Below are 72,089 nucleotides of genomic sequence, written 5' to 3'. Positions count from 1 at the left end.
GAACAGTTCCCATGAATAGTGCTTCGTCTTTTGGGCATCGAATTTAGCGAACAAAAATACTAACATTGGAGATGAAGCGGTCGACCACTATTTTGGAGGCAACCTTGTCACGAACAAAGTGAAAATTAATCTCCATGTGCTTGGTATAGACACGGAAAGCGAGGTTTGCAGAAAGATATATTACACTAATGTTGTCATATCACATGGTAGGTGGTGTAGAGAGAAAAGTGCCAAGATCGTAAAGAATGGCTAAGAGCCAAATAAGTCCGGTGGTAGTGGTAGCAAGGTCTGGTATTCAAATTCAAACTTTCAGTGTTGGAATGGGAGAAAACTCATGAAAGAACAAAGGAAGGTTATGGAGAGTGAAGGGATTTTTTACAAGACAAAACAAGTGCTGGAAAAGCTAGATCCTTTCCACTCCTTATATCATTCCTTTATAAAGGAAAAGTAGGAGACTACAAAACACAACACAATTACCAAAAACTTACAACACTTCAGAAACACAAGTACCAAAGTAACACAAGTTCCAAAAACCTTCACAAAAAGACATAAAAACAAATTCCTAGCAAGGCTTATGTGTACGTAAATGCACAAGAGCCTTATTTTATTTATAGGTGGCATCATTTTCATGTGCTATGTGTTCACCACGCTTCTTGATTCCTTTATTATTGCTGCTAGCTGTCAAAAACTATTGTTAGCTTTTTTGGATTGAGTGGGAGCTGGCAGATTTTACTATTTGTTAGTTTAGGTTTTGGCACATTCGGTTTGCATGTAATATGATGAAAATGAGTATCCTGTCCGGACAGCCAGAAGCAGTGTCCGCATTTACAGAGAGTTAAATGTGTTTTCTTTGAAGACCTGTCCAGACAGCCAGAATCAGTGTCCGGACAGAATTTCCAAAAAGTTCAACTTGAAGATCTAAGACTTGTCCAGACATCATTTATAGAAAGTTCACTTGTTCACTTCAAAGACCTGTCCGGATAGCCAGAAGCCATGTCTAGACAGCATTTACAGAAAGTCTATTTTACTTGGCCTGTCTGGACACTGAGCTTGGCTGTCCGGACATTGATGGTTTACGCATATATAACCCTAGCCATGTCCGGACACGTACTTATCCCTGTCCGGACACGGCCACTTAATTGTTGTTTGAATTTCTATTTAAACGATCATTATGCACATTATTATGTAGGTATTCAGAGAGTGAATACTGTGAGCTAAGAGAGAGAGATAGAGATATTGAACTATAGCATTTCAATCTCTCTTAGAGTAAAGGTGAGAAATCTCATTCTCGTTTCTACGATTAAACACTTGAAGCCAATCAGAGTTCCGGTGAAGGAGATCATATAGAAGAATTGTGCTAGATGTTTTGGAACAGGCTACTGCAGTAGAAGTCAAGTGTGTCGCTTGTCTTATGCAAGGGAGTGTCAATTGCAAAGGCTTTGTAAGTGTGAGCTTCTTGTAATCCCCATTCTTTTATAGTGGAGTGATTTCCTAGGTTTGGCTATCCCGGAGAGGTTTTACATTTAGAGTGTTCTCTAAATGGTTTCATCTTCGTAATCAAATATCTGTGTTCTTGAATGTTCATTACATATCTGTATTTGGTTGATTATTATTTGTTCGGTCAGATCTATTTCCACATAATATTTTGTGAAACACTTATACAATCTGAATAGGTGTTAATTTGAGTCAATTAGGGTTTTTCAATTGGTATCAGAGCGGGTTCACTTTGTGAAGGAATTATTTTCTAAGTGTGATTCGAGACTCCATATCAAATATCTCATATTGTTGATCCTAACTCTATTCCCTTCTTTGACAGAACAAATTATATGCTTTGGAAAATTCGTATGAGAGCATACTTTAAATCCATTAACATTTGGCATACTATTGAAGCTAGATGGACTCATCGAGACAGAGCAATAGCCGAATGGACAATGGAGGAGAAGAATGCTGCTATTGCTAATGACAAAGCTATAAATGCCATTTTCATATCTATCTCAAATGAGGAATTTTCAAGAATTTCTCGATGTGAGATATCTAAGCAAGCTCGGGAAACTTTAGAAATCACACATGAAGGAACTAAGATGGTAAGAACTTCAAACTTCAAATGCAGGTTTCTCAGTTTGAAGAGATTAGAATGCAGAAAAATGAAACGTTTGATGAATTCTACTCCAAACATAGTGCCATTAGAAACTCTACTATCATTTTAGGCAAGAAAATGGATGATCCTAAAGTTGTGAAGAAAATCTTGAGGTCATTACCTGAGAGGTTTATACCTCAAATTGCTGCTATCCAACAGAGCAAAGACCTAGATACAATGAGAGTAGAAGAACTTATAGGTTCACTTCAGACTTTTGAGCTAATTCTACCCAAACACAAGAAAACCAAAAATATTGCTCTTAAGGCAAAAAATGTTAAGGTCAAATCTTGTGGTTCGTCTAATGAGAATACTGGGGATGATGAAGAATTTGACATGTTTGCTAAAAAATTTAGAAAATTCTTCAGACCCACGAATGGAAATTTTAGAAATCGAGACTCAAAAGTACCTGTGAAACATAGAGGAGAGGTTAGAGGTAACCCACGTGAAAACATTGAGACCAATTAGAGGGATACGTTTACTAGTGGACGCAAGTGTCATGAATGTGGGGGTCGAGATCACATTCGGATTGAATGTGCTAATTTGAAAAAGTCCAAAGGTAAAGCTTTTAATGTCACTCAAAGTGATGAGTCTGATGACAAGAAATCTGAAGAGGAAGTTGAAGGAGAAGTGAATTATCTAGCTTTTACTGCCTCCTATGATAATGATTATAAGACGATTGACTCACCTCATATGCTAAACAATGCTGAAAATAATCTGATGATGAGGTGGATTTACAAAATTGCTTATAAGAACTTGTTTGTGGAATGTGATTAGTTGAACAAGCAAAACAGGAGAAACTTAAAAAGTCTTAAAGAAGCTAAACTTGAGAACGAAAGGTTAATGAAATCTATGGATGAATGTCTAGCTATTCAAACCACCTTGATTTCTGAAGCCACATGCTAATTGCTAAAGTTAAATCTCTGGAAAAGGATCAGAATGATTCCAGTAATCATTTAAATAAATTTTCAAGTGATAAATTGAATCAAATGTTAGGAAATCAGAAACATTCATATGACAGGACTGGATTGGGTTTTAATAAGTTTGCTGCTTCATCATCGTCAAATGTTGCTTCCATTTCTAAGATTATGTTTGTGAAACCTAAAATGAAAGATGTGGTGATTGAGAATTCATGTTTACCAAAAGAAACCTCAGAAGATGTAACCAAGAAGAGTAAGTTAAAATTGAAGGTCCCGATAAGGACAAACTTAAATTCTAAGTTCATCCCTACTTGTTATCATTGTGGTGTCATGGGTCATACTCGCCCAAACTGTTTTCAAATTAGGGCTAAACAACCATGGTCTCAGTAGAATATCCCTAGAAAAGATGAACCTGGATTTGGGAATCAACTAAAGGTATTAACTCCTCAAGTGAAACTCATTTGTGAGTAGTTAGTGGCTTTGTCAAATTTTGCTGATATGAAAGATATGTCTAGTTTGACTGATAATCATGTGAAAACAGTTCTTCAAAAGGAACAAGTGTGGGTTAAAAAGAAAGATCATATGTGCTTAGTTGTTCATACTGCTTTAAGTGTGCTTAACTCGTGTTTGTGGTTTCTGGATAGTGGTTGCTCCAAGCATATGACAGGTGATAAGTCTCTATTCAAAGAACTCAAAGAAGGCAGAAGAGGTGGAAACATCACTTATGGAGTTGACAGCAAATCAAAGGTGATCGGTCAAGGAATAGTGGAAATTCCCGGTGCTCCTACTCCTCAAAAATTGTTGTATATTGAAGGACTCAATGCAAATCTGCTGAGTATTAGCCACTTTTATGATTATGATCTAGTGGTTCAGTTTTCTAAGAAAGAATGCACTATATTCAACTCTCAAGGAAAATGGTTGATGGGAGGAGAACGCACTGCTGACAATTGCTATTGCCTCTCCTCAAACTCTCAGATAAATTGCAACAAGGCAACCTTGGACATTGGAGAACTGTAGCATCAACAATTGGGGCATCTGAATTTTCATGATCTGGTCAAAGTCTTAAATACAGAAGCTATAGTCGATTTACCCAAGATTCATCAGGTTGATAAAGGAAAGTGTGGACCATGCCAATTGGGAAAGCAAACTAGAATTCCACACAAGAAGACTACAGACATTTTCACCTTTAGAAACTTAGAGCTTCTTCACATGGACCTGATGGGGCCTACACAAACAGCTAGTTTGGGTGGCAAGAAATATATTTTGGTGGTTGTGGATGATTTCTCTCGATATACCTGGGTAATATTGATGAGAGAGAAATCAAAGGCATTTGAACAAGCTCAGATCTTGTTCAAAAAGATTCAAAATGAACAAGACATGAATCAGTAGTGATCACGGCAGAGAATTCGAGAATTCCAATTTTGAAGATTTTTGTGCTCAACATGGTATCCAACAAGAATTCTCATCTCCTATAACTCCTCAACAAAATGGGGTGGTCGAGCGGAAAAATTGAGTAATTTAGGAAATAGCAAGAGTCATGATACATGCTAAGAATATGGCCCAACATTATTGGGGGGAAGCAGTCCATACGGCATGTCATATTATCAATAGAGTATTTCTTAGACCAACATCTAACAAGACACCTATGAACTGTGGCGAGGCAAGAAGCCCACTGTCAAATACTTTCGGGTGTTCAGAAGTACGTACTACATTCTTTGTGATAGGGATAACTTGGGGAAGTTTGATGTGAAGAGTGATGTAGGTATTTTTCTTGGGTATTCCACCACAAGTCGAGCTAGTCGGGTGTATAACTTAAGAACCAAGACAGTGATGGAATCAATCAATGTTGTCATAGATGATGAAACTACTACTGATCATCTTGAGGAAGAGGAATCTCATGTTGGGGGGGAGCAAGCAGACATTTTTGATAAGACCCATGAACCCCCTAGTTCGAATGTTCCTACAATCAGTCTGACATTACCTCCAGTTGCAGAAGATGAAAACATGACTCAGTCACCAGTCCCAAACATGGTATCCCACATACCATCTCCAAAGTTAAACTTAATCACCCGAGAGAAAATTTGCTAGGAAATGTTGACGAAGGTCTACGACTGCGAAACAGGGTGGTTAATCAAGTCTCTTCTTCTTGTTATCTTTCTCAGCTTGAGCCAAAGAAAGTTAATGAGGCATTAGAGGATGAGAGTTGGGTTGCTGCAATGCATGATGAACTAAATCAATTTGTTCGAAATGATGTGTAGACTTTGGTTCCAAGACCAAAAGACCATAATATCATCGACACTAAATGGATATTCAAGAATAAATCCGATGAGCATGTTACAGTGGTATGAAACAAGGCTCGATTGGTAGCTCAGGGATACACTCAAGTTGAAGGAGTGGGCTTTGATAAGATTTTTGCACCAGTAGCCAGATTGGAATCCATCAGAATTTTGTTGAGCATGTCATGTCATCTCTAGCTAAAATTGTATCAGATGGACGTCAAGAGTGCTTTCCTCAATGGCATTCTTCAAGAAGAAGTGTATATAGCACAGCCAAAGGGATTTCAGGATCCTTAATATCCTGAACATGTTTACAAGCTGAAGAAGGCACTCTATGGATTGAAACAAGCTCCGAGAGCATGGTATAAGCATCTGCCGACATATCTTCTTGCACATGGTTTCATCCGAGGACAAGCAGACCGTACTTTGTTCATTCGTGGGAAAAGTAGCCAAAAACTCATTGCCCAGATATATGTTGATGACATTATTTTTGGCTCTACGGTTGACTCACATCCTTATCAATTATCTGAGGAAATGAAACAAGAGTTCGAAATGAGTATGATTGGTGAGCTGACATACTTTCTAGGCTTCCAAGTCCAGCAATCCACCAAAGGTATTTTTGTGTCCCAGCCGAAGTATGCCAAAGATCTTGTGAAAAGATTCGGTTTGGATCGAAAAAGTCATGCTCGCACACCCATGAGCACGAGTGTTAAGCTGAGTGCAAATGTGGCTGGGAAATCTGTTGAACAATTTTGTACAGAAGCATGATAGGCTGTCTACTCTACCTTACAACTAGCCGCCCCGATATATCATTCAGTGTTGATGTATGTGCTCGGTTTCAAGCTAATCAAAAGAATCCCATCTAACAGCTGTTAAATGGATCCTTAGGTATGTAAATGGCACTATCAATTTTGGTATTTGTTTTTCTAAAAACACAAATCTTGAGCTTGTAGGTTATTCTGATGCTGACTAGGCCAGAAATGCGAATGATCGAAAGAGTACATCTGGCGGTTGTTTTTATGTGGGTACAAACTTGGTCGCTTGGATGAGTAAGAAACAAAACTCCATCTTTCTTTCCACTACTGAGGCTGAATATATAGCTGCAGGGAGCTATTGCACACAACTAATCTGGATGAAACAACTTCTTGCTGATTATGGATTTGCTCAAGGGATGATGATTGTCTACTGTGACAATACTAGTGCCATCAATATCTCGAAGAATCTGGTTCAACATTCATGCACAAAGCACATTGACATTCATCATCATTTCATCCGTGACTTGGTGGAGACAAAGGTGGTATCTCTTGAATTTATGCCTACTAAACATCAATTAGCTGACCTGTTTACAAAACCTCTAGATGGATCTAGGTTTGAGTATCTCAGGAACGCTATTGGTGTATGCAATCTATCATGATCGTTTGCACATGACATGCCTAGAATCTATGCATATTTATGCTTTCTTTGGTATTCTAGGGCATTTTTTTTGTTTTTGCTGTTTTTGTGTGTCTTTTGTGTGATTTTTTTCTTCTTCTTGTTTCCTTGTTTAATGTTCATTGTCTCGTGTATTGTTTCTAAATGCATATGCTGCATGTGTGTGGGTTCAACACTTCTACAATTTACATCTGATGATTCATATGTTTATGATCTGCCTTGTACTTTCGGATACTGTTGAGGGAGTAAAAGTCATTCTTCTCATGACCGAATTTGTGCACTCTATGCCCCTATTAAGTTGTATTTTTGATATGTTTTTGAGAGTTCTGATAAGACATTTTTGTTAAGGAAGATAGGTAGTGTCAGTTCAATCAACTTGACCAAATCGTTAGTTGAACTTAGCTCCTAAAAATTCCGGCATTTTCTCCTATATGCTAAAAGCATAAATATGAACATTCAACAAAATAAAAAGAAAAATTAAAAAAAAAAAAAAGAAAAAAAAAAGAAATTAATATGCTAAAAGCATAAAATGTGATCGATGACTTATGTTTGCTTCAATGTGTCCCTATAGAAAGAATGAGTGACCAAACCATTGCGAAAACAGATGGTCATTAAAGGACATAGTGAAAAGCAAATGATTTGTCTCATAGGGAGTGTATTGGATGAGAGAGTTGTTAAGTGCCAAATATTGCATATTTGGGCTCCTTAATTTGCATTTGCTAAGCCTTTAACTTTATTATGTTCTGATGTTTTGGTTAGTTTCGGTGTTTTAGTGATTTATAGGTTGTTAAGAGAAAAATGCAGCTTTAAGGTGAAATTTGCAACTCATTCCATTAATTCTAGGGCTTAAGACACTTCAGGGAGCATTGGCAGAAAAATTTGGATCGAGCGATGATTCGCACCCGTCAAGTCCCACTAAAAAGACCATATCTAGAGTTTTATAGCTCAGATTGAAGCGATCTTAGTGTCATTGGAAAGCTAACTCAAAGATCTATAAAGTCATGTTTCACAAGAGTACGCTAATTCCGACTGGAAGTATGCTTGACCGCACTTTTAGTGCAATCAAGCCCACTCTCGCCCTACGCCGCAGGAGACATGTTGCACAACTGTGATCGATCGTACATAGAGTGCGATCGAGCGCACTCGCCCAACCTGGCAGCACTGAAACCCTAAAATCAGCTTACAAGTATCATTCTTTTCATTGTAAATGGACGAAGATGCGCCAGGGGCGCCGTGCTTTGTCAATTTTCATGTTTTCTGGGTTCTTGGAGCTTTGAACTCCAATTCTTTTGTAAGTACTTTAATTTTAATGAAGTTAATTTAGTTTCTTTATGATTTTGTTATCATGAGAGGCTAAATCTTCAACTAAGGTTGAAGATAAAGCCTCACCATTAATTAGTTTTATGTTCTTATGTTTTGTTCGTACAATTCTGTCGTTTAATGTAATGTAAGTTCATTTCAATTCAATTGTGTGACAAAATTGTGATTGATTGTTGTTAATAAATCGTGAAAACGTTGGATATTCATTGTGTTTCATCCAACGGATACATTGCATCTTTTGGTTTACTTTTGATATCCATTGTCTTTTGTTCAAAGCATCGATACATTGGATCTTTTGAACTAAACTGGATATGCATTGCTTTTCGTAAATACAGATGGATTCATTGACTTTTTCAATAGGATTTTATAAAAACAAAAGAACATGCATGGGATTTTATTGAAATTCAGATGAATGTACAAATATAATTATATGTGCTTTGATTTGATGAGGTGGATTCTAAAAACCTTAGTGTTTTTATCATTCGATTTAATTTCAGTATTTATTTAGTTTACCATTTTGCACAAACAATTTGAAACTAGGTTAAAATAGGATTAGTTTAGATAGAAATCAATTTTTGCAACGCAATTCCCTGTGGATCGACCTCGCACTTGCACACGCTATATTGCACACGACTTGTGCACTTACGAGTAATTATTATTTGCACATCAAGAGTCTAGGCCCTAACATGACATGGTTTGACTGTTGTTTGTTTCAGACTATTTGTCTTTCCTATACAAGGTGTCTGTCGAATGTTTTTCTCCCAACTGATGAAATCTTATTTAATGGGAGTTTTCACACACTACACCTTTCGCATGAGTTTTCTAAGTTCTTGCTTACTTTGCTGTATTCGCGGAACATGGTGCTTATTACATGTGTTGAATTTCTAGTGTTTGTGTAGTATGTTGATCAAGTGCCTAACACATACGATCGATCGCAGTCTTGCAATCAAATGCACCCGGAATGCGATCGAGCACACCCGTGCGTGAAGAGGAAGTCAGCTGCAGCCAGAATTCCCTTTCCTTCCATATTAGAGATTCCAAGTCCCATTTGTAATAGGACTAAACCCTACGAATTTTCTAGGTTTACTTGTGGTTCTAAGATTTCTTTAGGCCTATAAATAGACCTCTTAATTTCTAGGAAAAGGTGTGGAGAAAAGAGGCACAAGCTCTGGATAGGAACTGAAGGCTACATCAAAAGGAGTTTGGGTTTTCTTCTCTTTCACCTTTTATTTTTGTTATATAATTTATATTTTAATTAGGGCTAGATTGAAGCCCTAGTCATTACTATTCATGATTTCAATATTAGCGCATTTGCTACAATTATATTTTGGTGTCTTTAACTTGATTAATTCCTGCTATCTTGAATTCTTCATATATGTTTGTCTGATCAACATATGCAAGTAGTATAGACCAGTTAATTAAATCAATTTGGATGATCGAGTCCTAGATTAATAAGAGTAACAAAAGAAATCCATACTGGGTTCTTGGGTTAATCAACATGGAAAACAGGGAGTATACACCCATGCCCTAGGTTCCATGTGTTTGTCAGTTTCCATAGATTCATGATTTCTTAAAAAACAACTTAGTATACACCCATGCTAAATCCTTTAAGAAAGAAAAGAGTTAGAGTATACACCCATGCCTTACTCGTTGCATAGGAAAATCTATAGCTTAAGGAGTATACACCCATGCCCTTAGGTTGACAAACATTAGGTATGTATAACATGATTAAAGCATTGGCATATTGTTATATTATATAAGGATGATTAGTGGTGGATATCAAAGCCCTACCTTTTTATTATTATCAACTCAAAATCAATCTTTGTTTTGTTTTACTTACGGAATTTATTTGAAGCAAAATTTAGCAATCCTCGTGGGAATGATCTTGTACTTGCACCCTATACTACTATATTGATCTTGTGCACTTGCGAGTAAAACGTACAATTATTTGCCTATTAATTTAGGTAGATATTTGCACAAAAACACCGCTGCTTCTTACCATGCTACTCCTAACAAGGAGATCCTCACATCATACAAAGCAGGTGACTTTGGTATGGTAAGAATGGGTAACACTAGCAACTTGAAGATAGTTGGGGTCGGTAACATTCGTGTTCAAACCAATGTCGGGTGTACGTTGATTTTGAAGGATGTTTGACATATTCTAGATCCGCGTCTCAATCTCATATCTGGGAATATTCTTGTTAAAGAAGGGTATGAACATTACTTTGGCAAAGGAATTTGGAAGCTCACCAAGGGATCTTTGGTGGTGGCTAAAGGCAAGTCTTGTTGTTCATTATACAAGACACATATGAAGGTGTGTCGTGATGAGTTGTTCGCTGTGGAAGATAGTTCATCTCCAAATTTATGACACAAAAGGCCGGGTCACATGAGTGAGAAAGGGTTGCAGATTTTGGCAAAGAAGTCGCTCATTCCTGTTGACAAAGGGTAAAGCTCTTAATCCATGTGAACATTGTTTATTCGGGAAGCAACATAGAGTTTCTTTTTCAACGTCTTCACAAAAGAAATCTACTGTTCTAGAGAGGGTCTACTCAGATGTTTGTGGACCTATCTAAGTTCCAACGTTGGGTGGCAATAGATATTTTGTCACATTCATTGATGATGCATCAAGAAAAGTGTGGGTCTATCTATTAAGGACTAAAGATCAAGTCTTTGATATCTTTCAACAATTCCATGCCATGGTTGAAAGAGAGACTGGAAAGCAGTTGAAGTGTCTCCGTACTAACAACGGAGGAGAATATACTGTGAAGAAATTTAGAAGCTTTTGCTTAGAGCATGGAATAAGGCATGAAAGGACTATGCCAAGCATCCCACAACACAATGGTATTGCGGAGAGGATGAACCGCACAATTGTAGAAAGAGTTAGATGCATGCTCAAAATGGCTGGATTGCACAAGTCATTTTGGGGAAAGGCCACTTTGACGGCCTGCTATTTAATCAAGTCAACCGTTCACCTTCAGTTCCTTTGGGTGTTGACATACTAGAGAGAGTATGGAGCAGAAGAGATGTCTCATATTCTCATCTGAAGGTATTTGTTTGCAAGGCTTTTGCAGATGTCCTAAAGGAGAACAGGTTGAAGCTAGATGATAAGGCACCTCCCTGAATTTTTCTAGGCTATGGAAATGAAGAATTTGGATTCAGGCTATGGGATCCAACCAAGAGGAAGATTGTCAGAAGTCAAGATGTGTTTTTCTATGAAGACCAATTCTATGGTGACGCAGATAAACCTAAAAAGTTTAAAGCTGTGATTGAAGATATAGTTGATTTATCTTCTAGTCCTTCTCAGCATACTCCAAACGAGAAAGTTCTGCATGATGCTACACCTGAATTGGCTCCTAGTGATGAGCCAGAGTTGCTTGATAATGATGAGGATATTGAGCGGCGGGAGCATCCTCATGATCAGGAAGATTCAAGATCTCAAGTTAGAAGATCTACTAGAGAGCATAGACTGTCATCCAAATATCCTACTTCAAAATATATTCTGCTTACTAGAGAGGGGGAGCCAGAGAATTTCTGATGCAGATCGCACGTTCCCTGGAAGTGCGATTGAGCACACGTATACCTGCGATCAAGTGTACTTCCAGACACTTGTGTATCAGGCCCCTGGTTGTGCGATCGATCGCCCCTGTAGTTGCGATCGAGCGCACTCAGGCATATCTGTTCCGCAAAAGGGACATTAGAGACACTTATCTTAGTTTTAATCTTTTGTTTTAAACTAGGTTTCTTTGTTAGTTGTTATTTTATCTTATCTTTAAGTTTTTCAGATCAGATTAGGTTCTTTATTATTCTTCTATTTGGTTTATTCTTCTTACATAGACTTCTAAACCAACTTTATTTCATTGTTATTTTAGAATTAGGAGTCTTGGGCTATAAATATATGCTTATAGCCTTTATCAATTCAGTTGTCGATTATTATTGATTTTAATTAATGAGAATACTCAGAGTTGAGTTTATTCCTCTTTCCCTTTAAACTTTAGAGAGTATCTATTGTTTTTAGAAAAATTCATAGATTATTGATAGACTCTAAATCTAGAATTAGTTATCCGCTGCTTTGTTGTTGTTCTTTACTGCAGCCTACTAAGTCACGCTGCATCAGTTGGTATCAAAGCTCAGTTACTTTCCATTCATAGGGAGGAGCAACTGCTTGGCGGACATGAACGAGGTGTACGTGCGTACGGAGATAGCAAGTAAGGAGCAACCGACGATTTGTTTGAGGCACATGAGTGGTGGGCCGAACAACTGTCGTCGTCTACCAAGACCATGATTCGCGGAGGCGGAAGGTAAATCTATCGCTGAACCTTGGCAACACACAGAGGATCGACTCAGGGCTATGAGGGATCAAATTGAAGACCTCACTACCCAATTATCCAACTTGTGTGGTCAACATGGGAACGGATCTAGAAACCTGTTTGCGGAGCGCCGAACGCACGAACGTCAGCACCTTGCGCAAGCTCATGCCAATCGGTGGGTAGATAGATTCAAACTCAAAATTCTGAAATTTGACGGGGATCTAGAACTCAACGAATTTCTGGATTGGGTGTTGGCTGTTGAAGAGGTTTTTGAATTCAACGGGATGCCCGATGAACAACGAGTCTCTTTGGTGGTACATACATTCCAGGGAAGAGTTGGTGCGTGGTGGCAACAACTAAAGAAAGCTAGGAAACAGGAAGGCAAATTGAAGATCAATAGTTGGGAAAAACTATTGAAATATGCGTAGGTCGCTTTCTTGCCCCATAGTTATACCATGGGCCTGAAGTCACAAAATTGGAGACAAGGGTCTATGGCTATGACAAAGAAAATAGAAAATTCCTACAAAAAAAAGGTGTTTAGAGAAACATGGAGTGAGGCGAAGAGTCCACGACAAGCCAATTGGACCCTTACTTACCAACCACAAATCCATAAACCGAATCCATATTCTGTGCAGGAGGAAAAAGAATTTGTGGATGAAGAGTTTCAGGAGTCCGAATTCATTGATGAAGAGTTCAGACATGAAGATGGTGGAGATCCTTCGCAAGGATTCGTGCATTGGGATTCCCCACCAACCTATGATGAGAAGCCCGAAGAAGATGACTCATGGGAAGAGGAAAGACCCATGGAAGAGCACGAAGAAGATTGGTTTTTTCCCATATTTGGCGATCTCTATTCCGAAGAAGATGACTCATGGGAAGAGGAAAGACCCACAGAGGATCATGAAGAAGATGACCCATTGGGAGATGAAGAGCCCACCAATGATATTGGCGATTGTGAAGAGGTTGATGAAGACCTTTCAGGTGAAGTGTCTAATTTTAATGATGAAGAGGTTGATTATGTTGATTTCCTTGGTATTGAAGATATTTTAAATTCGCCTAACGAAGATTATGGTGAGTTTTATGCGGATGAGGAAAATTATATGTTCATAAGAGAAACAATAGTTGACCCGTCCTTGAGTATCTTCATGGCACGTGAAAGGGAGAAAGAACGAGAGAAGAATAGCAAATCTGAAGTATTGCCAAGTGGTGTGTGGGGCTTTCATGACAACCATCACGGTGTTTCGATGATGAGAAGCGTCACATTTATTTTGGGGTGTTGCCTTGTTTTGATCTTGAAGAAGGGCGAGTGGAATGTGTTGACTAGACATCCAAAGGACCATGGAAAGAACTGGTCGAATTCGAGAGCGAATTCTCTCCAACATGGGGAGAATGATGCAGATCACAGGTTCCCTGGAAGTGCAATTGAGCGCACGTACATGCAATCGAGCGCACTTCTAGACACTTACGCATCAGGCCCCTGGTTGTGCGATTGATCGCCCCTGTAGTTGCGATCGAGCGCACTCTGGCATATCTGTTTCGCAAAAGGGACATCAGAGACACTTATCGTAGTTTTAATGTTTTGTTTTAAACTAGGTTTCCATGTTAGTTGTTATTTTATCTTATCTTTAAGTTTTTTAGATTAGATTAGGTTCTTTATTATTCTTCTATTTGGTTTAGTCTTCTTTCATAGACTTCTAAACCAACTTTATTTCATTGTTATTTTAGAATTAGGAGTCTTGGGCTAGAAATATATGCTTATAGCCTTTAGTAATTCAGTTGTTGATTATTATTGATTGTAATTAATGAGAATACTCAGAGTTGAGTTTATTTCTCTTTTCCTTTAACTTTAGAGAGTATCTATTGTTTTTAGAAGAATTCATCGATTAGTGATAGACTTAAGATCTAGAATTAGTTATCCGCTGCTTTATTGTTTTTCTTCACTGCAGTCTACTACGTCACACTGCATCAATTTCCAAGAAGTACAATCTCATAAGGATAACATCAGCTGGGTAAAAGTCATGCAAGAAGAGAAGAATTCTCTGCAGAAAAATGATACCTATGAGTTGGTAGAACTTCATAAAGGTAGAAAAGCACTGAAGAACAAGTGGGTGTTCAAGCTAAAAAGGGATAGCAGTGGAAAACTCACAAAGCACAAAGCACGGTTACTAGTTAAAGGCTTTGCGCAAAAGAAAGGCATTGAATTTGATAAGATCTTCTCTCCAGTTGTGAAGATGAGTTCTATCAGAGTCTTTCTTGGTTTGACAGCTAGCTTCGATCTTGAGCTTGAACAATTGGATATAAAGACTACATTCCTTCATGGTGATTTGAAGGAAGAGATTTACATGGTGCAGCCAGAAGGTTTTGAGGTAAAAGGAAATGAGCACTTGGTTTGTAAATTAAAGAAAAGTCTATATGGTCTCAAGCAAGCACCAAGACAATGGTACAAGAAGTTTGCCTCATTCATGGTGGGTCATGAGTACAACAAGACCAAGGCAGATCATTGTGTTTATATCAGGAAGTTCGATGAAGGTAACTTCATTATCCTTTTGCTATATTTTGATGATATGTTGATAGTAGGGCAAGAGCAAAAATGATTAGCAACTTGAAAAAGGAGTTGTTCAAGTCCTTTAACATGAAGGACTTAGAGCCAGCTCAACAGATTTTGGGTATGCAAATTATACGTGACAGAAAAGCCAAGAAGGTGTGGGTGTCACAAGAGAAGTATGTTGAACGGATGCTTGAAAGATTCAACATGAAAAATGATAAACCAGTTAGCACGCCACTTGCTAATCAGTTTAAGCTTAGTAGAAACTCATGTCCGTGTACAGAGGAAAAGAAGAAAGCAATGGAGGTCATTCCTTACTCCTTAGCTGTTGGGAGTCTTATGTATGCAATGGTGTGCACACGACCAGACATTGCACATGTTGTAGGTACTGTCAGCAAATTTCTCTCAAATCTGGGCAAAGATCATTGGGAAGCTGTGAAATAGATCTTTAGATATTTGAAGTGTACTTCCAAGTTATGCTTAATGTATGGTGGTTCCAAACCAGAATTGATAGGCTTTACTGATTCTGATATGGCAGGGGATTTAGATAATAGAAAATCTACTTCCGAATATATGTTTACCTTTGCCGAGGGAGCTGTCTCATGGCAGTCAAAACGCCAGAAGTGTTTGCATTATCAACTACAGAAGTGGAATAAATTGCCGCTACATAAGCTGCCAAGGAAATGCTATGGATGAAGAGATTTTTTCTTGAGCTTGGAGTAAAGCAAAATGAGTATGTGGTATTTTGTGATAGTCAAAGTGCTATAGACTTGAGCAAAAATGCTACTTATCATTCTCGGACGAAGCATATTGATGTGAGATATCATTGGCTACATGAGGTGGTAGATAAGAAGCAAATGAAGCTTGAAAAGATCCATACAAAAAAGAATCCCTCTGATATGTTGACTAAGGTGGTTCTGACTGGAAAGCTTGAGCTATGTTCCCAGTTAGTTGGTTTAAACTTCCTGTGAGTGGAGTTAGTCGTGGCTTGCTCCTCTAAGTAGGGAGGGGGAGATTTGTTGCTTCCGACAAGGTTTTTCCCTACTCAAGATAAGATTTTGATTAAACAAAATGGAGCAAGTCCTACAAAGATTTATTATAAGATATCTATAAAACATATATTACTCTAATTGTTTTTCTCTAAGATATACTACAATCCACTCACCCCAAAAATTCCTTTCAAATTTCAAACATGCGTGGGAGAGTTTCATGAAATAGGCACACGTGTACCTAGAAAGATCAAGATTTCACATATATAATATCTCTAAAGCAACCATTCATATGAAATATACTTGCATGTGTATGTGTTTGTGTAATATACTTACATCCTACATCAGTGCTTACACTTGGATTTGTTGGTTGCCGACAAGATTTTTCCGTACTTAAGATAAGATTTTAATTAAACAAAATAGAACAAATCCTACAAAGATTTATCTAGATGATTCTCCATCCATCTAGAAGGTTCTCTACAAAGATTATCTAGATGGTTCTCCATCCATCTAGAAGGTTCTCAATTTGTCTTCATCATCTAGATGGTTCTAACTTGAATGTCTAGTTCATTCATCTAGATGATTCTAACTTTGGCTATAAATAGCCAAGGGGCCTTATGCCTCAAAGTCAAAGATGATCAATGATGATCAACAACACACGAGAAGAGAAGCCAAGAGAGGAGAGCTTCAGTTATACTCCAACAGAGAGTTAATAAAATACTGTTTTAATACACCACTGAAAGTGTACATTAGTTTCAACCGAGGTTGTTTCTCTCTGTATTATTTTACTGCTGTATTAACTCAAGTAACTCAAGTTACTCAAAACTTGAGAAAACACCACTGTAACAAGTTGTTTATAGTGGATTGATCAGAGTTAGTCCTGTGAATGTAAGCCCACTACCAAACCACGTAAATACTGTGTGTTGATCTCTTACATTTATTATTCCATTATTATTCTGTGAAGTTTGCACAATCATTGATTCAAGGGTGTATCCATCCCTAACAGGATTGTACCCCAAAACAACTACCAATATTTCATACACGAAATAGCTATTAAGAGATTAACTCAAATCTAGTACGTACCAAATTTCTGTGGGCATTCAAGGATTTGGTCTACTAAAACATCATCATTTACAAAAATTTCATTCATGCAGCCAATAAATCTATTAACGTACGTAACAATTACTTTCATTCATACTTAAGAGAATTCAAGAGAGAATAACCGAAACTTAAAAGAGTAAACACAGCATGACATGAGAGAGATAAATAGTCTCCTTGATTTCTCTTCCTTCTCCTTCCCTGGTTCATCCGCTCTTCCCCTTTCTTCTCTTCACTATTTTTTTCTTCCCCTTTTCTCCTCTCTCTATCACTCCTTCTCTCTCGGTTTGTCTCTCCCTTCTCTCTCTTTTGATTTGGTTGCTAAGGGATGATGAGAGTGTTACTTCGCGAGCCCGGAACCAGCTCCTACATGCACGATGACAAGTGGTGTTATTTGCCATCAAGCCAATTTGGTCAAGCTGAGAAGAATTCCTCCATGGATCTTGACACACCATTCTTGTAGGTAGTCTTGCTGTCAAAATATACAACTTTTTATGGATTAATTTGCTGTCCACGTGTTTATACAAAAGGAATTGCAACCTTTGTATAGTAACTTTGCTGTCCACGAATTTAACTCCTGTCCTAAAATAACTTTGTATAGTAATCATTCCAGCTCATCTTCTTCTCATGTTTTTGTTTTTGTCCCAAAATGTAGTTATAAAATTTAGAATTAATCCCTAATGGGCCTAAACTTTTTTTCTTACTACAACAGTACAACATATCCAAAAAATAGTGGCCTAATAAGATCATTAATCTACTAAAATAATTCAATAAATTTCGAGTTCTATTAACTGTTTGTAACCTATTCAAGCTTAAAAAAATCATAATATTTTTTTAATTTTACTCCGAATGATATGAAATTTAGCTTGCAATTTTCCTTATTTACACGTCTACAACATATCCAAAAATTACAACAACTCAGAACTTTTTGATACCTTAAAAGTCATCCGAATTGCCTATGATTTAGTTTGTCGGAAATTTCTGCTTTGATACTTGCACTTTCTAAAAATAACAACACTCCTTCCACAAGTGTCCAAAAATCATGAAACTACTTTTAAAATCTCCATATCTTATCATTCTATAATACCTTACAACAATTTTGTTTATTTCACTTATTGAAGTATCGGCATCTAAAATAGTGTGGCTTCTCTCCACTTGGCTTGCTATATCATTAACTAGTCATTCTTACCATCTATCAAATTTAGTTCATCTACTCAACTCCATGTTGGTCTTACAAATATTGAAAATCCCCCTTCTCCTGGATATTGAGATTATCCGTTATTTTATAAGATAAATTTCGTGGTATTACGTATACATTAAAAAAAAAAAAAAATACATATCAAAAGATAAACTAATCAAAATTAGTCTATAAGAAAATAAAGCCAAAACTGCCGCCGGAACCATAGTAGCCTAGATAAAATGGAAATAGAATATTACAAATATATATGTAGAAGGATCGACCCATAACAAGGGAAGAGCCAATTATTTGCTTCTTCTGTTTGGTTTAAACATTTCCAGCAAGGAGAACATCAGCAATCAACTTGTCCAAGTTCTGGTAAGAAGAACCACCAGGCTTGGCAGCCTCTTCTGCCTTACTCTTCCACTCCATTACTTTCCTCTTCATTTCTTTACCTTTATCACCCTCCATTAACTCCCTCACAAGCTTCTCAACATCATCTCTCTTAACATCATTATCTATCTCCATCCCAATGCCCCATTCAGTGCAAGAATACCTGCAATTTGTCTGTTGCTCGGCAAAAAAGGGCCATGAGATCATTGGCACTCCACCACACACACTTTCAAGCACTGAATTCCATCCGCTATGCGTTAAAAACCCTCCAATAGAGGGGTGCTTGAGGATTTCTTCTTGAGGACACCAACTTGCTAGCATGCCTCTATCTTTCGTTTCTGTAAGAAACTCGGGAGGAAGAACAGCTGAATCGCCGGCAACAAGATCAGGCCTTATAATCCACAAGAAGTGTTTCTCACTGTTGCCTAATCCCCAAGCAAACTCAATGAGTTGTTGAGGCGTCATGACAGTGATGCTGCCGAAATTTACATAAACTACAGATTTGGGTTGTTTTGAATTCAGCCACTCCACACATCCAGGCTCTTCTTTCCATAGATTGGAGGCTATTGATTTCAGCCGTTGATCTTTGATCTGGTCAGCAAGCAATGGAAGTGGACCGACGGTGTAGATGCGCGGAAGCAAAGAGGAAATACCCTCCAAAACATCTTGTTCGAAGTGGTCGAACGTGTTCAAAATGGTAGCTGAAGCTTTTGAAGCTCTCTCCACTTCACGGATGATGAAGTGGAGCATGACGTCATTCTCATCTGTAGTTCTAATGAAACTCGGATAATCCTTCAGACGGATGTTTTTCATCCCGGGAATCCAATCGATTGCGGTTTCTAAATACCCATTTGTTAGATAGCTTGCATCTGCATGTGAATCAAATGAAAACAAGCTATATATTAAACGCCGGCGTATAACTGGATAAATAGTATTAATGTCAGCGAGCGTGTTACCTTTGAGGGGAGTTAAACCTCGTTCAACAAGATGGCGGCAGTGCATATAAGCCAAGAAGCCGCAGGCGCTAGGCGTCCAGAAAATAACATTTGGAATTCCAAATTCTTCAGCAGCTTCGAGAGTGAATGCCATGGCACCGTCAGAAATGATACACGTCACAGGCGGCGCGTTGGAAGAGGAAGCGTCGTTGAGTTTGGAGAGGAGGTTGCGGAGTGGGACAAGACAAGTCTTTGAGGTGGAATCGCAAAGAGCGGGGATGTCTTGGGTGACATCAGCGTCCGAAGGCGGGAGGCCGTCGGGGATGATTTCAAAGCGGAAGTCCGACAAGCCGTCGAGAGAATCGGAACCTCGGGACTTGAGTAAGCGCCTATGATTGTAATGAGTGTTGACAAAAGTAACATGAAAGCCTTTATGGTGGAGGATTTTCGCTAGCTTGAGCATTGGGTTTATGTGACCCTGGGCTGGATATGGAACGCAAACAACATGAGGTCTAATCCCTTCCGAAATGGAACTCATTTTTCTCTCTTTCTCACGCACTCACAAACAGGGAAGCAAAATCGGACTTCTTTCAGAGAAAGCTGGGTTTTTCCAGGCCTTTTGTAGCCAAACTGTCGATCACAACTAAGCTTTTTCTTTTCTGTTTAATTTTATTCTTCTTTTTTTTTTTTTTCCCTTAAAAAAATTAATCTTACATGTGCAAACACAGATACCTGCGCATGATACCCGCCGGACAATACAAATAAAGGGACGATGAGATAAAACAAAAGCAGATTTTTGTCTTTGGATTAAAGAAATAAGTATTCCAACTGTCATTTGCTCTTCACCATGGTCCATGACTTAGCGCATGCGCATGCGTATGTTGACTTTTGTTTAAAAGAAATGATAAAAATCATCATTTTGTTTTTTATTAAGATTAAATACTTTATTTACCCATGGAGTTTCACAATTTTATTTTTTGACTATTTGGATTTATTTTTAATCACAGGATATTCATGTTGTTTGCCTAAAGACCGAGATGGTCCTTTAGTCCAACTTTTGCCTAAAAAAAAAAAAAAAAAAAAAAACACTAAATAGCAATGAAAAAAATGTCTAAAGCAATAATATCTATTTTTGGTCCTTCTTTTATTTGATATTTAAAAAAAAATACAAAATGATTCTTTTTTTTCACAAAACCCATCCCTCCTTTTGACAAAACACTACCTGAAGTATTAAACCCAGAGTACACTCTTTGGGAAAAGAAGGACCAGTGCATACTTAGCTGGTTCATTGCAACTTTGACCACTCAAGTTGTTCCCACAGTCTATGGTTGCAAAACATCAACCCAAGTTTGGACAATTTTGGCTACCCGCTATGCCTCACCATCAAGATCTCATGTCACACAACTCAAATGACAATTGCAAACCCTAAGGCAAGGTTCCAAGACTTGCGCTAAGTTCATACGTACAACAAGGTCTCTCTCTGACCAGCTAGCTATTGCTGGTAATTCAATTATAGATGATGATCTAATCTCCTACATCATTGGAGAATTGAGCCCTACCTACAATGTCTTTGTCATGACTTTTGCCATGCATACCACGGATAAGTCAATGACCCTTGAAGAATTTCAATCCCAACTTCTAGGACATGAACAGCTCTTGGAGTATCAAACAGCCACTACTGAGCACACCTCCTTTGCTTTGTTGTCTTAGAAATCACCAGCCAAGCACAACAACAGCTTTCAAAGGCAATCCCCTCCATCCAGGAACTTTTCTCAGAAGAAACCCTACAATTCTACTGCTGGCTTCTCTCAAGGCAGACCTTATTCTAGACCACCCAGCAACTTCACCAGAACACCACCCAGCAACTTCACCAAAGGACAACCCAACAACTTCACCAATGCCCCACCTTCCAATCCAGGCTCATCCAACAGGATTCCTTGTCAAATATGTGGTAGAGTTAATCACCAAGCTTTAGATTGCTTCCATCGAATGGACTATGCTTTCCAAGGGCGCCATCCACCATCAGATCTTGCTACCATGGTATCCCAAGCCAAGGCTATCCAAGATGAAGATCACTAGCTAGCAAACAGTGGGGCTAACATCCGTATCACACTTGATTTGGGCAAACTGACCATACAGGAACCATACAATGGGAATGAGATAGTGGCAATAGATAATAATAGTGGGCTTGGTATCTCCCACACTGGTTCCTCTCATTTCTCACCTCAAACTCCTAACTTTACCTTAATGACATTCTACATTGTCCTGATGCTGCTGCAAATCTTCTTTCAATAAACAAATTCTGCTATGATAACAATTGTATGTTTGAATTAATAGCAACCTATTTTTTGATTAAGGAAAACGTCGCGGGAAGGATCCTTTTGCAAGGAGCCAGTAAGGATGGTCTCTACCCTATCCAGCTACAGTACTTCACCAAAAACAAATTAAGTGCCCTCACTTGTTACATTGGAGTCAAAGTGTCTTCCTCAATATGGCACAATTGATTAGGTCACCCCAGCCAACCTATTATGCAGCATATCCTCAGCCAACATCACCTTCCAAGTAGAGTCAGTCCTTTTGTGCTCCTTGTCAGTTAGGCAAGAGCAAACAATTAGTTTTTTCTAAGTCTATTAGAATTTATCATGCTCCTTTAAAGCTTATTCATCGTGATGTATGGATTTCCCCAATTAAATCAATAAATGGAAGCACTTGCTATGTTCTTTCATAGATGATTTTTCAAGATATACATGGTTGCTCACTCTTAAACACAAATCTGATGTGTTTGAAACATTTGTCAAATTAAAATGCCTTGTTGAAAATTACTTCAATCTCAAAATCAAACAACTCCAAACTGATGGTGGTGGAGAATACACCTCAAAAACAAATTTCTTAGCTTCCAATCTACCAATGGAATTCTTTATAGGTTAACCTGCCCACACACTTCCCAACAGAATGGCATTGAGAAAGAAAGCATAGACATGACATAGAAACTGGCCTTAGTCTTTTAGCACATTCACATCTTCCTTCAAAGTATTGGGTAGAAGTTGTTAGTACCTTAGTTTACCTTATAAACAAACTACCTAAACCTACTCTCAAAAACTTCAGTCCTTTTCTCAAACTATTTCAAAAAGCACCTGACTATATTCTCTTGAAAACTTTTGGTTGTGCTTCCTATCCTCTATTAAAACCTTACACCAAACACAAATTAGAGTTTAGAAGCAAGTAATGTGTATTTTTAGGTTATAGCCCAAACCAAAAAGGATACAAATGCCTTGATCCCATCTCCAACCGAACTTATGTTTCCAGACATGTAGCATTTGATGAAGTGTTGTTCCTGCTAAGGGTGGAGCAGCCACAACTACCCCTGCAAAGGTTGATTCTCCCAAGTCAGGTATTGTTCTTGATCCCTCTCAATTCATTTCTATTCATGCTTCATCACCAAAACCAGTAAGTATGGATGATATTCCCTCTCATCTATCTATCAATGATAATACCACTGTCATATCATCCCCCCCCCCCCCCTCCCTGCCCCTGTTTCTCAAACAACACGCCATCCTCATCACCATTTCCAAATGACAGCAACATATCTTAGGATGCATCTCTCATCATTCAGTCACCTGCTCAATCTCCTACATCCATTTTCAACCCTGATGAACTCTCTTTAGCTGCAGCACCTCAGCCTAACTCTACTATCCTCTCTAATGATGCCTCATCTCCACATATGATTACCAGATCAATGACGGAACTCTCCAAACCTAAAATTTTTCCAGACTACAAACTATACCACTCTCTTAAATCCACCAAAAATCCTCTCAAGGCCATGACAAGCTTTATCCTCCCTCTAGTTCCCACTACCTTTGCTAAAGCTACTCCCATACCTCAATGGTTTTCTGCTATGGAAAGTGAAATCCAAGCTCTTCAAGATAATGGCACTTGATCCCTCTGTCCTAAACCACCAAACCGCAATATTATCAAGAACAAATGGGTGTACAAGGTGAAACAGCATTCAGATGGCTCAATTGAGAGGTACAAAGCTAGACTTATGGCTAAAGGTTCTCAACAGAGAGATGGAATAGACTATCAGGAGAATTTCATTCCAGTCATTAAACCAGCCACTATACGCATACTTATCTCTCTAGCAATGCATTACAACTGGCCACTCAAACAACTGGATGTATCTAATGCATTTCTACATGGTCACTTATCTGAGGAAGTATTTATGGAACAACCTACTGGTTTCGTGGACAGTAAGCTCCCTGGTCATGTATGCAAGCTCAAAAAGGCTCTCTATGGTCTCAAACAAGCACCTAAGGCTTGGTTTTATCGACTCTCACAGGCTCTACTCCACCTGGGATTCATTGGCTCCTTAGTAGACACATCCCTCTTCATACTTCATCGAGATTCAGTACATCTATTTATCCTAATATATGTTGATGACATTATAATCACTGGCACTGATTCCACTGTCATTGCATCAATAATTTCTAGTTTGCAGCAAGAATTCAAACTCAAAGACTTAGGCTGCCTGTCCTACTTTCTTGGCATTCATGTTTTGAGAGACAAGACAGGACTACATCTCAATCAAAGCAAATACATAGTTGATCTTCTTACACGAGTCAACATGCCTGGAGCTAAGCCTTTTGCAGCTCCTTGCACCTCAGGGCAGAAGATGACAAAGCTGGATGGTGATGCTCTCCCATATCCCACGGCCTACAGACACATTGTTGGAGCCTTGCAATATTGCAATATTGTACTCTTACTAGACCAAGCATTGCCTATACTGTCAATAAACTTTGTTAGTTTCTACATTGTCCCACAACTTCTCATCTTCAAGCTGCAAAAAGAGTTCTCAGATATCTCAAAGGGACTCCAGATCATGGTCTGCATTTTACTCCTGGACTACTCCAAATACAGGCCTACTATGACTCAGATTGGGCTGGTGATCCACTTGACAGAAGATCTACTACAGGCTACTATGTATTTTTTGGGAATAACTTAATCTCCTGGCATGCTAAGAAGCAACCAGTTGTATCTAGGTCCAACACAGAAGCAGAATATAGAGCAATGGTTATTACTAATGCTGAAATCTCTTGGTTAAGAATGCTTATCAAAGAGTTACATATTGTGCTCCAAAAACCTCCTCGATTATGGTGTGACAACTTAGGAGCCATTGCCCTAGCTTCTAAGCCTATCTATCATGCTCGAACCAAACACATAGAGGTTGATTATCACTTCATCAGAGAGAAGATACTTCACAAAGACCTGGCAGCATCTTATATCTCAACAGCTGATCAATGTGCAGACATGTTCACAAAAGGTCTCACATCCACAAGGTTTCTATTCCTTAGAGACAAACTAATGGTCACCTCTCCTCCCATTAGTTTGAGAGGGGCTGTTAAGGAAGTACACTGTGAGCATCCCGTGGACGATCGAGCACAATTACTTAAGCGCTCGATCGCAGTACCAGAAAATACTAGAGCACCCAAGGGGTTCGAGCACAATCACTTAAGTGCTCGATCACAGTACCTAAGAGTACCAGAGTGCAAAACCAGTTTGAGGGCGATCGAGCGCAATCACTAGAGCGCTCGATCGTAGTGCCAGAGGACAACCAGCCGCCGTAAACTTCCTACTCCTACTGGGACACTTACCACTCTTACTTATCTTTTATAATACAAACAGGTAACATTTAAGTAATCTATTTGTATTCGATCACACCTCTTGTGATCGATTGTAATTAATCCTCTTGTATTAATTAGCGTAGATAGATACCTTATCACATCAATGCTTATCTTTTTAGCTTGATGTGATCAACTACAATTGTAACTCTTCTCTATTTAAGTTCAATGAGAAAGCAGTAGAAAGTATTCCTCCTAAAAGCAAGTTTTCCTTGCATTCTTACTCATACGAACATGCTGGTGAGACAAAAGAGAACCCACCTTCTGAGTTGCCACGACCACAAGCGTTTGAAGTGTTGGGATCAATTTTTAAGGAAGAAGTTGAGATGCCTACGCTAGTCTTCCTTCATTGGTCTCAAGGGGTACAAGTGTGGTCCTTTGTCCTTGCATATCCCGTAGGACGCCTCTCTCATCACTCTCAGCTCCCGACCGTCTCTCTCTAGCTCTGTCGTCATCGTATTCCTCTTCTGTCGTGAGTCTGTGGCAGTGTGGTTTGACTCTACTTGTCAGTGGTGCATCGTCGGAGCCTCGTGGTCATGGGTTGCTCGGTACTGCAACATTGGAGGCTCGTGGGTTGCATGGTGGTGGTCTGACGGTAACCGATTATCTGAACCGTTATTAACCGAAATTTTTGAAATAATTTATTATCCAAATGTTATCCATTAATTGACCAAATTAATCGATAATTTCAGTTAATTATCGAAAATAGAGTTATCGGTACCGTTATAACCAATACCCACCCTTACTTGTGGGAATTTTTTTTTTTTTTTTTCAAGAATAACCTTCGTGTTTTGGTTTTTCCTATTAATTTGCTCTCTAAAAAGATGCATTGATTTGCATTTTGTTTTACTGTCTGAACACGTATTTTCAAGGCAGTTGTTCTCTTTCCGTGGATCAAACAACTGTTCGGCCTAGTCTAGCAAAGCATTTTTGCATTGGTCCAAAATAATTGATGTACTATAAAATTTAAAATTTTTTGTATTAAAAGGTGAAAAAAAATTATTATTTTATAGAGTTTTTTTATTTAAATAGTAATAAAAAGTGAATAATGTAATATAAAAAGTGAAAAACAAATTGAGAATATTTTTACGTTGATTTTTTTGAGAAAATGATGCATGAGCAATGTTACAAGATAGTTGATATTTATTAGAATAAGTTGGAGCAAATTTCTTCCAAGTTTGTGTCCAATTAGGAATAAATTAACAAGCTCTATGCAAGAATTTTTATTCTGAATATATATAATATTTGAGACTTGCTACTCATCATTTTCGGTCTTTCTTCTATCTTCTAAATTTTAAAAATTATTGTGTCATTATTTGGTTTTGTCTTTATGTTATTTTCATGTTAGTCATTTTTTTATGGGAAAAATATAATTTAGCCTCCCAAACTACCAGTCATTTGCAATTTAGCCCCCCCAAACTACTAACCAGTTGCAATTTGGCCACTCTATTAGTCATCACCGTCAAATATGATTGAAAATTCAATACGACATCCAAGGTTAAGTTACTAAAATGCCCTTTTTAAAAAAATCAATTTTAAAAAGGGTTTAGGAAACGACGTCACAACAGCTTCGTTTTTTCGTTTTCTTCTCCATACAACCTCTCACCTAAGGCTTGGAACTGAACTTCAAGATGGGGAAGGAAAGCAAGGAATTGATACGCAAAACTAACTGGCAAACAAAGCACAAAAGGCACTCCTTAGGCCTCATCAATCGAGGAAGGAAGCATTCCAATCGTTGAAATAGCCTTCTTGCAATTGGGGGGGCTTTCATCGGCCTTTGGGATATTTGATTGAATCAGAGAATCGGTTCTTACAGTGCCTAGAATTGGACAAATAGCTTGTGCACATGAACAGGAGGGAGTTCATCGTAGAACAGAGAGAGTGAGGTTTGGATTGGTCTTTTAGGTTGGTCACGAATGCCCTCTTACTAAATACGCACATATCGGCGCATGTCCCATTCGCACAAACTCAACTCTTTCTTGATCAAATCTTCAAGAGTACCTCCGGCCACATATTCAAGATATAGATGTAGAGTCCGGTACCTTCTTCGACGGTGAGTGAACTCCCAAGGCAAGAAACAATATATGGACAACTGCGCAGTTGTGCCAACACTCTTTCCTCCAACAGGAGGGAGAACGACTTCTCAAGTGGGCACGTCTTAACGGCTATCGGTGGAGCCGTGGGGTCACCGGGTTCAACCAAGAACACCGTGACATACATTCCCTTGCCAAGAACCCGCTGCCTTTGCCACATCGCCATGAAATCCAAACAAGCACGAAAACACTGAGAGTGAAAATGAAGAAACAAAGCTGCTTGGTGATTAGGGACTATAGTGAAAATGACATCACTTCCTAAACCCTTTTTAAAATTGATTTTTTTTTTCCAAAATGGCATTTTAGTAACGTAACCTTGCCAAAACGATATCGTATTGAATTTTTCATCCTATTTGACGGATGACTAACAGAGTAGCTAAATTGCAACTAGTTGGTAGTTTGGGGGCTACTTTATTACTTTTTTAACATCTGGAGGCTAAATCGCAAATGGCTGATAATTTGGGGGGCTAAATTATATTTTTTCCTTTTTTTATTCTCATGTAAGAGTGTTTCCCTAATATGTTCACTAATAGTCTTATTAGGTTTCATATTTTCATAAGAGTATTGATCGATGAATCAGTCATTATTTGGTTTTGTCTTCCGTAATACGTGCTACTCTTATGCAATCAATACACTCTCTCATAGTTTCGTTTTGGAGTACAAGGACCAATTTTATCATTTGATTGTGTGTGTCATTATTTGGTTTTATCTTTATGTTATTTTCATGTTAGTCCTTATTTTATTCTCATATAAAAGTGTTTCCGTAATATGTCAATAGTAGTTTTATTAGGTTTTATATTTTTATAAGAGTCGATTGACTTAACTCAACTCTAAAAATATTGTAATAATTTATGTATTTAAAGGCTATTATGTTATAAATAAAGGAAAGAGATAAACCTTTTGTTTGAAAAAAGTTTTAGGTTGCCATAAAATCTAAATGTTATTTCTATATTTTTATTAGTTTTATAAGGGTACAAAAGGCATTGCACATGTTTACCATCTGATTTAACGCTAAGGGTCTGTTTGGTTTGCGGAATAGACCTATATAATAGAATGGGCTATTCCTATAGGATAGTCATTCTTTTGTTTGGTATGAGTCTATTCCTAAAAATAGTATTTCCATGGAAACGACTAATCCCAGATACACAGAAATAGCTATTCCTCTAAAAAGGAATAGCTATTCCTTATAGAATGGAATAGATTTTTCAAAAAAAACCCCTTATAATTTTTTATTTTATTTTAAACTTAAAAAAAAATAATAATAATAGAAATTAAAGGGGGTGGCCGACAGCCACCCTAGATCTACTCTAGGGGTGGCCCGTGGCCGACAACCACCCCATATCTGCACCAAGGGTGGCCGGGGCCACCCCTGGAGCTCCTCTGGGGTGGTCGCGGCCACCCCAGAAGCCCTCTAGCCCTAAGGTGGCCACGACCACCCCCGCAAGTTGTTGGAGGTGGCCGTGGCCACCCACTCCAAGGGTGGTCGCACCACCCCCGGTCGGTTCTATTGGGGTGGTCGGCCACCCACTATTTTTAAGGTTTTATTAAGGTTTTTTTTTATTTTTTTTTTCTAATATGAATTGAAAAAATAAAATAAAATAATGTGGGGGTTTTTAGTAATTTTGATTCAATTCCAATTAGATCATATGTATTATTACCAAACTAAAGAATTTGAATAATTATTCCATTTCAACCTCTTTTATTCTCAGTAATACCTATTTCTTTTCCTAAGGGAATACCTATTCCACAAACTAAACGGGGCCTAAACTTTAACAGTAGGAATAATATTGCAAAATTTTGAAACATGCATGGGAACTTAACATTGTAATCTTTTAAACTTTAGAAGTATAATTACTAAAGTGCTGAAAAATTTGAGGGTAAGTAAAGTTTTTCCTAATAAAAATAATAAATAAATAAAATGGTGCACTTTTTTTTTTTTTTTTGGAATAGGTATTACCATATCATTAATAATCAAAACAGTGAAGATAGAGCAAAATGCTCCATCAAGATAATATCACAGATAAAAATGGAATATCCTCCCCCCAGGTCCTATCTACGATTTGGCAGGTTGCATGCTTTGCCAAAGTATGTGCCACATAATTGGCCTCTCTCTTCGCATGATAGCAAGACCAATGTGGAATTGATTGTAGCAGCTGCCTTGTATCTTCCACAATATGGCCCATTTTGCTATGATCAGTGTCCCTAGAATTGAGAGCCTTCACTACTCTCAAAGCATCACCTTCCAAAATGAGAGTTGGCACTCCTAGAGCTTGACAGAAACTTACAGCCTGGAAAGCAGCCATCGCCTCCCCAATAGTAGGATCTATATGACCCAACTTTGTAAGACTTTTTGCTACCTTCACTCTTCCTTCACAGTCCCGAACCATGACTCCCATACCAACTCTACCTGCTTCACGATCTATAGCAACATCCCAATTTGCTTTAAGACAACCAGCTGGAGGTGCACACCATTTGACCCTTGTATGAGCTTCGACCCCAGTATTGGCCAAAGGTTCCAATGTTGAATGAGCATTTTTTAAATCTTCCATAGCTTGGTATGTTTTCCTTACAATTTCATTTGGATGTTTAAACTCCCCCCCATGAACCACTGCATTCCTGCGAAACCAGATTCGTCGAGAAATTCCAACAAACAAAGCAAATTTTTCTGTCCCAAATTTCTCCAATATAAACTCAGCCACCTTCCGGAATTCTTTCCTCGTAACTGTGCATTTCTGGAATCCTCGATCACACACACCCTAAACATCTGTTGCTGAAGGACATTCCCATAAAATATGGGAAGCATATTCATCCTCAATTTTACATATGGGGCAAAGAGAATTAGTTACCACCTTTCGCACTAAAAGGTTCTCCTTAGTAGGCAAAATATTTTGACAGGCCCGCCAAATAAAATTTTTCTCGGCATTTGGTATACTCAAGCTCCAAATAACCTGCCATATATCAGTTTTGTCCACCTTCCTAGAGCCCTCCGGAATATCCTTCATCTCCATCTCTTTGGCCAAATGATATGCACTACGTACAGAAAATATACCTGTCTCTGTTCCCCTCCAGATCATCGCATCCGGCTGTTTATTGAAGCTAAAAGGAATGGATGAAATTGCATTAACCTCCTTAGCAGAAAAATTTTCGTTCAACACTCGGAAATTCCACCACTGTATATTCGGGTCTATAAGCTCGTGAACTCTTGATGTCACCTCCAGGTGTCTTGGTGGGGAATGGACAGCAAACGTAGATGGTAATGGGAGCCACTTATCTCCCCAAATCCTCACCGTCTTTCCATCACCAATGCGCCAAAGCAGCCCTTCCTTACAAAGATCAATAGCCCCATAAATACTTCGCCAAGCGAATGAAGGTTTTGAACCCAATTTTGCATCTAGAATGGAACCCTTCCAAAAATATTTCGATTGCAAGATCCTGGTAGTAAGACTATTCGGTGATTGGATTACCCTCCATACTTCCTTTGCCAGTGAGGCCTTATTAAAGCAAGATAACTCTCTAAATCCCATCCCTCCTTTAGCTTTAGGAAGCCCCAACTTATTCCAGCTCATCCAGTGAATGCCTGAATCCCTATTATGTTGTCTCCACCAAAACTTCTGCATCAAAGTGTTAATTTATGAATTCAAACATTTTGGAAGCATAAAGATACTCATACTATATGTAGGTATGGCCTGAATCATGGCTTTCAACAAGATTTCTTTCCCTGCTTGGGAAAGGAATTTCAATTTCCAGTCCTGAAGTCGCTTCCATTTCCTATCCTTAATACCTTTGAAAGCTTGAGACCTTGACTTTCCAACTAACGCCGGTAACCCAAGATAAGTATCAAAACGGTGGTTTTCGGGGACACCTGTCAACTCCAATATCTGTCTCTTTTTCATTTGCTCCGTGTTCCTACTAAAAAATATTGAAGTTTTCTCCTTGTTCAGTTTTTGGCCTGAAGCATCTTCATAAATCTGTAAAATCCTAGACATTCTTTTCCAATGCTGAGAATTAGCTTTGCAAAAGAGTAAACTATCATCGGCGAAAAACAAATGATTAATTCTAGGACCTTTCTTAGAAGTTGGGACTCCCGTTAAAGTACCCTTACTATCTGCCTTTACCAAAAGAGCACTAAGGGCCTCGGCACAAATTAGGAACAAGTATGGTGAAATTGGATCCCCTTGCCAAATTCCTTTGGAGGGAATGATGTTTCCCATAGGGGTTCCATTCACCAAAACTTTATAATTAACTGAGGTGACACACATCATAATAAGTCGAACCCATCTATCATCAAACCCCATTTTCTTCATAACCGCCTCCAAGAACCTCCACTCTACCCTATCATAAACCTTGATCATATCGAGCTTTACCGCCATAAAACCTTCCTTACCCCACATCCTTGAGTGCATAGTGTGCAAAGTCTCATAAGCAACCAAAATGTTATCAGCGATTAGTCTTCTTGGAAGAAACGCACTTTGGTTTTGGGAGATAATGGTAGGCAACACTACCTTCAATCGGTTTGCAAGCACCTTGGATATAAGCTTATATATCACATTGCATAAGCTTATAGGACGAAAATCACTAACAGATGAGGGGTCTTTCACCTTCGGAATAAGTGCTATATAGGTGGAATTAATTTCTGTATTCAAACAACCAGAATTTAGAGTTTCAATTATAGCATCACGAACCTCCTTTCCCATTGTGGCCCAGTGCTTTTGATAAAAGCTAACAGAAAACCCATCTGGCCCTGGTGCCTTGAGAGGAGCCATTTGATTAAGAGCAGCCCCAATCTCCTCCATGGTAAAAACTTTTAATAAAGCCACATTCATCTCTGATGTTACCCTGCTAGCTACAGCCGAAAGGCATTTGGACATATTCCCCCTAGCTTCATTTGTGAATAATTTCCCATAGTACTGTTTGAAAGCAGCTCCTATTGTTTCTTGAGTCTCACATACCCTTCCCAGCTCATCCTTAATACATTGAACCACATTCCTCTTTTGCCTTTGGTTAGCGCAAGCATGGAAAAACTTGGTATTACGGTCTCCGTTTTTGAGCCAATTCTCTTTGGATCATTATTGCCAATGTAAATCTTCTTTCTCCATAATTGCATGTAGCTCTCGTTGTATTTGCTGGATCTTCTGCCGCTGAGGTCCCTGATCCTCCCCTTGCAGTGCAACTAATTGTTTTGCTTTTTGTTCCATCATACTTGTAAAGCTGGACCCATTAACCCTCTGCCAACGAAGCAAACATTTCTTACATTTCCCCAACTTTTCATGAATTTTATGCCATCTGCCCATTGTATTGGATTTTTCATGCCATACTCGTTGGACCTCCTTCGTGCATTCAGGTTCCATTCCCCAATGGGCTTCATACATAAATCCCCGTTTGCATTTACTCCGACCCCCCCTGCCATGAACCGGCATAATTAACGGCGTATGATCCGAACCGACCGCCACTTCCACGTTAATTTCTACTGCAGGATATATTTCACACCAAGTGGATGTCGCCATGACCCTATCCAGTCTTTCTTGGATAAACTCCTCTCCCTCTCTACAATTGGTCCATGTGTACTTTGGTCCCCGGAAGCCTAGATCATGTAACCCACAGAATTCCAGTGTTGTTCTAAAATCCTCCATTAATCCCATGGGCCGCCCAATACCACCAGCTTTCTCAGATAAATCAATGATTTCGTTATAATCACCAGCATACACCCATGGTTCCGGCTCAAAAGCCTTAATGTGACGTAATAAACTCCATGCTTCGTGCCTCTTCCACGGTTCCGGATGGCCATAAAAACCAGTAAATTTCCATGGTATCCTCTCTGGTGTAGTCGTTATCTTTGCATTAATGTGGCGCCAGCTATAATTTTGGATCTCTACCTCCAATTCGTCATTCCACATCAAAGCTAGACCTCCACTTCTCCCCACACAGTCCAGTACAAGCATACTTTTAAAACCCGTCTTCAAACATATCCGCTCCATTTTGGTACTACGTAATTTACTTTCCATGAGGAAAACCAAATTGGGCTTCTTAACCTTCACCAAACGACAAAGGTCACGAACTGTCCGAGGGTTCTCAAACCCCCGGCAGTTCCAGCTTAAGAGAATCATGGCGGTCGGTGGGGCTGCTTAACAGCCACCGCCCTCCCCGAACCACTCATAAGTTTCTTCTCCTTATCCCGAACCATTGAAAGTTCTCGTACCATCACTTTCGAACTCCTCTCCTCCAATATTTCTCCTCCATCGTCTGTAGCCTTTCTCTTTCCCCCCTGCCATAGCCCGCTTTCCTCCGAAATCGGATGCTGACTAGCCCGTGCCTTTCTTTTCCAGTTTTGGGAGCCATGTCCAGTAGTATCCCCTCCCTTCACAGAAATGATGCATGGATTCTGAGTTAAGCCATCTGTTCCTTGTTTGCCACTTGTGTCCCCCACTATGCCCAAGCCAAGTTCTCTTCGATACAATACTCCTTCTATCAACCCCTGAGCCCATTATCACCACCCTGGTCCCCCTCACAACTATTTATAATATGGGTCAAATGGTATTGCATGGGTCCACCACATGGACTCTCTCCTCCCCACAAGTCATGAGTTTGGTCCTGCATAATTACTGTTGTACCCCCAATCACTCCTCTTTTAACTCCAGCAAACGTGTCTATCAAGGGCTCATCAAGGAGACGAGGAAACTTAGACATTGCACTCCCGCGCTTTGGACTCCCAAAACTACTCTCCATACCCGAATGTGTTTTCGCCAGGTGGACTAAAATGTCACCCTTCATTCCCAAATTTTCGGATTTTGAAGCATGATCTCCACCATCTTCGGCCAAAACTGATTCCTGTCCACCGTCTGGAAACTGCCTCTGTACCCGATCTTCTCCGTCGGAAAGATGTGCCGACATGGAATTCTTATCATGCTCCATTCCCACTCCACCCTCCGTGATTGACGTGCTTGTTCCTTACTTTCTGAAAAATGTGGTTGAAACGAATCATCACCATTTCCTTCCTTTGGTTTAGCTCTTCCCCTCTCCATACGCTTTCCATACGGATTCACCCTCATCCAAGGTCCATATTGTGTCGATGCTTCATTGAACCTTGTTCCCGTTTTCTTCAAACACCTTGCTGCCCTATGGCGGATAACACAACAATGAAAGCAAATATGGGGAAGTCGTTCATATTTAAACGCCACCAACACAGATTTGCCCAATAGTTTCAGTATCCTTCCTCTAGATAAAGGTTTCGTAAGATCCAATGTAATTCTCACGCGTAAATAAGGTCCCCACCCAATTCCGTCCATGTCCGTCTCAACCTCCTCCACAACCCCCATAGTAGATCCAATCTGGTGACCCACTGCAGTACCCATGCAAGCCAACGGCAGATTGAACATACATACCCAGAATGCTGCCTTTTCAAATGGAATTGTCGTTGGGGGAGTAACTCCATCAAACTCTTCTACTGAAAACAGGTTCCCGTCAAAGACCCATGGGCGCCCTTCCAACACCCTCACTTTGTCCCAATCATATTCAAACTCCACCAAAAACAGATTATCCCCCAACACCGTGAAAGACGTAGAGCCCGTGGGTCTCCATCCCCTCACCAGTGTCGATCGTATAATCTCTTTACCTACAAATCGATCCGCTACCAGTTTGCCTACCAGACAGGATTTGCCGCGAGACACAATCCCAACCAATGATTGATCATTGATATCCACCTCCAAACATTCTTCCTCCAAAAGAGAAAAATTTCCCATAATTTTGTAAGATCATCCGCCATTCTAGACGTACTATAATCCACCACCTTCAAACCAACTAACTCCTTTCACTGTCTAGACAAAACCAGACCTGAAGAGTATTTCCTCCTCCTCCACGAGTTAACCTAGAGAGAATAATTTTTTTCACCAGACTAGGAGATACAGAATATGATTGTGTATCTCCTAGTCTGGGATCATGTGCATCAACTACACCATGAAATTATCCGTAGATCGACTTTATAAAAATATTGAGATATCATGCTATTAAAAAAAATGGTTAATAACATTTTTAGTACTTAGGCTTTAATGTTTTTATTTTTTTTTTCAAGGCTTTAAGATATGACAAAACTAGTACCTCAAGTTTTGAAAAAGACTGAATCTCCACCTCCGTTAATTTCCGTCAATCCCCACTAACAGAAGTCCATGTCATCACCACGTAATCACGTAGTATCACGACACATGTCCACCTTTAAAAAAAAAAATCCACGGTAAATCCACGTCGGTTCGGTATAACATTCAACTTCAACAAAAAATTGAAATAATTTGACATTTTTCCCCCTTTCTTCTTCCTCGCTTCTTCTTCATCGCCGGAAGCAATTTCTCCATACCCAACCACAAGCAATTTCTCCATCCCAGCCCAGAAGAAACTATTCAACAAAAATTACAATTACAAAGCTTTGAATAAACGAGGTCTCATGAATCCGGATAAAAATGGCTGGAATCTTACATGCTTGAAGGAACAAAACAAACCAACCCAAACCGAAAAATCATCGTGATCCGAAAGATGGTGGCTTTGTGCAGTGGCTATGGGCATTCCTCCTCCGCCAAACGCAGCAGTCGAAAGCCACCGCCGGACTCCACCGAAGAACTCTGCTGGACTCCACCAAAGGACACACAGTTGGAATCCACCCAGTTTGAGGTAGATGAAAAGCCGGTTTTTGAGAATCAAATCAGCAACCCATCGCTCTTTTGCAACCCATGGCCAATTGATTTTTGGATCAAACAAAACTAGAATCTGAACTACTCAACATCATATTCTGAACTACTCACAAATTCCACATATTCCATTATCGTGGAATCTGAACTACTCACAATCCCATTCTTGATTTAATGAGTTTTGGCCATTCTTGGATTTTGTGGTGTCTGCTTCAAATGATTTTCTTTTGTGTTTGAATGGGTTGGGCGGTGGCTCTGGTGGTGTGCCTATGGGCATTTTGTCCGCCAGGTTTGGTTGTGGAAAAATGTAAAATTATTTTTATGTTTTGTTTAAGTTTAATGTTATACCGAACCGACGTGGATTTTTTTTAAAAAAAAGTTGGACACGTGTGGCGATGATGTGGACTTTCGTTAGTGGAGAATTGACGAAAATTAACGGATGTGAGAATTTAGTCTTTTCCAAAACTTGATGTACTAGTTTTATCCTATTTTAAAACTTAAAAAAATAAATAAAAACATTAAAGATATAAAAAAAATTATTAACCAAAAAATAAATAAATAAATGAACAAGAGAAGCATTTACACGTAGCAATCGACCACTCGTTGGATAATTATGAGCAAAAACAACAACAAAAATCTTTTTCTTCTTCTTCCTTCAACCACACAACTGTATCTAGGATTCTTAATAACTTTGAATTTTCTCTTCAATAATTGAAGACGATCAAAGAGAGTGGGTCATCAAGAGAATGAAAAATCAATTCTCTAATTGTGAGTGAGAGTACATATTATGCCTCACAGATTCCTCTATTTATTTATAGGCTTTAGACTACTTGAAGATAGAACCAAAAAAAAAATATAACTAGTTTCAATATGGTCGTGACAATGGTCATCTCATGACTTGTCGCAAGTTAGTGTTAAATTTATCTTACAAAATGCCTTGGCTAAAGACTAAGAATAATCATTACATAAAATTCATCTTAATATGAAATTTGTTATTTCTTTGATCTACTTAAAACACTTGGATTCCTCCTTGAAAATGGAGTTCTCAAAATGCTTGATCTTTGCTTTACCTTTTAGTCCAGGATCTTCTAAAGATTTAGAATTAATGTCATAAGACGTCTCAAAGTTTCACATCATTCCTAATGACAATGTTTTAAAGGAATGATAACTCCAATGGTTTGATCAGTGCGTTGTATCTGCACTAACACATCATTATGAAATCACTACTTTACACGATCAAAATAAAAAATCATGATTAATGCGTTACAGTTTTGTCAAATGGAATATCCAATTTCATTGCTAACTATGAACATTAAATTGTAAACTACAAGGCTTATGGTTTAAGATATTTTATGTGATAATCTCATTACTTAAGCCATAAACCATATTTAATACAATATATGGACCATTTACATGTCAATATGTTATATGCCTAATGCTCATAAGTCATAAATACATTCGTGAATAAACAACCTTATTCAATTTAAATCAAAATGTCTTACAAAATAATTGAGATTTATCACACTATCCCTAACAACATATTGTTGCTTATATATATGTGCATTTCTTTTAAAATTAAAGAATTTTGTGTAATAATTATATTTTTCTTTTAAAATCAATATATGATTTTGTAGTCATGAATGAATAAGCAAATCAACCCTATTTGTGGATTAGGATTTTTTCCTGTTCAAATGTTCAGATAAACGGAATAGTATCCAGTTAATTACACTTGAAAGGTATTTTTATTTTTTCACTTTTTGATAAAACAAAAATACTTCACAATAAATAACTGAATAATCTCTTATTAAAATAAACTTGAACTAAAGATGATCTAATTCTTTGGTATCACATTCATTATACTGTTTACCAAGCACGTACATAGACATAATAGTAAGGTGCAATGAGTCCCAGTGACAAAAGTTAGGCTGCTTGGGAATTGATTAGTTGAGACCCACCTCATTACTCAACCTCTGTCCCACCACATGATCTGTCAGCTTGTCGGCCACGTATACGGTTGGGAGCTGGAATACATTAATGCACTTTCACTCATAAAATATCTTATTTGTACAAAAATAATCATGCATTTATTTATTCATCTGCATGTGAAACTAGGCTCTGTCATGTTTTAAAGTAATGCAAAATTTGTATAATGGGAAACGTGAAGCCTCATTGAATTTGGCAAGAAATTTCACTTGGAAGAATCCCACCCCCATTAATTTAAATTTGCTAGTACACACATGGAGGAGTTCTGTATCTACCTCTCGTGAGATTAATCATATAAAATTATTTACATTTTTTTTCTTTTTTTAAAATATTGATCATAGGATTTTAGTATAACAATCATAGTCAGATCTATATAAATAATTGGTTTACTCTTTTGATGAATCATTGTATATAAAGATGCTTGTGTGGATTAAGAAAGTAATTAAATATTTTGCACATGGTAACCCAGTCTTATCCCATCATAATGAATCCTTCCCTAGCGATGGAGTTCATAAAACTCCCAAAAAAAAAAAAAAAAAAAAAAAAAAAAAGGTTCTTGATACCGATAATTCTTTCACTCTAGTCTCAAATTCAATTTCAACTTTGCCTTTATCTCGGTTTTGCAAAGACCAACCTCAGTGCCCTCTTCGATTTATATGCGAAAAAATAAAACAGGGTTTTGTTTTCAACACAAAATCAGACACAATTGAGCATTTTATTTCCAAACATGATTTCAGGATTTAAAATAGAGTAGTTTTATAAGTCTTTTTTGTATCACTTTAAAAATAATGTGTCTTTAAAAATTATAATTTGATCAAAATTTAATAATGATAAATTATAAATTCAATGGTATATTTAAGAGCCACAACATCTATGGAATGACATGAGAATTACACAATAAAACTTGTAGCATTACTCTTTAAAATGTTGTCTTTTTTGAAAAATGTCAAATTAAAATTTTACTCCGCCCAATTTTTTTTATGTTTTTTTGTTTTGCCCCCCTTCTCAAAACTCTAATGCTAGATCTACCTCCAAGCGACATACGGTGACAACATTAATTTCAAAGATGGCTCAGTCACCCTTAAAATCATCCTTCTCTTTTTTTCACTCGCTTCTAAAAAAAATTCAGTTTATGTTTTTTGTTTTATTTTTTATTTTTCAAATTTATTAGAATATTTTTTGTCCTAACAAAAATTTGTAAGGTCATATATATATATATATATATATATATATTTGTCTTTTTACTCGTGTCCATAGATATTGACGGCTATGTTTGCGAACAGGCCGGGCCGGCACTGTAGCTGGAACGGCACTGTTCCAGGCTTCCAGCTACAGTGCCAGCAGCAAAAATTGACTTTTTGCTCTTTTTTTTTTTTTTTTTTTAATAAAACAAAATATTAAAAAAAAAGAAAAAAAAAAAAAGAAGAAAAAATGAGGAGAAAGGGGTGGTGTTCCAGCCACCCCTTGGCCAAAATGGGGTGGCCGGACCACCCCATTTTTGGCCAAGGGGGTGGCTGGAGCCACCCCCTGGCCGATCTGGGGGTGGTTGAACCACCCCCATGGCCAAGGGAGTGGTCCGGCCACCCCCTTGGCCAAAAAATAAAAAAAAGACTGGGTGCATTTGGGGGTGGCCGGACCACCCCCAAGGGGCTGGCCACTCCCTTGGCCAAAAAATAAAAAAAAGACTGGGTGCATTTGGGGGTGGCCGGACCACCCCCAAGGGGCTGGGGGTGGTTTCGGCCACCCCCAAATGCACCCAGTCCGCTTTTTTTTTTTGGCCAAGGGGATGGCCGGACCACCCCCTTGGCCATGAACCACCCCCAGATCGGCCAGGGGGTGGCTCCAGCCACCCCCTTGGCCAAAAATGGGGTGGTCCGGTCATCCCATTTTGGCCAAGGGGTGGCTGGAACACCACCCATTTTTCCTCATTGTTTTTTTTTTTTTTTTTTTTTAATATTTTGCTTAAAAAAAAAAAAAAAAAGGAAAAAGTCAATTTTTGTTATTGACACTGTAGCTGTAGCTGGAACAATGCCAGCCCAGCCTGTTAGCAAACATAACCGACGTTCTTTTATTGGTTTGAGAGTAACATTGACGTCCACATCAACATTGATGTGGCAGCTCGAAAATAATGTGTACTTTTTTCTTATTTATTGATTTGGAGATTTCAATATGCCTTTTTGGCTTCGAAACGAAACCATTCAGCCTCGACGGGTAACGAACAACAGTTGCCGCCTTGCCGGCTAGTTCTACCTATTATAGCATAAAGCTAAAATTATTATTATTTTTATTTATGGTAAGAAAAAAAAAAAAGTAAATTAAAACCATAGTATAAAACGCCGGGAAAGATCCAGCCTTCTATTTTTCTTCCCCGGCCATCTGTTTGTTCGTGAGAGAAAAATGAAACCTCATGTCGTCTGCATTCCGCTTCCATTTCAGGGTCACATAAACCCGATGCTGAAGATGGCCAAACTCCTCCACCACAAAGGCTTCCACGTCACTTTTGTCAACACCCATTACAACCACACACGCTTACTCAGATCCAGAGGCCCCAACTCCCTCAACGGCCTGCCGGACTTCCGCTTTGAAAGTATCCCCGACGGCCTCCCGCCTTCCGACGCCGACGTCAGCCAAGACGTCCCCGCTCTTTGCGATTCCACCTCAAAGACTTGCCTCGTCCCACTCCGCAACCTCCTCTCCAAACTCAACGACTCTTCCTCTTCCAACGCGCCGCCTGTGACCTGTATCGTCTCCGATGGTTCCATGGCATTCACTCTCGAAGCTGCTGAAGAATTTGGAATTCCAAATGTTCTTTTCTGGACGCTTAGCGCCTGCGGCTCCTTGGCCTATTTGCATTGCCGCCATCTTGTTGAACGCGGTTTAATTCCCCTCAAAGGTACGTAATATTTAAGTGTATTTATATATCCAGCTATACGCCGGCGTATAATATATAGCTTGTTTTCATTTGATTCACAGATGCAAGCCATCTAACAAATGGGTATCTAGAAACCACAATGATCGATTGGATTCCCGGGATGAAAAGCATCCGTCTGAGTGATTATCCAACCTTTATTAGAACTACAGATGAGAAAGACTTCATGCTCAACTTCATCATCACTGAAGTGGAGAGAGCTTCAAGAGCTTCAGCTATCATTTTGAACACGTTTGACGCCTTTGAACATGATGTTTTGGAGGGTATTTCCTCTTTGCTTCCTCGCACCTACACCATCGGTCCACTTCCATTGCTTGCTGACCAGATCAAAGATCAACGGCTGAAATCAATAGCCTCCAATTTATGGAAAGAAGAGCCGGGGTGTGTGGATTGGCTAAATTCAAAACAACCCAACTCCGTAGTGTACGTGAATTTCGGCAGCATAACGGTCATGACGCCGCAACAACTCATTGAGTTTGCTTGGGGACTTGCCAACACCGAGAAACCCTTCTTGTGGATTATAAGGCCTGATCTTGTCGCCGGCGATTCAGCCGTTCTTCCTCCCGAGTTTCTTACTGAAACGAAAGACAGGGGCATGTTAGCAAGTTGGTGTACTCAAGAAGAAATCCTCATGCACCCGTCGATCGGAGGGTTTTTGACGCATAGCGGGTGGAATTCAACGATCGAAAGCGTGTGCGGCGGAGTGCCGATCATCTCCTGGCCCTTCTTTGCCGACCAACAAATAAACTGCCTGTATTCTTGCACCGAATGGGGCATTGGGATGGAGATAGATAATGACGTTAAGAGAGATGCTGTTGAGAAGCTTGTGAGGGAGTTAATGGAAGGTGATAAGGGTAAAGAAATGAAGAGGAAGGTAATGGAGTGGAAGAATAAGGCAGAAGAGGCTGCCAAGCCTGGTGGTTCTTCTTACCGGAACTTGGACAAGTTGATTGCCGATGTTCTCCTTGCCGGAAATGTTTAAACCAAACAAAGAAGAAGCAGGTTGACTCGATCTCATGGTTTTATCCGCTCTTCTCTTGTTTTATATTCGTAATTCCAAGTGTGTGTTTTGATAAAATTAATATTCTACTCTACATTGGCATTGTTGTTTACGTAGCAAATTTTGTCATTTGTGGTCTGTTTGTCAAAATATCTTAATAGCCCCAGTATTATTTTTTTAAAAAAAAAATCAACTTCCCAATATTTTTATTTGTTTTATCACATTAATAATTTTTAACTACTATTTAAATTAAAAAATTATTACAATTTTTTTTTTTTACACTATTTCATACTAAATATTCTTACTTTTTTACACATTAATCAAATTTTGTTACAATAAAAATGCTCGCCCAGAAAGCTGCCCTTATATTTTTCAAGTCTTCCAGTTGATTGAGGTAGTAAAAAGTATTTTTCGCTTTTTCTAAGTTATTTATACACTAAATTGAGAGTTGTTTTTTTTTTAAAAAAAAACAAAAGAATAAGAGAGTGATTAGAAATGCGATAAAAGTTTATGAAGTCAAGTGAAGTTTTTTTATATATATTAGGACAAAAATACCTTTAACTGGTAAAGAAAAATATTAAAAATTATATATATATATATATATATATATATATATTTTTATAATACTTATGAGATAATTTCAATCAACTCTTAAATAAAAATAAAAATAAAAATAAAACACTCTAGCTTTACTCAAGTTTCGTGATGCGATGCTCCATTCAATTTCTCTGTCTTGGGCAAGCCTGAGGGATTGACCTCCATTTTTATCACAATGCACCGATTTTTGAAGTCTATGGATTGAGCAATTACTGGGCAGCTTATCTTGACTTCTGAATTTGTTGTTTCGGCTATTTGCTTTAGCACAAACAATGGTTACTGTCTACTGAAAAGGATTTTGGATGGATTGAGTAATTACGGCACTTCTTATCTTGACTTATGAATAAGTTGTTTAGGCTATTTGCTTTAGCACAATGACTACTGAAATAAAATTAAAATACTAATTATTTAATTAAATAATTTATCTCACTATTTACTAACTTTAAAAATATGTTCCATCCATTATATCTTATTAAATTACAAGGTAAAATTATTTTTCAAAGTTTAAAGGATCTTCTATGCTTTCGGGTCAAAAATTTAAGGCCTAAACAGCCCATTGCCCATATTGTGGCTTTCTTCCTCCATTTCCCCAAAATTATTTATCCAGAACTGGATTCTTTAACTTGACCAAAATAAATCATTTTTCCCATTGTGTCTGATTTCTTACCAGAGGTCCCCACCTCCCAGCAGTAAAAACAACCCTAAAATTCTCACTTCTTTGGAAACCCTGATATTTACCGAACCTGTCAAAAGTGAAGAAAAAAAAAAAAAAAGAGTAAAAAGTGGCACAAAAAACCATTTACCCACTGACATTACTGATGCACAACACGTGACATTGTCATTACTGATCTACCTTATCTTTTTACTGTAGAGCAATGCTTCGGACCATTGTTTAAAGCTGCCCATTGCGATGGAAAGAGAGAAAGTTTCCTCGGAATGGTATGTGTTTCGCAATAGAATGGAAAAGGGTAGAACGTTACTCTAATAGATTTAATCGGTAAGAAAGAAAAAATAAAAATATTTTATATAAAAAAGTAAAAAAATTTATTTTGTAGTAATTTTTTTATTTAAATAATAATAAAAATGACTGATATAATATAAAAAGTAAAAATATTAAAATTAATTTAAATTTTTTTTTTTTTGATTTTTGGTTCTAATCGGATCCTACCCTTTGCCAAATGCAGCCAACGTTGTGTTTCATTCGAATTAGGGCAATCATGTTGCCTCTGATCAAAATGGAATCAAAAAGTGCCCATTGTGATGGAAAGATGACCAAAAGGTGTTGCCTCTGATCGAGACTTTACTGAAAGACCGTGTAAAACAAGAAGACTTTTATACGATGCAATACACAAGTAGCTCTACGGATTACAAGCTTGCTTGAGAGGTATGGGAAATAGATAAGCTAAATGAACCAAATATCTTATTTTGGTTAAATTTATTTTACCTTTTGGAATTTTAAGAATTTTTTAATTTGAACCTTAATTTTTAAAAAATTTATAATATACTCCTCTAATATTTCAAAAATTTATAATTAAGACTCTCCGTTACTAATTTTTGTTTGAGTGAACGAAAATCATTCACGTGCATTTCACGTAAAATTTCTATGCCTTCTTTTTTTAATTTTGCTCTCATTAAAGATATTGAAATTACGTGATTATCTTCATTTAAATCCAAAGGCTTTAATGACATGATTACCCTCATTTCAATCCACTCGGTATTGGGTATTGTAAAGCTGTAATTTTCTGTTCAGCTGCCAAAAAATCTGTGGAAAAGCTAAGAAAATCTTCAATTTTTTTTTCCCTATTTATTCTCTTAAATCACAAAATTTACCAAATATGAAAAAAATATACCTCAAGTTACTAAGTTGGCTACTGGGTATGATAAACATGCAATCAATAAGATGCATGTTAGAAATGGGTTTTGGGCCTAACTCAACCCAAAAGTTAGCTCAAGAGTTGAGGTTTCCCCTCACCCTTATAAATAGCTCATTTCCTTAATACCAAACAATGTGGGATTTTCACCACGCATCTCACGTGTGGCGGGAGGACATCTAAGCCAACACATGCGACAATGGGTGACAGTGAGTTACAGCCAATTGGACTAAGCTCTAATACCATGTTAAGAATATAAATGGTTGTTTTGCCTTGCTCAATTGAGTCGTAGGCTGGATGTATATATAGAACATAATTACATATTTGAATTCTGAATGATCTACAGAGATAATTTAAATTACAATTGAAACTCTATCCTGAGAAGTCTATCTAATATGACAAGAAGAGAGCTTATCTATAATAGATACAATATGTTCGAATTTGAATATTTGCTATTTATATCACGGTGGATTATCATTATCCTTTATATTAAGGAGATAGGTCATTTATAAGGGTGAGAGGAAACCTCAACTCCTGAATTAGTTTTTGGGTTGAATTGGGCCTAAGACCCATTTCTAACATGCATCTTGTTGATTGCATGTTTGTCATGGTATCAGAGCCGATTGTAACTAACGTCTCTCAAATGGCTTCCGCTCCATCCTCTTCATCCGACTCAACACCCATCGCTTCATCCACTTCATCCAACTCAACACCCATCGCTTCATCCTCTTCATCCAACTCAACACCCACCCTCCATAGCCTTCAAAATTGCTTCCACCACAAGCTCAAAAACGATAATTATCGTCTTGGAAAGCCCAAGTTGTCCCTCAATTGAAGGGCGTTGACGTCTATGGATTTGTCGATGGCTCTAAGCCTGCTCCACCAAAGCAAATATCCACGACTTCTACAATTGGCATCGTCACTATTGCTAACAATCCAAACTACAGCTATTGGAATTTACAGGATAATCTAATCCTTGGAGCTCTTATTTCCTCCATAGAAGAATCTCTTATCACTCATGTGGTTAATTGTCAGACCTTCCGAGAAGTCTAGACCACACTTGAGCGTATGTTTGCTTCGCAGTCGCAAGCCGGAGCCATGCAATCTCATTTTCAACTAGCTACCTTAAATAAAGGCAGCTCTTCCGTTGTGGACTATTTCCACAAATTCACAAATCTTGTGGCCACCCTAGCGGCTGTTGATGAGCCCTTAAATGATTTTGAAAAGCAATCCTTCCTCCTTAGAGGTCTCAACAGTGAGTATGACTCTTTTGTCACTTCGGTATACACTCGAGCAGATCCTCTCTCCATTGAGGAGCTCTATGGGCATCTTCTTGCGCATGAACAACGTCTGGAACACAATCAACCTATGGTTGATCTCTCCACCACTAATGTCAATTTTGCAGCTAAACGTGGCTCATTTCGTGGTGGTAGATCTTCATATTTTCATAATTCTAGCAGAGGTTATTCCTCCAATTCATTCCATCACAGAAACTACCGAGGTAGGGGCTGTGGTAAAGGCCCCTCATCATATTCTCAGTCTAACCCTCTAGTGTGCCAACTCTGCCGTAAACCTGGTGATGATGCCATTGACTGTTATCATCGCTTTGATCAAGCTTTTCACCGGGACTCAACAGCAAATTATCAGGCTCTTTTCTCAGCTTCTTCAGCAAATTTTGACTTGGCATGGTACCCGGATTCTGCAACAACTTACCATCTTACTTCAGATCTAGCAAATCTGAACCTCAATGCTGAGACATATCCTGTGTGACGTCCCACATCGTTTGGGTATGGAGATGGGGATGTGTTTAAATGTATACTACACCCTTAATGACAATAACACGTTTTAAAGCCGTAATGGTCATGATCTCATTAGAACTTCGCAGTTAAGCGTGCTTCTGTGAGAGTAGTATCAGGATAGGTGACCTCTTGAAAGTTTGGTTTAGAGGAGCCAAAAGCTGACAATATTGTGTGTCATTGCATGGGGTGTTATAAATGATATCAGAGCAATTGCCCAACCTGAGATGGGGGGAGCGTGCACAAGCCCATGAAGGTCGCTAGCGGGCACTCGCTGGGATGGGTGCCAAGAATGGGCTAATCCCATGAGGGTCTTCAGCGGGGACGCTAGGTCCTAAGACGGGGTGATTGTAACGTCCGACATCACCTGGGAATGGAGATGCGGATGTGTTTAAATGTATACTACAGCCTTAATGACAACAACGCGTTTTAAAGTCGTGATGGTCATGATCCCATCAGAACTCCGCAATTAAGCATGCTTCTGCGAGAGTAGTACCAAGATGGGTGACCTCCTGGAAAGTCTGGTTTGGGGAAGCAAAAAGTAGACAATATTGTGTATCATTGGGTAGGGTGTTATAAATGGTATGAGAGCCATTGTACAACCTGAGATGGGGGGAGCGTGCACAAGCTCATGAAGGTCGCTAGCGGGCACTTTCTGGGACGAACGCCAAGAATGAGTTAATCCTATGAGGGTCACCAGCGGGGACGCTAGGTCCTAAGAGGGGTTGATTGTGACGTTCGATATCGTCTGGGGATGGAGATGGGGATGTGTTTAAATGTATACTACACCCTTAATGACAACAACGCATTTTAAAGCCGTGATGGTTATAATCCCATAAGAACTCCGCGGTTAAGCCTACTTCTGCGAGAGTAATACCAAGATGGGTGACCTCCTGGGAAGTCTAGTTTGGGGGAGCCAAAAGCGAACAATATTTTGTGTCATTGGGTGAGGTGTTACATCTTGGATTTGAGCAAATTCACATGGGAAACAGTAATGGTGTGTCCATTGAACACATTGGGGACACACATCTCTCCACGCCCACAACCTCTTTTCTCTTACGCAATGTTTTACATGTTCCTCAAATCACCAAAAATCTTCTTTACATCCACAAATTCACACTTGATACTAATACATATATTGTAACATCCTTAGCCCATTAGGGGTTTGTTAAAAATTTCTTACACGCAAAGATCCGTAAGGTTTATCAACTAAACAATACTAGGATAAAAATGAATGCATGAAAGTCTAGAATATCATGTCCAAAATTAATAACTAAACTAAAATATCTATGCTTAACAAAAATATGTCTCATCACTCTTTGAAAGAAAACTGTGCCAATGCACTTATTAACTTGACTAATATGAAATCATAAGGAATCTTAAATGCGCCCGCCCCCATTCCGGCCTCCTAATACAACCTGTTCACCACCTGAAACAAGAAATAAAACTGATGAGCCCAAAGGGAGCTCAGTAAGTAAAATCCACAACCATAAGCAGTTTTACTCCTTGTCTCGTTTTGAAAAATGGAACTCATAACTACATATGTTCCCAGTATATTTTTAAAGAAAACATAAAGCAAATAAAATATATTATCATCAATAAAGTTTATGATAATCTTTATCTCATACTAGGGCCCATGTATACTATTATCCCCATATACTAGGATTGCGTGGTCCTTGCGACTTGGGATGAGATACTGTGGCCGCAGCCCCGTCCCCTGGCCAGCCGATTAACTCTGGGTGCACTCAGCATGGCAAAAAAAAAAAAAAAAAAACTATGATAGAACCACTTTTTGGCAGAGCCTCTTTCAGCGGTTGCGCCTGCATCCTTAACATCGGTACCGAGCTTCTCTCTTGTTTCTCTTGGGGCCAAAAATACACTCCTTCCTACATGTGCCCTCATTTTATAACACTTTTTTCTCATTTCTTGTACTTCTCTAGGTACATCTTAGGGCAACATATAGGAGGGTTTATTATCATTTTCTCAAAATTCTCTTTATAAACATCACTATTTTCACAATGTTTCTTTTTCTCAAACATGTCATGCATGCAGCATAATTTCATAATATAAACAAAATAATCATTTGCAGTTTGAAACAAAATTGCATAAATAGCATGACGTGATAATTTTTCTGGAAGGAATAGTAAATTCACTTACCTCTTGACTGTAGTAAAATTTTCCTCTGATTGCTAACTAATCTCCTGAAGGAAATACAGACACATTACTACCCTCATACACGTCACAACAAAACATTCTACTACTATTATGAGTTGGCTTGCTAATCAATTGAGAATGAACTTACTTAGGTATTTAGGTATGTTTTCTCACAAAATTTTCAGAATTTATTTTATTTAGTAATACTCCTTTATATAAATAATTTAAGTTCTTCCGTACTATATATGTATATATATACTGCCCACTACCCCATATATATATATATATATATATACACGTCCGTCAAAATGTACATAGCATGTACATAGCATATATATATATAAAACTCTACCATGCATGTATATATATACCTCCGTCAGAATGCTATATATATGAAAAACCTGTAACTTTATATGTGTTGATATATTTTAAGGTACTATATATATATATATACCTTGAATCATTATATGTATATATTGAAACATTCCAGATGTACATATATTTGAAATCCTTCAAATCATTATATGTATATACATATTTTGGAACAATCTAGATGTACGTATATATTAAAAATACTACAACTCATTATATATATACTTTAAAGTACTCATGTATATATATTTATAAATCCTTCAAATCATTATATATATATATGGCTGCACGTGAGGAGAAAAAGAAGAAAACAAATCTCTCTTTTTTCCCACTACAAGACCACATGGCAACCAAGGCAAGAAGATACTAAAATTTGACAAAACACTTATGCTCTCAATTCAGTATATATATATATATATATATAAGAAGAAGAATGAAACAACATGTGAGGCAAAACCATACCTGACGCACAATAGGGAGAGTGACGTGAGGAGAAAAAGGTGAGCGGCAGGGAAAATTCTTTTTTTTTTTTTTTTTTTTTTCTTCCTTTCTCTCTTCCTTTCTTGGTGTGCGGCAAGAGTTTGTTTCATCCCATTAAATAGGCTTTACAAAAGAGACAGAAAATAGGTTTTGAGGAGCTTAGGTTTGTTTGTTTGTTTGTTTGTTTGTTTGTTTTTTTTTTTTTTTTTTTTTTTTTTAAAAGTCGGCGCCTAGGGCTTTTCATATATATATATTCTTCTTTATTTTCTTATTATTACTACTATTTATATTTTATTATTTTATTATTATTATTATTATAAATTCATCCACTCTCATTGTTAACCTAAGCCAACCCCTTTTTAAAAATCTATGAGTCAATTATAAAAATACCCTAAAGGGACTTAGGATTGTCACAATCCTCCCCCCTATAAAAATTCTGTCCCCGGAATTTGGTGAACAACTAACCCACTGACCATAGGAAGTACCTGATGTGCTAGAGTCAATTTGAGGCTCGTCAGCTGTCACTCAAACAGATACGGGTACTTTTCCTGCATGCTCTCCTCCAATTCCCATGAAGCTTCTTCCACGGAGTGGTTACTCCATAAGACTTTCACTAAAGAGATAGTCTTGTTCCTGAGGACTTGTTCCCTCCTATCCAGTATTCTTGTCGGTGTCTCCTCATAAGTCATGTTGGATTGAATCTCCAGGGGCTCGCTTTCCAATACGTGTGTGGGGTCCGGTACGTACTTCCTCAACATAGATATATGAAATACGTTGTGAATTTCTGTCAAGTTTGATGGTAGTGCCAAACGATATGCCACCGTGCCAATGTTCTCGAGAATCTCGAAGGGACCCACAAATCTAGGGCTCAGCTTTCCTCTTCTTCCGAACCTCATTACTCCTTTCATAGGGGCGACCTTGAGGAAAACCTTTGTGCTAACTTCGAACTCCAGTTCTCATCGTCTGATGTCGGAGTAGCTCTTCTGTTGACTCTGAGCTGCTGCTAATCTCTGCTTAATCACTGCTATCTTCTCACAGGTGTCTTGAATGATCTCTGGTCCAAGTAGTTTTCTCTCTCCTACTTCGTCCCAATATAATGGCGACCTACCCCGCCTCCCGTATAGGGCTTCATAGGGTGCCATCTCGATGCTAGCATGATAGCTGTTGCTGTAAGCTAACTCTATCAATGGAATGTACTGAATCCAGCTTCCTTTGAAGTCCAAAACACATAGTTGCAACATGTCTTCCAAAGTTTGAATCGTCCGTTCAGTCAGTCCGTCTGTTTGAGGGTGAAACGTTGTGCTGAAGGTTAGCTTTGTTCCCAATGCTTCCTGTAAACTCCTCCAAAATCTAGAGGTGAATCTTGGATCACAATCCGACACAATCGACACAGGAATCCCATGTAATCGTACAATCTCCTTGATGTAAAGCTCGGCAAGTCGATCCATACTGTAAGTCATCTTGATGGGTAGGAAGTGCGCAGTCTTAGTCAACCGATCAACAATGACCCATACTACATGTTGGCCACTAGGAGCTCGAGGAAAGCCTGCCACAAAATCCATTGAAATACGTTCCCAATTCCACTCAGGAATAGGTAGGGGTTGCAAAGGTCCTGCAAGTCTCTGGTGCTCCGCCTTGCTGACAAATGAGGCATTGTTCTACATACCGAGCGATATCCTTCTTCATTCCTTTCCACCAATAATTTCTACGTAAATCCCGATACATCTTGGTGTTACCTGGATAGACTGTATATAGGGATTGATGGGCTTCTGACAAGATGACTCTCTTCAGTTGTGCGTCCTTGGGAATGCACACTCGGTTGCGAAACTTTAATATCCCATCTCCACCAATGTGAAAATCCGATTGTACCCCTTTTTTCAACTTCTTCACGGCTTCTAATAATTTCGTTATCTGATAACTGGGTGGTTCTAATTTGCTCCATTAAGGTCAGCTCCAAGCTTAGGCTACTCATGTAAGAATGGATTTCTCCCACCATCATCTCTACTCCGGCCCTCTCCAAGTCAAGGAGTAGTTCCTTTTGCATGGTGAACATGGCAGATACGCTTCCAGCAATGGTTTTTCTACTGAGAGCATCAGCAACTACATTCGCCTTCCCTGGGTGGTAGTTGATCGTACAATCGTAGTCCTTTAGGAGTTCTAGCCAACGTCTTTGGCACATATTGAGCTCTTTCTGGGTGAAGAAGTATTTCAGGCTTTTATGATCTGTGTAGATTTCACAACGCTCCCCGTACAAGTAGTGTCGCCATATCTTAAGAGCAAATACTACCGCAGCAAGCTCAAGGTCATGAGTTGGATAATTGTGCTCGTAAGTCTTCAACTGTCTCGAGGCATAGGCGATTACTTTCCCTCTTTGCATTAGTACACAATCCAACCCTTTGTGTGAGGCGTCACTATAAATTACAAATTCATCTGATCCTAATGGGAGAGTGAGGACCGGTGCGGTGACTAAACGTTGCTTCAATTATTGGAGACTTTGTTCACACTCCTCCGACCACTGAAATTTTTCGCTCTTCCTTGTAAGTTTGGTCAATGGTGCCGCCAACTGAGAAAACCCTTCAACGAACCTCCTATAATAGCCGGCAAGACCCAAAAAACTTTGCACCTCATGGGCATTCGACGACCTCACCCAATTGACTACCGCTTCTACTTTCCTTGGGTCTACTGCAATTCCATCCTTGGAAACAATGTGCCCCAAGAACGCCACATTGTCCAACCAGAATTCGCATTTCTTGAATTTCGCGTAGAGTTGGTGTTTCCTCAAGACGCTCAACACCGTTTGCAAATGCTCTTCATGCTCCTCCCGACTCTTTGAGTAGATTAAGATGTCGTCGATAAATACCACCACACACTGATCGACAAGCTCTCAAAAAATCCAATTCATCATATCCATGAAAGCTGCCGGAGCATTAGTTAACCCAAAAGGCATGACTAAGACTTCATAATGCCCATGCCTTGTTCGGAACGTCGTCTTTTGTAAATCTTTCTCTTGAATCTTGAGTTGGTGATAGCCAAAACGAAGGTCAATTTTTGAGAATACCTGTGATCCTTGGAGCTGGTCAAAGAGGTCATCAATCCTCGGTAATGGGTATCTATTATTGATTGTCTCCTTATTAAGTTCCTGATAGTCGATACATAGTCTCATTGACCCATCCTTTTTCTTCACGAATAGGACCGGTGCTCCCCATGGAGAAACACTAGGGCGGATAAAAACCTTGTTCAAAAGTTCTTGTAACTGATCCTTGAGTTCTTTGAGCTCCAACGGTGCCATTCTGTACGGAGCCTTGGATATGGGTTCGGTGTCTGGTAATAAGTCAATGGTGAATTCGATCTCCCTGTCCAGCGGTATCCCTGGCAACTCTTCTGGAAAAACGTCCGCAAATTCTCGTACTATAGGTATTTCCTCAATCTTGCATCCCAATTTTTCTTCTGTCACGTAAGCCAAGTATTATGAACACCCACTTCTCAGTAATTTGGTCGCCTGTAGTGCAGATATCAATTTGATTGTGCCGGTATTCTGATTCCTCTGAATCTTGAACTCAGCTGCTCTTGGTGGTCTAAACATGATCTCCTTGTGGAAGCAGTCCACGCAAGCATGATACATGGATAGCCATCCATGCCTAAAATAATATCAAACCCGCTTATCTCAAAGCTAACGAGATTCGCTGGCATGGCATGGCCTTCAACTAAAATAGGACAATCCTTAACTACTATGGTGCATAAAATTGTACTCCCTACCGGTGTAGCAACTGCTAAATTTACATTTAAAGCTTCAGACTCCAGACAACAGGCTTTAACATAGAAATACGACACAAATGAGTGTGTTGCCCTGAATAAAAAAGAACCGAAGCTATACCAGACAAAATAGGAAGAGTACCTGTTACTACGTCGTTTGACGCCGCTGCATCGCTTGGTGTCAAAGCATATACCCGAGCAAGTGCCGTGGTTCTCTGTCCCTCTGAGCGGTTCTGATTGGCTTGGTTGTTGGCAGGAGTCCTACAGTCCCTCGTGATATGTCCAGGTTTCCCGCACTTAAAGCAGCTTGATTGCCCGTAGAGGCAATTCCCACTATGCATCCTAACACACTTCTAGCAGGATGGGCGTTGCTCGCCCCCACTTTGGTTATGGAATTATTGAGGTGTGTAACTCCTCTCTGCTAGTTGGTTAAGTCTCCTCTTATTGGCATGGAATTATTGTCCCCTTGAGCGGTTTCCTTGCGGTGCAGTTTTCTTCTTCTGATTAAAGTATTCCGAGTTCATTCTATGTGTCTGCTCAATTACTGCTGCCTTGTTGATCAAGTCTGTCAATTTGCAAATCTCGAATCCCACGATCTGATTCATGATGCATGGCTGTAACCCTCGTTCAAACTTTCTTGTTGTGAGCTCTTCTGTGGACACCAAGTAAGGCGCGAAGCGAGAAAGTTCAATGAACTTGACAACATATTGCTCCACCGTCATTGATCCTTGAATCAGATCTATAAATTCCTGGGCCTTGGCCTGTTGGGTTGTTTGAGGAAAGAATCGCTCCAAGAACGCCTCCTTGAAGTCCATCCAGGGAATGGTTGCTCCAACTCCTAGTTGTTGTTGCAGGTGTTCCTTCTGAGCGGTCCATCACCGTTCCGCTCCCTCAGTGAGGTAGAAGGTAGCATACTTGACCCTCTGTTCTTCGGTGCAGTTCATCACATCCATCAGCTTCTTTATTCGTAAGACCCAGTTTTCAGCAGCTATTGCATCGGGTTGTCCCTAAAAAATTGGAGGGCGTTGCCGATTAAACTTTCCGAAAGTACACCCTTGCTGCCCTTCACTGGTTGTTCCTCCTTTGGTATTGGTACCCATTGCCAGTAAGCTCACAAGTTGCGCCACCAACGCAGTCAAAGCTTCCGGTTGCTGGTTGGCAATGGTGTTTCCTCCGTTCCCAGCCTCGTTGCCCTTGGTATGACCCTCCTCGATGTTGTTAGTACGGCTGCGAGTCGGGGGTGCCATTGCTCTACGAACGAGGTAAAAGAGAAGAAAATAATAAGCAATTATAATGTATTCATGTACTTTCTATAAGTGACTACAAAGACAGACTCTACTTGGCCGGAATGTGGCTTCCCATTACCCCACTACTTCTATCAATAGTTCTAATTCTTAAGGTTTACAGAATCTAATAACCTTTGCTCTGATACCAAAATTGTAACAACCCCAGCCTGTTAGAGTTAGGTTTGTTAAAAATTTCTTACTCGCAAAGATCTATAAGGTTTATCAACTAAACAATACTAGGATAAAAATGAATGCATGAAAGTCTAGAGTATCATGTCCAAAATTAATAACTAAACTGAAATATCTATGCTTAACAAAAATATGTCTCATCACTCTCTGAAAGAAAACTGTGCCAATGCACTTATTAACTTGACTAATATGAAATCATAAGAAATCCTAAATGCGCCCGCCCCCATTTCGGCCTCCTTATGCAAACTGTTCACCACCTGAAACAAGAAATAAAACTGATGAGCCCAAAGGGAGCCCAGTAAGTGAAATACACAACCATAAGCAGTTTTACTCCTTATCTCGTTTTGAAAAATGGAACTCATAACTACATATGTTCCCAACATATTTTTAAAGAAAACAGAAAGCAAATAAAATATATTATCATCAATAAAGTTTACGATAATCTTTATCTTATACTAGGGCCCATGTATACTGTTACCCTCATATACTAGGGTTGCGTGGTCCTTGTGACTTGGGATGAGATACTGTGGCCGCAGCCCCGTCCTCTGGCCAGCCGATTAACTCTGGGTGCACTCTGCTTGGCAAAAAAAAAAAAAAAACTATGATGGAACCACCTTCTGGCAGAGCCTCTTTTAGCGGTTGTGCCTCCATCCTTAGCATCGTTATCGAGCTTCTCCCTTGTTTCTCTTGGGGCCAAAAATACACTCCTTTCTACATGTGCTCTCATTTTATAAAACTCATTTCTCATTTCTTGTACTTCTCTAGGTACATCTTAGGGCAACATGTAGGAGGGTTTATTATCATTTTCTCAAAATTCTCTTTATAAACATCACTATTTTCACAATGTTTCTTTTCTTAAACTTGTCATGCATGCAGCATAATTTCATAATATAAACAAAATAATCATTTGCCGTTTGAAACAAAATTGCATAAATAGCATGACATGATAATTTTTCTAGAAGGGATAGTAAATTCACTTACCTCTTGACTGCGGTAAAATTTTCCTCTGACTCCTAACTAATCTCCTAAAGGAAATACAGATACATTACTACCCTCATACACGTCACAACAAAACATTCTACTACTATTATGAGTTGGCTTGCTAATCAATTGAGAATGAACTTACTTAGGTATTTAGGTATGTTTTCTCACAAAATTTCCAGAATTTATTTTATTTGGTAATACCCCTTTATATATATAATTTAAGTTCTTCCGTACTATATATGTATATATATACTGCCCACTACCCCATCTATATATATATATATATACACGTTCGTCAGAATGTACATAGCATATATATATATATATAAAACTCTACCATGCGTGTATATATATACCTCCGTCAGAATGCTATATATATGACAAACCTGTAACTTTATATGTGTTGATATATTTTAAGGTACTATATATATATATATGTCTACCTTGAATCATTATATAAATATTGAAACATTCCAGATGTACATATATTTGAAATCCTTCAAATCATTATATGTATATACATATTTTGGAACAATCTAGATGTACGTATATATTAAAAATACTACAAATCATTATATATATACTTTAAAGTACTCATGTATATATATATATTTATAAATCCTTCAAATCATTATATATATATATATATATATATATATATATATATATATATATATATATATATATATATATATGGCTGCACGTGAGGAGTAAAAAGAAGAAAACAAATCTCTCTTTTTTCCCACTACAAGACCACACGGCAACTAAGGCAAGAAGATACTAATTTGGCAAAACACTTATGCTCTCAATTCAGTGTATATATATAGGAAGAAGAAAGAAACAACGTGTGAGGCGAAACCATACCTGACGCACAACAGGGAGAGTGACGTGAGGAGAAAAAGGTGAGCGGCAGGGAAAATTCTTTTTCTTTTTTTTTTCTTTTCTTCCTTTCTCTCTTCCTTTCTTGGTGTGCGGCAAGAGTTTGTTTCATCCCATTAAATAGGCTTTACAAAGGAGACAGAAAATAGGTTTTGAGGAGCTTAGGTTTGTTTTTTTTTTTGTTTTTTTGTTTTTTTTAAGTCGGCGCCTAGGGCTTTCCATATATATATATATAATAAGAAAATAAAGAAGAATATATATATATATATTCTTCTTTATTTTCTTATTATTACTATTATTTATATTTTACTAATTTATTTTTGTTATTGTTATTATTATTATAAATATTTTTAAATTCGTCCATTTTCATTGTTAACCTAAGCAAACCCCTTTTTAAAAATCTATGAGTCAACTATAAAAATACCCTAAAGGGACTTAGGATTGTCACATATATAGAGTTCCATCCTTGGTTTTTTTTGATGAAGGAACAGGGGTCGAGGAAAATTCTTCTTCAAGGCCTGAATGATAATGGTCTCTATAAATTACCTCCATCCGTGCAACTCCACTCCTTAGGTCAGTCGAGTCCACCTTCCTCCCATTCCGTCTAGTCCAGGTCATCTTCTTCCAGCAGTAGGTCCAGTCATGTTCCTCCCTTGTCCTCCAGCTCCGTCTCTGCGTTGGTGGGAGAACGCACTTCGTTAATGAACTGGCACTCACACCTAGGCCATCCAACTTTACGTTTATGCTCTAGAGTCCTAGCAAAATTTAATTTACCTGTTTTGAAGAGTCTTGACTCTTTGTCTTATTCTGTTTGTCTTATGTCCAAAAGCAAGTAATTATCTTTTCATTTATCCTCAACACGTGTAACTCAACCCCTAGAATTGATTTACACTGATGTATGGGGTCCTTCTCCGATTTCTTCTTCTGCTGGAAATAAATATTATGTTTCATTTGTAGATGCTTTTAGTCGTTATACTTGGCTTTTTCCCATGAATAACAAGAGTGATGTTTGCGCAATATTTATTCAGTTTCAGAAAAATGTTGAACGTTATTTAATTCCAAAATTAAAATAATTCAATCTAATTTTTTTTCCGGGGGGGGGGGGGGGCGGGCAAATACCACTCACTCTCCAAAATCCTAGCAAATCAAGGCATCTCTCATCGTCTCTCATGTCCTCATATGCATTAACAAAATGGTGCTGTAGAACGTAAACATCGTCATATTGTTGAAACTGGATTAGCTTTACTTTTTCATGCCTCCGTCCCCCTCACATATTGGGATGATGCTTTTCAAACAGCTTGTTATCTCATCAATCGGATGTCTACACTTCTTTTAAAAAATTCATCACCTTATGAATGCCTTTTCCATTGTCAGCCAAAGTATTCTCTCTTACGTGTTTTTGGGTGTGTCTGTTGGCCAAATCTATGACCTTATAACTCTCACAAGTTGCAACCTCGTTCCCTTCCATGTGTTTTCTTAGGCTACAGCCTTCGTCACAAAGGATATCGTTGCCTTCAAATTAATTCTGTTCGTTTATATATCTCTCGAGATGTTATTTTTTAGGAAAAACAAATTTCCTTTTCAAACAATTTCTAGCATCTCATCTCAAAATCCTTCCAGCTCATTAGTCTCATCACCTCCCACGTATCCTACACAATCTTTAACCCATTTCTCTCCTACTCTCATGCAATCTCTAGACCCACTAGATAACACACCTTCTTCTCTCCAAAATCAAGAAACCCACGTGATCCTTCCTACACCCTTAGATAAAGACAACACCCAACAACCCCCAACAACTCTCTTGGATAATGACTACAATCAACCCTTAAATCACGTGCAAACCCTTTATCTCACTCAACCGAAATTCATGTGCAGCTAAACACTCAAAATCACGTGCAACTCTCTCTTCCCAACGTGTCTTCCTCAACTTCTGAACCTAGTGCACCTTCATCTCCTATTGCCTATAATATCCATCCCATGGTTACTAGAGCCAAAAACAAAATAACCAAGCCTAATGTGTTCACAGATGGCACTTCCAGATATCCTATTTCTCATGCTATGCTTGCTACAGGTGCTATAAAAACTGTGGAACCGACTTGTTATTCTCAGGCCGTTCATGATCCAAATTGGAGACATGCCATGAATTCCGAGTTTGATGCATTGCTCAAGAATAATACATGGCGTCTAGTTCCTTCCTCTCAAGCAAAAAATTTAGTTGGGTGCAAATGGGTATTTTGTATCAAACGGAAGGCAGATGGTTCCACTGAACGTTACAAGGCACGTTTGGTGGCTAAGGGGTTTCATTAACAAGCTGGTGTTGACTACTCTAAGACATATAGTCCAATGGTAAAACCCACAATGGTACATCTCGTTTTTTCGATTGCATTCTTTTTTGGCTGGTCTATTAGACAAATAGACATCCAAAATGCCTTCTTGCATGGTTTGTTGTCTGAAGAAGTGTACATGGCTGAACCTCCGGGTTTTTCACATCCACAATTTCCCAATCATGTGTGTCGTCTCCAAAAAGCACTGTATGGGTTAAAACGAGCTCCACGAGGTTGGTTCTCAAGATTGAGTACCACATTGATAGTTCTTGGATTTACAGCCTCAAAGTCTGATTTGTCTTTATTTATTTGCAAATCCACTCATTTCATCATGTATGTTTTAATATATGTTGACGATATTATTATTACATGCTCTAAACCTGAAGATGTTGATGCATTACTTAACCATATGGAATCTGACTTTGCTATAAAGGATTTTGGTAATCTAAATTTTTCCTTGGGAATAGAAGTCTCAAAATTCTCAGATGGTATCACTTTGTCTCAACGACGGTGTATTCTTGACATTCTCAAGCGAACCAAAATGCTTGATGCCAAACCTGTATGCACTCCAATGGCTACATCTGAGCACTTATCAGCTTTTGAAGGAGAAGTGTTTGATGATCCTACACTCTATCGCAGTACAATAGGTGCACCTCAATATCTCTCCATCACAAGACCGGACATTGCTTTTACTGTCAATTGACTTTCTCAATTTATGCATAATATGTTGCTACCACATTGGCAAACTGCCAAGCATCTCTTGAGGTATCTTAAACGAACACTAGAATTTAGTTTAAAAATTCAACATTCATCCTCTTATGTTTTGCAAGTAGGGCTGTAAATGAGCCGAGCTTGGGCGAGTTGAAGGTGTTCAAGATCAGCTCGTATGTACTGTTCACAAGCTGGAGCTTGGCTCGAGCTCGTGACGAGTCGTAAATGGTGGACTCGGCTCGACTCGCCAAGAGGAAAATCTTGTGCGAGATCAAGCTCGAGCTCGTCTTCTAGGCGAGCTGAGTGTCTTATCGAGCACTCGGCTTGGCTCGCCAACTTCTCACCTTTCTTGAGCCACTCTGTCGGCTAAGCCCGAAAATCGCCACCATCTTAGCCGCACATAGTGCTTCTAGCTCTTTCCCTCTCTCTCTCTTTGATGTAAAGCAATATGCAGGGGAGCAGAGACAGTGGCGTGGGAGATAGAAGGGGAAGAAGAAAAGAGAAAGGGAAGAAAAGAAAGGGCTACGTGTTTTACCAAAAGCAAGGCCTTGGTCCCTTTTTTTTGTTTTCTTTTGCTAAGGCTAAGGGGATAAGATATCCCCATATAGCCAATCAAAGCCACACACGTGGTAGTATGTAGATTTTCTTTTTAATTCAAACCTCTCACTTTTCTAAACTACACTACTGCCCCCACCTTATTTTATTTCCATCATTTGTTAATTAATATTTAACCCCTTAGTTAATTTAACTACAATTTACTATTACAAATAATTATTTATGACACTAGTACTTATTTTTACTATTTTATTATTATTTTCAAGATTAATTCTTGAATATCCCTTTAATTTAATTAATTCAAATTACTTTGGAGATATTCAACGTGAAAATCAAGTGAGAGCTCTAGAAGAAATAACTGTAAGAATAATCTTACAATGCGTCAATTACAAGCAGTAACATAATCTTGCAATGCGTTTAATGCTATAAATTACAGTGATAATACATTAATACTTAAATATTACGAAACTTACACCATAAATCTTTAACTATGCTTACTAAGTTACTTAACTAGTAATTATATGTTCCTATGGCAAAATATTAGACCATATGATAATTAATGTGACTAAATTTGAATGATAATTCATATGATATAAAATCTAAATTACAATGATAATACTTAATTTGTGATTGTAACAAACTCTTTTTTTTTTTTTGATAAACATTGTAATCTTCATTCATCAAAAAATAGATATTTAGAGCATAACACTCCAAACATAACAAGAGCATATAACTCTAAACAAACAGATTGTTGATTATAATATTAATCACTTAATTTGTGATATATATGATCATATGATCTAACAATTCACATAATCTTTTTTTTTCTTCTAATTACAATTCACATCATCTTTAGATCATGTGATCTAACACTAACTATATTTAGTATTTAGTATTTAGTATGTTAATACTTGCTTGTATATTAACTATTCAGTATAGTTATATATTTAATTAGTTAACAACTTAACCATATGTCATAATATTTTATATTAGTTACTATTTATGTAACTTGTTTTGATTAACTTATTTTGTTTTTGTTTTTGTTTTTTGAAAATAGTTAACTTACTTAGTAATACTAAGTTAATATATATTAACTAACAAGTATGTATATTATATATTCATATATATATATATATATATATATATATATATATATAATACACATACAAATATTAAGTAACGTATAATTTTTTTTGTCAAAATAACATATAGTTAATTATACTAAGTAAGTAATTTAATATATATTAACTTAGTTAATATGTTAGTTTATTAACTAACTAGTTATTAAGTCTCGGGGTACTTAATTGTTGTATTAGTATGAGTTTTTATACTTATGACTTATGTCATATTATATGTGTATATTTTGTTATTATATAGTCATATGATTTAATCATCAATTAATCATTTGATATAATCATATAAATTATAATGGTAGACCATATGAAAATGTGACTAAATTCGGATGATAATTCATATGATATAACATCTAAATTATAATGATATTTAGAGCATAATACTCTAAACATAACAAGAGCATATATCTCTAAAAAAAACACATTGTTGATTCTAATATTAATCACTTAATTTATGATATATATGATCATATCATATAATAATTCATATAATCTTTTTTTTTTTCCTAATTAAAATTCACATAATCTTTAGATCATGTGATCTAACACTTAACTTAATAGTAATTCTAGGTTAGTATATATTAACCAACAAGTATGTATATTATATATTCATATATATAATACTCATACAAATATTAAGTAACATATAATTTTTTTGTTTGTCAAAATAACCTATAGTTAATTATACTAAGTTAGTAATTTAATATATATTAACCTAGTTAATATGTTAGTTTATTAATTAACTAGTTACTAGTTAGTATGTTAATACTAATATATAACACACATGTATAATAAAATAAGTAATATACATAGAAGTATTGAGTAACATGTACTTAATTATATTTACTTAATATATATATATATATATATATATATTAACTAGATAATATGTTAATTTATGAACTAACTAGTTAGTATGTCAACTAATACATAAACATGAATATTAAATAATTCATATAACACATATTATTTAATTACTAATATATATAACTATTTTTTTGTAATATATTTTATATATATACTTATACAAGATATATGAACGAGCTAACGAGTCATGCTAATGAGCTGGTTCAAGTCTTAAATGAGTCGAGCTCACGAGTCCTCGTTGAGTTTGATCGAGCAAGTCGGATATGTATCACTAATTAATCGAGCGGGTTTTAACAGTAACAAGCGAGCTTGTATAGTGTCGAGCTTGAGTTTGGGTTGAGCTTAACCAAGCAGGTATCAAGTGAGCTATCGAGTTGCATTAGCTCGCTTACACCCCTATTTGCAAGCCTATTCTGATGAGGATTGGGCTGGGTCCCGTGATGATTGTCGCTCAACTGGGGGTTATTGTGTTTTTTTGGGAACAAACCTTATTTCATGGAGCTGCAAGAAACAAGCTACTGTTGCTAGATCTAGCACTAAAGCCGAGTACAAAACCTTGGCCAACACTGTTGCCTAACTCCCATGGTTACAATCCTTACTATCCGAACTTGGTCTCCCGATTTCAGCACCTCCCATGCTTCGGTGTGACAACATAGGTGCGACTTATCTTTCTAGCAATCCTGTTTTTCATGCAAGGACGAAACATGTGGCAATAGATTTTCACTTTGTCCGTGAAATGGTCACCTCCAAAGCACTTAATATTCGATTTATCTCCACAAAAGATCAAGTCGCCGATATCTTCACCAAGCCGTTATCTTCTCCAAGATTTTCTACTCTACGTAACAGGCTTCGGGTTGTTTCACCCCCACTCAGCTTGAGGGGGCGTGTAAAGGATAATGATAATCCACCGTGATATAAACAACAAATATTCAAATTCAAACATATTGAGCAAATATGTAATTCAAATTATCTCTGTAGATCAATCAGAATTCAAATATGTAATTCTGTTCTATATATACATACAGCCTACGACTCAATTGAGCAAGGCAAAACAACCATTTATATTCTTAACATGGTAGTTTTTATTTTTCCCATAAATTAAGATGTTTCAAAGTTGGAGTTTCTCGCTTTCCCACCTTTTCAGAGCAACCAACCAAAGGGGAAGCTTCTTTGTATCTTGGTTCTTTTATTTCTTTTTCTCTAATTGGGTTTGATTGGCTGCTAAGAAAAGTCTATCAAACGATAAAAGAGAGTGGTTTCTCGGTTATGACTCTGTTTGGCTGATGAGAAAATCGATCAAAAAGTAACCAAAATTTTCTTCTCCTTCTCCATAACTCCTGCAACACCAAACCCTGAACTACTTGAACAAATTATGAATAGAACAAAATTTAACTGCCTGCGCATGTTCTTAGAGAATATCCACTGCACAAACTGTCAATTAGATCAAAAAGTAACATGGCCAACTTGTCACCATCCAAGGACCACGCTCTTTATTCCAAGTGGCCCCATCATCCTGATATTTCTCTCTCTGGCCTCCCAAAACAGGTTACCCACTATTTCTTCGCAATATTCACAATCAACACATAAATGCCTTGAAGTGACAAAAGTTTCATTGTTGATGGCAAGTGGCTTAATACAACAAGAAGTCCTTTGAAAGCAGAGAAGCACAATACTCACGAAATATTACAAGATTTGAAGCACAAGGGGAGGAAGTGCAATATTATGGTTGGAAATTTTAGTTACTGATTTGTTGGGGGTGTGGGAGAAGGAAGAATATGGTGGTGTTAGATGTGGTAAATCACAAAGTTGTTTGAAGGAGGTTTTGAGGAAGAAGATGAAAGTTTAGGAGAAACTGTTTTGGTTTTGCTTAACCAACAACAGCAAGTGTATTAAGTATTTATAGCCAATAGGCTCAAGTGTAATTACAAGGTATGGTGATTACAAGAGGAGAGACTAAACAAAACTTTACAAGATTGATAAACCACGAAATGATTAAATGGTAGAGAAAGGAAACTGAGGAACTCAACGGCGTGTTGATAAGTGTTAAAATATTCATATTTTAGCCCCTTAATTTACACTTGTTAATTTTTTAATTTTCTTATTTGGTGCTATTTTATTTCTTTTTTGTGTTTTCTTTCAATTTTGAGGATATTGAAGAAAATGAAGCGTTTTGTTGTTCACAATTACCTACCTAAATTAATAGGCAAATAATTGTGTGTTTTACCCGCAAGTATACGATGTCAACATAATAGTATAGTGTGCAAATACGGAGTCATTCCTACGAGGACTGCTGAATTTTGACTAAAATTAATTCCCAGAGTGAAATAAAACAAGAGATTGAATTTAAATTGATAATAATAGAAAGGTAGGGCTTTCATATCCACCGCTAATTATATTTAGCTAATATATCAATATGCCAATGTTTTGATCATGTTATGAATATCTAATGTTTGTCAACCTAAGGGCATTGGTGTTTACTCCTTAAGCTATTGATTTTCCTAAGCAACGAATTAGGCATGGGCGTCTACTTTAATTCTTTTCTTTCTTAAAGGATTTAGCATGGGTGTCTACTAAGTTGTTCTTTAAGAAAGCATAAAACTGTAGAAATCGACAAACACATGAGGCCTAGGGCATGGGTGTCTACTCCCGGTTTCCCATGTTGATTAACCCAAGAATCCGGTGTGGATATCTTTCGTTACTTATGTTAAACCTAGGACTCGGTCATCCAAGTTGATTTAACTAACTAGTCCATACCACATGCACATGTTGATCAGGCACACACATACGAGGAATTCATGAAACTAGGTATTAATCAAGTTAGACATCATAACAAGATCATCACAAAGGCGCCAATATTGAATATTAACAAAACATAACTAGGGCTTCAATCTGGCCCTACTAAATAAATTAGCTACACATAAAGTTGATGTTAAACATCTCCATAAATTAAAAGAAAAGAAAGGAAAAGAATAAACTCGAGACTTGAACTTGAAGAGCTCCTATTCTTCTCCTTACAAAGCATACCTATTCTAGAGGCTTAAGGGTCTATTTATAGGCTTTAGAAGTCCTTGACAAACTAGAAAACCTAGGAATTTCGTAGGGTTTCAAAACCTATTACAATTGAGAGTTGGAAAACCCTAATATGGAAAGAATGAAAATCTGGCTGCCACTTGATATGTCTCCTGCGCATGGGTGCGATCGATCGGAACCCGTGTGCGCTGGATTATAGGTCTGCGATCGATCCTCTTTTGTTATGCACTCGAACGCTGATTCCCTGCTTCGTCCTGTGTCTTCTCTGGTACTGCGCTCGATCGCAGGTATCCTGGGATCGATCGCAGTGTCAGGGGCTCCCATTTTTCCCATCTACTCTCTTTTAGCCCAAATCTTCCAGATTTACTTTATTTTCTTCCAAAAGCCTACAAAGGTGTGGAAAACACAAAAATGAATTAAAATGACCTAATTATCTAAAACCAAAGGATTAAACACATGCAAGTTAAGGGCTGAAAATATGAATATTTTAGCACTTAATACATTTCTGGAAAGTTTCGGGCTTAAAGCAAACTTTGAGAAGACCTAGAAGATATGGTTAAGTTTAATCAAATAAAGGAAATGATTGAATCGAAATTTCTCTACTTGGAGTCAAAATCGGATTGGATTCAAATTTAGATTCTGCACATGTCTCAGTATTTTGACCATAACTTTCTGCTCAAGTATCGGATTGAGGTGATTCTAGTGGCATTGGAAATCTAACTCAAAATAATATAAATCATTGTGAAATAGAATTTTCCTAATTCAGACGGTTGTTATGCCAAAATCATCCCAAAATATAAGAACGCAAATTTGGACGAATCCTATTCTGATTTGTACTTGGGTTGCTTCCTAATTTGACTAGGAGATTGAAGTCCAATTTTTATGAGATTCCTAGGGCTTCAAGGGTTTTCCTAAGACTATAAATAGACCTTTAAGCCTCACAATTTAAGGGGGAATTGAAGATACACAACTTCAGAGAGGGAATTTGGAGGCTACTTCCAGAAACTTTTCGGATTCTTCTTTCTCTTTTATTTTTAGTCTTTATTTCAATTATGTGTAACTAACTATTTAGTTAGGGGCTAGATTGAAGCCTTAATCATGTCTTTTTAGGATTTTAAATATTGGTGCTTTTGCTACAATCATATTTTGGTGTATTTAACTTGATTATTTCCTGCTTAATTGAATTCCTCATATGAATTGCCTAATCAAGATATACATTTGGTATGGATTAGTTATTTAAGTCAATTTGGATGACCGAGTCCTAGGCTTAATAGAGTGACAAAAGATACCTTTACGGGTTCATGGGGTTATCAACATGGGGAACTGATAAGCATCGAATGTTGCACATTCAAGCCCCTTAATTTACATATGTTAATTCCTTAGCATTGTTATATGTTTGATTTTTGTTTTGTTTTGTGTTTTAGGTTTTATTTGGCAAACCATTGAAAATTGGGCTTAAAAGGCAAAACCTGGAGGCATTCTGGACTTAGGATCAAGCCCAGCTGCTCTTGAGATCGAGCGCACCTGTGGCTCAGGATCGAGCGCATGCTTGCGCTCGCGTGCACATTAGCTAAGCTCGAGCACACACAGGTGTTGTGCAAATTTATTTAACTCGCAAGTGCACGAATCAATTGTAGTTTAATGGATTGCAAGTGCGAGGTCGATCCCACAGAGAATTGTATTTTTGAAAGAGCAATTTATATCTAAACTAATTAAATCCTAATCTAGTTCCAAAAGGGTTTTGATTTTTGAGTTTTGAAAATTAAAGGATAAACATAAACTAAATAAAATAAGTAAATCTAAGGATAAAGGTACTAAGGTTTGGGAATTCACACTCACCAAATCATAACAACATACTTTATGTTCATCAATATTAATCCGAAGTTCTCACAAATTAAATCATAGATATGTTTTACTATACTTCAAAGAATTAATCAAAATCATCCCATGTATCCATTCATTGACCAAATCACAAAAGGAATCCTAATTCAATTGAAACACCAGATGTATCCGTAGAACAAATCACAAGGGATATCCAATTTTTATGAGTTAAAAGCCAAGCAATCAATCATATGAAATTATCTCAAATCATCAAATGTATCCTTGAATCACAAGAGATATCCAAGAATCACTCCATACAATTGATTAGAAGTAAAACAATTGAAATATAAAGCCCAATAAAATCAGAATAATAAAAACTTACATAAAAGTATTGATGTTCTTCATCGGTGAGGCTTTATCCCCAACCTTAGTTGGGAATTTAGCTCCACATAAAAATAAAATCTAAACCTAAACCTAAACCTAAACCTAAACCTAAAGAAAAACTAAACAAAAGAATTTTGCTCTCTAGGATTGTGTATCTTTTTTTGAATGCAAAGAAGTCTATTTATAGGCTTAGGGAAGTCCTAGAAGCCCAAGTAAACCTAGATAATTCGGAGGTCTGTCTCCCAGTCAAAATAGAAGTCTGAAATCGGAATAGGATTCGTCCAAATTTGTGTCTCTTAATTGCGGGGCGATTTTGACATAGAAACCGTCCGAATTACGAAAATCCTATTTCACAATAAATTGTAGTATTTTGAGCTAGCTTTCTAATGCCGTTTGAATCACTTCAATCCGATATTTGACCGGAGAGTTATGGTCAAAATACTAAGACATGTGCAAAATCTGAATTTGAATCCGATCCGAAATCTTATCAAATCTGAACTTTAATCTGATTTAACCTTTCCTTAGATTTGGTTAGACTTAACCACACAATCTAGGTCTTCTCAAAGTATGCTTTCTTCCAAACTTCGCATTTTTCCCTTTAAAGCTGCAGTTTTTCTTCAATGACCTACAAAACACTAAAAACACAAAACTAACACAAAATATTAAATAACGACACAGCTAAAGGATTAACTAATGTAAATAAAGGGGTCCAAATATGCAATATTTGGCACTTATCAACAGGCATACAGTGCACGGCAAGAATCCTTTTCCAGATTGGAATTTGTTTTCAGTCTCCCAATTGGAATGGGAGACTACCTCCGGTTTTCTTAGGGTTTCTAGGGTTTTTAGGGTTTTTAGGGTTATCCTAATCCCTATAAATAGGCCGATAACATTATAAATAGACACACAACTTCAGAGAGTTAAAAATTAGAAAATTTTCTTTGGAGCTTAGAAGATCATGAGCGGCTAAACCAATTGTGAAGTATTGATGTAATCCTTTCCGAGCAGAATGGTTTGATTGTATTTAATTTCTAGTTTTTCAATTTATACATGTTGATTGTATAACTCTGAGAATTGCTACAATTTATTTCTTTTCTTCATATCAAATGCAATTGTTCTTAATTTTCAACTCAATATTAGTAAAATTCTTATCTTGTCTTAGAAAGTATTTTACCGTTATTGAACTCAAATCCTTCTTATTTTCTGTGATTATGAGAATGAAGGTTATACAATGGTTCTTAATTGACATGCAATCAATAGGGTTAGATAGAGCATACCTAGGAAAGACAGATCGTACTACACCCTAGTTTAGTGCAATTTAGGTAGACGATTCGTGCCAACCGAAGATGGGTTATACTATTCCATTGATTGTCTGAAACTTATTAAAGAATTAAATAATTCATACTTAGGAAAGACGGGTTGTACCGCATCTTAGTGGTTAGGTGGACGATCCATGCGAACCAAAGATCAATTATTTTGATTCTTCAATAATGTGTTTTCTTGTTTAAATTATAACATGCATACAATGAATTGCTAGAATTACATATGGTTAACCATTTATGTGCGGATAGTGGTGAAGTCAATACCCTACTCTCTCTCTCTCTCTCATATATTTACTCTCTTTATTTCCGTTTATTTCATGCACTTTGAATTGACACAAACAAATCAAATCTCTTTTGAATTAAGTTAATTTTAATCTTCCAAATTTTGATAATAAAACCCATGCAGTCCTTGAGATTCGAGATCGTCAATATAGCCCTATCCTACGGGATTCATCCTATTGTGAGTGGTAATTTTATAATTGATATTTTTTGTCACAAAAATACCACATCAATTTTTGGCGTCATTGCCGGGGACCGCTTAACGGTTTCATTATCAAATTTTAAGGATTAATTTTAGCTTAATAATCTATTTTCCTGTTTTACGGTGCTAACTTTAATTCTGTTTTTGTGTTTTATTTTTATTTGTTTTAGAATTCTCAAACAGGTCCATAGCTGCCAACTCTGTGACAGCGATCGAGCGCACGTACGCACTCCAGCAGGAATTAGGCCAGCTGCACTTGAGCCCTCCACTCCTGCACTCGCACCCATCTGTGGTAGTACGCTCGAGCGCACCTTGCCGTGCGATCGAGCGCACTAGCATTAGCCTGCATCCAAAATCCCAACGCATCTAAGGGCTGTTTGTGAGCTTTAATTTTTTTTTTTTAATTTTTTTTTACTTTTTGTTTTTGTTTTTATGCTAGGTTGCCGTTCGTTGTCTTTTCCATTAATTGCTTGTGACCTTGAACTTGAATGCACTCTTAGACAAATTAGATTCGAAAGGACTCCTAATTTGCTAGAAGAGCGTCCCACTAAGACCATGGGCGAAGCTAATCACGTGGCTTTGAGAGATCACTATCTCCCTACCACTTACACTACCCCCACATGTCCCCGGTTGCCGAAGATTACGGCAGCTCACTATGAGATTAAGCCCAACACTATACAGAATTTACCTTCTTTCCTAGGGCCTAGCACTGAAAACCCTTATGACATTCTCAGTGATTTCGAAGCAATTTGTTCTACCATTAAAATGACAGGATTCGCTGAGGATGCCCTAAGGATGCGTCTTTTTCCTTTCTCACTCAAGGAAAAAGCCAAACATTGCTTCCAGTCCTTAGCACCTAACTCTATCACTTCTTGGGCTCAATTGCAACAAGAATTTCTTAAGAAGTATTTTCCCTTGGGAATGATCAATGACACTAGGAGAGCTATCACTAGCTTCTCCCAATATAAGGGAGAACATTTCCATGAGACCTGGGATAGGCTGATGGACTTACTTAGATCATGCCCACACCACGCCATCCCAAAATGGCAACTAATGTAGAGTTTCTATGATGGTTTGACCGAGTCCAATAAAAAGATGGTAGATGCATATTGTGGGGGAACATTCATGTTAAAAAGTGAAGATGAAGCATGGTCTATGTTTGAAAATTTGAGTAATAATTCTCTTCAACTGATTTCCACCAGATGAAGGGCATTAGCATCTAAAGCACCCAAGATAAAGAGTCTTTATGAAGCAGGACATTCCCCAAACATGGCCACCCAAGTAGTTGAGGCTATCACCAAGAAGCTAGATCAAGTTTTGAGGACTACTGGTTTTGCTCCTAATACTGCTCACATGCAAACACCACATGAACCTTGCTCATTTTGTTCTAGTCCTATGCATCATGTAAATAACTGCCCTACTGGTGGAAATTATATTTATGTTACTAATGAGCAGGTTAATGCAGCTTTCTCCAGAACGAGTAATGATCTGTATTCCAATACCTACAACCCCAAGTGGAGAAATCATCCCAACTTCTCATTAAACAATCCAAATTCGGGCAACTTAGCCCTAGGGCCACACAATCAAGCTTAATCCAATAGGCAGCCCTACTAACCTCATTCCATTTACCGGCCTCCACAACAGCAATACCAGGCCTCACCATCTCCTCGATTGGATTCCGACTTCCAAGATCAAATGTTGAAAAGTCAAGATCACCTGTTGAAAATTGTGAGCGAGATAAGTCAGTCTGTGAAATCTCAACAAGAGACAGGGAACTCACACTCCCAATCCATTGCCAAGCTAGAAGCTCAAGTCAGACAACTTGCCAACACCGTCAACATGAGGGACAAAGGAAAGCTTCCAAGCTAGCCAGTGGTAAATCCTAAGGGGCACTACATGGTAGATGAGGGCACTTCATATCAGCAAGTTCAAGCCATCACCATATTGCGAAGTGGAAGACTAGTTGACAATCATGTAGAGGAGAAGACAGATGAGCAAACGGAGGTGGCACAGAATCTGTAGAATGGTAAAGGTAAGCAAGTAAGCAATGAGGCTTCTTCATCAGCAGCTCTCACTCCAGAGATTCCATATGAGCCATGGGCCCCATTCCTAAAACGTCTCAGGGCACCTTCCCACTTTGGGAAATAAGGAGAGAAAATACAAGAAATGATGGAGGTCTTCAAATGGGTAAAAAATCAATATTTCCCTCCTTGATGCCATCGTACAAGTGTCTGCCTATGCCAAATTTTGTTTATTAGGCCATTTTAAGTCCTTTTTGTGTTTTTTATACTTTTACAGGCTTTTGGAAGAAAATGAAGTAAAACTAGGTGATTTGGGCTCAAAGAGAGAAGATGGAGAAAATTGGAGCTCCCTGGCACTGCGATCAATCGTAGGGTACGTGCGATTGAGCGTAGTACCCGAGAGGACACAGCACAAAGTAGGCCAGGAGCTATCGAGCTCATGCCAGAAGAAGGATTAATCGCAGACCTGCGATCGAGCGTACATGGGCTACGTTCGAGCGCACCCGTGCATAGGAGACATATCAAGTGGCGGCTAAAGTGTCACTCTTTCCATATTAGGGTTTTCCAACCCCCAATTGTAATAGGTCTCAAAACCCTACGAAATCCCTAGGTTTACTACTTTGTTAAGGACTTCTAAAGCTTATAAATAGACCCTTAAGCCTCTAGAATAGATAGACTTTGTAAGGAGAACAAGAGGAGCACTTGAAGTTCAAGTCTTGGGTTTATTCTTTTCTTTTCTTTCTTTTCTTTTATGAAGATGTTTAACATCAACTCTATGTGTAGCTAATTTATTTAGTAGGGCTAGATTGAAGCCCTAGTTATGTTTAATTAATATTTCAATATTGGCGCCTTTGTGATGATCTTGTTGTGCTATTTAACTTGATTAATACCTGCTTGCATGAATTTCTCATATATGTGTGCTTGATCAACATATGCATGTAGTAGGAACTAGTTAGTTAGATCAATTTGGATGACCGAGTTCTGGGTTTAACATAAGTAACAAAAGAATCCACACCGCGATTCTTGGGTTAATCAACATGGGGAACCGGGAGAATACACCCATGCCCTAGGCCTCGTGTGTTTGTCGATTTCCATAGAGCATATGCTTTTCTAAAGAACAACTTAGTATATACCATGCTAAATCCTTTAGGAAAGAAAAGAGTTAGAGTATATACCCATGCCCATAGGTTGACAAACATTAG

General features: G+C 37.9%; 2 protein-coding genes and 1 long non-coding RNA gene across 5 annotated transcripts; 2 read left to right on the top strand and 1 right to left on the bottom strand.

Moving 5' to 3' along the window:
* Nucleotides 1–18,524: 18,524 nt before the first annotated feature.
* LOC148586267 (7-deoxyloganetin glucosyltransferase-like) lies at nt 18,525–29,689 on the bottom strand. 2 transcript variants are annotated; one of them, XM_088515212.1, is made up of 3 exons: nt 29,668–29,689; nt 19,547–20,044; nt 18,525–19,459 (listed from the first exon to the last, which is right to left on the bottom strand). In XM_088515212.1, the coding sequence occupies exons 1-3, from the start codon at nt 29,687–29,689 to the stop codon at nt 18,525–18,527; spliced, it is 1,455 nt and encodes a 484-aa protein (XP_088371338.1). The 2 variants fall into 2 exon arrangements, with proteins under 2 accessions (XP_088371338.1, XP_088371337.1); XM_088515211.1 differs by lacking the exon at nt 29,668–29,689 and having other exon boundaries at nt 19,547–20,063.
* Nucleotides 29,690–40,178: 10,489 nt separating this feature from the next.
* Nucleotides 40,179–41,984, top strand: LOC132178543 (7-deoxyloganetin glucosyltransferase). Its single transcript, XM_059590981.2, has 2 exons — nt 40,179–40,841; nt 40,922–41,984. The coding sequence occupies exons 1-2, from the start codon at nt 40,346–40,348 to the stop codon at nt 41,857–41,859; spliced, it is 1,434 nt and encodes a 477-aa protein (XP_059446964.2). The 5' UTR covers nt 40,179–40,345; the 3' UTR covers nt 41,860–41,984.
* Nucleotides 41,985–43,343: 1,359 nt separating this feature from the next.
* Nucleotides 43,344–66,344, top strand: LOC132177017 (uncharacterized). 2 transcript variants are annotated; one of them, XR_009439722.1, is made up of 3 exons: nt 43,344–43,413; nt 43,659–43,858; nt 66,283–66,344. It is a non-coding gene; the product is annotated as an uncharacterized LOC132177017 (long non-coding RNA). The 2 variants fall into 2 exon arrangements; XR_009439723.1 differs by lacking the exon at nt 66,283–66,344 and adding an exon at nt 58,310–58,387.
* Nucleotides 66,345–72,089: the final 5,745 nt, after the last annotated feature.

This window comes from Corylus avellana, chromosome 4 (assembly GCF_965113065.1).
Source record: "Corylus avellana chromosome 4, dhCorAvel1.hap1.2, whole genome shotgun sequence".
Lineage (NCBI taxonomy): Eukaryota > Viridiplantae > Streptophyta > Magnoliopsida > Fagales > Betulaceae > Corylus > Corylus avellana.
The sequence above is the reverse complement of the archived record's forward strand: the minus strand, read 5'-3'. Positions and strand labels throughout refer to the sequence as shown.

Coding starts and splice junctions, on each gene's coding strand:
- LOC132178543 (XM_059590981.2), top strand. CDS start 40,346: ATGAAACCTCATGTCGTCTGCATTCCGCTTCCATTTCAGGGTCACATA. Junction 40,842..40,921: donor CGGTTTAATTCCCCTCAAAG/GTACGTAATATT, acceptor TTTGATTCACAG/ATGCAAGCCATCTAACAAAT.
- LOC148586267 (XM_088515212.1), bottom strand. CDS start 29,689: ATGGGAGTCATGGTTCGGGACT. Junction 20,045..29,667: donor GGGAGTCATGGTTCGGGACT/GTGAAGGAAGAG, acceptor CCATTTCGGAAG/GGATTAGACCTCATGTTGTT. Junction 19,460..19,546: donor AGGTTTAACTCCCCTCAAAG/GTAACACGCTCG, acceptor ATTCACATGCAG/ATGCAAGCTATCTAACAAAT.